This window comes from Panthera tigris, chromosome D2 (assembly GCF_018350195.1).
Source record: "Panthera tigris isolate Pti1 chromosome D2, P.tigris_Pti1_mat1.1, whole genome shotgun sequence".
NCBI lineage: Eukaryota > Metazoa > Chordata > Mammalia > Carnivora > Felidae > Panthera > Panthera tigris.
This window is the reverse complement of record NC_056670.1, coordinates 48,661,621-48,732,255: the sequence shown is the minus strand read 5'-3', so window position 1 is coordinate 48,732,255 and position 70,635 is coordinate 48,661,621. Positions and strand designations below refer to the sequence as shown.

Genomic DNA, 70,635 nt, shown 5'->3' with positions numbered 1-70,635 from the left:
GTAGAATTTCAGAAACAAGCAAAGGGAAAAAATAAGAGAGTGAGGGAGAAATCAGGAAACAGCCTCTTAATTAATTACGGAGAACAAATTGATGGTTATGCGGGGATGGCTAAAATAGGTGATAGGAATTAAGGAGTGCACTTGTGATGAATACAGGGTGATATATGGAAGTGTTGAATTACTATATTATACACCGGAAATGAATATAACACTGTATGTTAACTAACTGGAATTAAAATAAAAACTTAAAAAAAATAAAACTAGCTCACTGTGGTGACCATCTCTAATTTGAAGAGATTATCATTAAACATTATTAAAAATTCTTCATAAAAATTGCATGTGGCTAATTTTAATTATTGAATTAATTATTCAAGTGTGCCCAGCCTTACATCCTCTGAAAGAAAGCTCCTGGGAAAAGTCACCTTAATCAGAAAACATACATGCACATTCATGCACACACAATGCACATATTCACACACCCCTCTCCCCTTTGCTCTGGAACAGACACCTAAGAAGAATCGAGATATTCAGGAAAGGGTCAGTTAATTTTTTCTCTCATGTGACTTTCTGTGTCCATCTTGTTAAATTAGCTATTGGCAGCTTCTCTCCCACTCCCTCTTTTATATCCATGTAAAATAAAAAGTTAAATGACATAATCATTCCACAAAATGTGGGACATTTCTAGTTTCATAACATTGTGGTCAGAAAATGTGCATGGTATGACTTCGATCTTTTTGAATATGTTGAGACTTGTTTTGTGACCTAATATGTAATCTATTTTGGGGAATGTTCCATGTATACTTGAAAAGAATGTGTATTCTACAGTTTTAGGATGGAATGATCTGAATATATCTGTTAAATCCATCTGGTCCAGTGTGTCATTCAAAGCCACCGTTTCCTTGTTGATTTTCTGTTTGGATGACCTATCCATTGATGTAAGTGGGATGTTAAAGTCTCCTGCTGTTATTGTACTACTACTGATTAATTCCTTTATGTTTGTTATTAACTGTTTTATATATTGGGTGCTGTCATGTTGGGCACATAAATATTTACAATTGTTATATCTTCTTGTTCAATTGTCCTCTTTATTCTTATATAGTGTTCTTTGTTTTTGTTGCAGTCTGTTTTAAAGTCTATTTTGTCAGATATAAGTGTTGCCACCCAGCTTTCTTGGATCTCTATTTGTATGGTAAATGTTTTTCCATCCTTTCCCTTCCAATCTGCATGTGTTTTTAGGTTTGAAGTGAGTCTCTTGTAGGCAGCATATAGATGGGTCTTGTTATTTTATCCATTTCATCACCCTATGTCTTTTGATTAGAGAGTTTAGTCCATCTACATTCAAAGTAATTTTTGGTAAGTATGTTATTTATTGCCATTCTGTTACTAGTTTTATGGTTGTTTTTGTAGTTCTTCTCTGATCATTTCTTCTCTTGCTCTCTTCTATCATAGTTTGCTGGCTTTCTTTAGTGATAGACTTGATTTCCTCTTTTTTTTGCATATATATTACTGTTTTTTTAAGTTTATTTATTTATTTTGAGAGAGACAGAGACAGCATGAGTGGGGAGGGGCAGAGAGCGAGGGAAACATCCCAAGCAGGGTCCACACTGTGAGCATGGAGCCCAATGTGGGGCTCGAACTTCTGAAACTGTGAGATTATGACCTGAGCCGAAACCAAGGTTTGGATGCTTAATCAACTAAGCCACTCATGCGCCCCTATATTACTGGTTTTTGATTTGTGGTTACCATTAGGTTTGCATAACATCTTCTACATACAGCAGTCTATATTAAGTTGATGGTTGCTTAAGTTTAAGCCCATTCTTTATTCCCCACCTCCCCCGCTCATGTTTGTTTGTTTTTTTTAATGTTTATTTATTTTGAGAGAGACAGAGAGTGAGCAGGGTAGGGGCAGAGAGAGAGAGAGAGAGAGAGAGAGAGAGAGAGAATCTCAAGCAGAGTCCGCACTGTCAGCACACAGCCTGATGCAAGGCTTGAACTCATGAATGATGAGATCATGACCTGAGCTGATATCAAGAGTTGGACGCTTAAATGACTGAGCTACCCAGGCACCCCTCATGTTTTTGGTATATGGTGTCATACTTTACATCCTGAAGATGTGGTGTGTGTGTATACACACAAGGGAATATTATTCAGCCATTAAAAGAGTGAAATCTTGCCATTTACAACAACATGAATGGATCTAGAGTGTATAACGCTAAGTGAAATAAGTCAGATAAAGAAAAATACCATATAATTTCACTCATATGTGGAATTTAAGAAACAAACAAGCAAAGGAAAAAAAAATAAGAGAGAGCAAAGTGAGAAATCAAGAAACAAACTCTTAATTATAGAGAACAACTGATAGTTACCAGAGGGGAGGTTGGTGGGGGGGATGGGTGAAATAAGTGAAGGGGATTAAGAGTATACTTATTTTGATGAGCACTAAGTAATATATGGAACTCTTGAATTACTATAATGTAGACCTGAAACTAATATAACAGTGTATGTTAACTACATTGGAATTAAGAATTTCTTAAAAAGGGGCACATTCAAAAGAAAAACAAACTTAATAGAGTTTCAGTGTCCCTGAGTCTCTTTTCAAGAGATTTAAATCTCTACCTATTCATCTACTGCTTATATGTTAGGGCATGCTATTTCAACAAAACACTGATATCATCCATCAATTACTTTTTTAAAAAAATACTACTTTCTTTGAAATTTTTTTTATTTTAGAGAGAGAGCAAGTGGGGGAGAGGGGCAAATGGAGAGAGAAAATCTCAAGCAGGCTCCATACTCAGCACAAAGCCTGATGTGGGGCTTGATCCCACAATCATGGGATCATGACCTGAGCCAAAATCAAGAGTCTGATGCTCAACCAACTAAGCCACACAGGTGCCCCTAAAAAAAGTAATAATAAAATAATTTTATATAAAAACCCTTCCACATTTAAATGCATTTGAGAAATACAGATCAATAGAAAAAAATTTGTTTATAAAAAAAACATTTAACATTTTCATGTAGTTCCTTTGTTTTTTCTCTTTATAGGTAATACTCAGTTTCTTAAAATGCATGATTAATTGGCTTGTAAATTATATCTTAATAATTTTTCTTTTTAAAATATGTGATATTCATTACTTCCACTTTGAATGAATATACATGAACTTCAAAAATATGAACATTGAGGTCACATCCACTTGACATTTTTCCCACTTGACAAAACAAAACAAAATATAGCACTGAAGGCTGGTGATGGATTTATTGAATTACTTTTTTTTTTGAATTACTTTTTTTTAAGTTTATTTATTTATTTTGAGAGAGAGTGTGTGCGTGGGGGGGTGGGGGGGAGGAGGGGCAGACAGAGAGGGAGAGAGAGAGTCCCAATCCCTGCTCTGTCAGCACAGAGGCCGATGTGGGATTTAAATCCACGAACTGTGAGATCACGACCTGAGCCAAAGTCAAGAGCTGGACGCTCAACTGACTGAGCCACCCGGGCACCCCTTTATTGAATTACTTCTTAAACATGACTGAACATTGGAATCACTTGGGGAGCCTTGCCAAGGCCCCGCCCCAGGCCGATTAAAGCAAAAATCTCGCAGGTGGGATTTTCTTAAGCTGTGATGTTAATGTGCTGTCAAGTTTGAGAACTGTCGCTTTACAGCAGTGATTCTCAAACTTGAGTGGGTATCAGAGTCACTTGGAGGGCTTATTAAAGCACAGGTGGCACCCTGCCCCAGAGCTTCTGATTCAGGAGGTCTGGAGTAGGCTTGAGGAGGTGATTTCTAACTAGCCCCCAGGTGAGGCTGATGCTGATGCTGCTGGTCCGTGGACCCCATTGATTTGTAGAGAATGACTCCTTTAAGACAGATTACCTAAAAGAGTTTACAAGGACAGAGGGTATAGTATCTATTTTTCTGACAAAGGACTTGAATCATTATTTTCTGGATAAGGCACACAAATTTATAACGTTGTTAGCAATGTATAACTATACTAGCTTTACTTCACCACTTGTGAAATTACAATATCATAATTTTTATATTTTATAAAATATATTTACATATATTATAATTGTTGTTTTACATTTTTTAGATTTTATAGGCAGGAAGTGTTATTTGTTTTTGTTTTTGTTTTGTTTTTTAACGTTTATTTATTTTTGAGACAGGGAGAGACAGCATGAACGGGGGAGGGTCAGAGAGAGAGGGAGACACAGAATCTGAAACAGGCTCCAGGCTCTGAGCTGTCAGCACAAGCCTGATGCGGGGCTTGAACTCACAGACCGCGAGATCATGACCTGAGCCGAAGTCGGACGCTCAACCAACTGAGCCACCCAGGCACCCCAGGAAGTGTTATTTGGAAAATAGTTCAATTTTGAATATCACTTCATGCACTAGAGGCAATATCAGGTGATGTAAATGGTTTATTGTTAAAACTCAAGGTATAAAAACACTAGGGCTTTGCCATGGAGATAGGAGTTGGTGGTGGTGAGGAAGGAAGACACTCTTTTTGAAGGTCAGTGTTTTTCAGAAAACATTTCTGTCTTGCCCCATTTGGCACCTTCAGGGTGGGTGCAGATAGAATGAGTAATTGCCATCTAGGTAGTGTTCTTAATTTTTATATTATATCAGACTCATCTCTAGAAGTTCAGACTGAATGTTTAAAGAGTTCTCCAGGGAATTCTCATAAGAGCAGGAATGAGGAGCCCTGGCTGGTGAAGAGATAAAGGCCCTATAAGGTGTTGTGCATAGTTGTGGCATCTCTGAGCTAGGCAGATTCCACAGCATGGTGCTGGTCCAGCCCCTGGTGGGTCAGTGGTAGGTGCTGACAAGTTAGGGCCTCCATCAGATGCAAAGGTGATTAGGCATAAGCATGTGTGCTCTGTGAATAAAAGTCATAAAATTTACAGGAAGGAAAGCAGACACAGTGATTCCCAAGTCTTCTAAGAAGGAAGCCATCTGACTCCCTGGTTGATATTAGTAGCTTTGAAAGAGGTGTGAAAACCCCTGGCATCTTGGTTGCCTAGTTACAGATATTTTCTAGGCTTGGATTCCTGGAGGCCAGATTCTCAGAGTGCTGCTTCCTGCATGGGGGATAATGTGTTAGGTTTATATGCTGCCTCGTTCTCTTTGAGAGGCTCATATGCCCTGGGAAGAAGGAATGCATCATGGGAGTACTATTGCACATATTTATTTAGTGTGTCATGTAGCCTGTTTTGTATCTTCCTTATCCTTCTCTCCTGAAACATTAGATACTCACTCAATTCTCAGGTTATGAGAGGCTGTTTTTGCCACTTCTCCACTGTCATGGGACGTGTACGCAATGAATTAACCTATCAGATACTTAGCAAGATACATTCCGTGTCAGGATTATTTTAAGAATTTGTTTGAAATTGTCTACCATATTGTACATCTGGCAATTTTAGAAAGCTTTACCAGTGTGTGTGTATCAAATTCTTTCTGGCCCTAGATGCTGTCTTAGCAAAGTCCTTCTGGACATCTCATATTGGAGAGGAAGAGGACAAGAACATGGCTGACTGGGGCAGGAGCAGCGTCATGGGGCTTGACTGTAGCTGTCACACTTGTCAGTTTCTCCCACCTGGATAAGGACATATTTGCATGGTACCATTCAGGCTAAAGCCCTCTTTAGTTTACCTTTGAAAGTCTATAAGAAATGTAGAATGGTTTTGCTATCCCCAGTTTTTCCTACAAGGAAAGTGTGGTTCTGGGAGATTCTAGACCTCTCCAGAGCCACATAGATGACAAATGTTAGAGCAGGACTTTAATCAATGTCTTAAGGTTTTGGGCTGTTCTCAAACGTTGGTTTTCATCAGCATCAACTGGGGAGCTTGTTAAAAATGCTACCCAGTGTCAGTGAGCCTGGGGCTCTGTGGGCTTCAGTAGCTATCTCCCTGCTGACTCTGATAAAAAGCCAAGTTAAAGAAGCACTGCTTTAGACTCTGCTGTCCCACAACCTAATCTGATAATCAGATAAAAGTCTAGATGAAGGCAGTCATATCATCAGAGAAGTCATCATTTCAGCAAACATAAGATTGCCCTTCCCATGCATCCTGGGAGGTAAAAAGCGTTTTCAAGATAGGGAAGATAGTGCAGGAAGGGCTCTCTGGGCTGTGGAAGGGCTTGGTTAAGGCCTGCAGGTATGAGAACATGGTAAACAGAGTAGTATTCTGAGAGCCTACAAGGAAGGGAATACCAAGAAAAGATCATAGAAAGCTGGAATGGGGTCGAACCACCAACATCTCTGAATATTGGGCTAATGATCTGAGCTACGTATGTGCTCTTTAGGAGTACAGGTGACTGGCTAGGTGACCAGAATGCTAAGACTGAGTTTAGTAAGAAAATATTGATTTCATGTTAAGGCAGTGATGGCACTGCAATGGATAAATGAATTAACACTGTTTTTCTGTTCTCCCACTTGATTTTGGCCTTAAATTGAAGAGCTGGACACCAACAAGGAAAGAAGCAATGGCCTACTGGGGACAGAACCAGGCTCCCAGACAAGATCCTGTTCTCAAGGGTCCTGATGACAAGCTTACCATACCTAGTGATTCTAGGAAGACAGAGCATGTTCCTGGACAAAAGTCTTACTCCGGGAACCGTGGAGGCAGGAGTGTAGGTGTGGCCCCACATTTCCCTGTGATGGTCATGGCAAGCTTAGGACCTTCTGGGGCTTGGCAGAGTTCCCCTTCTTCCACAGGCAGCTCAACAGTCTGGCCTCAAACCACTCTCTCACTTTTGACATATTCTCCGAAGGGAAAGTCTAGAGAATCAGGAAGTCACAGACAAAATCCCATCCCAGGACAGTCCCTTAGGATACTAACTGGCTTCTCTGGGGAAGACCTAGGGCTATCTGGGCAATTTGACCACCACTTCCTGCAGAAATCATTGCAGGAATGTCTAGAAAGGGAAGAACCGTTGAGTCCAATGATCAAGATGCTTCTACAAGCTTTTGTGAAATTCCAACACCCAAAGAGTCCCCAGGAGCTACTTCTTGATATGAAAGATCCACAATCAGACATGAGACAGCTGTTACAGGTTATGCTTCAGGATTTTCCTTCTTGGCATTTGCTCGTAGATGGGAGCCTCAAGAGTATACTTCAGCAATATCTTTCATCCTGGGGCCAGCAGCCCAGCTGGGCTGGGGAGAATGGCAGGGGCAGGTGCCGTGGCCCTGTCTGCCCCCATTCTGGTATCAGGAGCAGCCCCACGGCCAGAACAGCAGGGGCAGATGCCACAGCCCTGTGTGCCCATAGTCCAGTATCAGCAGCACCCCAGGGTCAGCAGCCTGGCCAGATGCTTCAGGCCCACCTGCCCCCATTCTGGTATCAGAGGCTGCTGCTCGGCCAGCAGCCTGGCAGGAGAGAACAACAGAGGCAGATGTTGCAGCCCTGTCTGTCCATGGTCCAGTATCAACAGCAGCAGGGGCAGATGCTGTGGTCCGGTCTGCCCCCATTCTGGTATCAGCAGCCGCCCCATGGCCAGTGGGCTGGCTGGAGAGAACAGCAGGGGCAGATGCTGCGGCCCTGTCTGCCCATGGTCCAGAATCAGCAGCAGCTCATCTCAGAAGGCCAGCAGTCTTGGGAGGCTGCAACCCCATCACCTCCATCCCAGGGAGAAGCACAAGGGGAGAGGTGACTGCCAATTCTTCAGTAGTCCCTGATCCTGGAGCACGGGACGCAGCTGCCTCAGCAACAGTCCCTAAATTAGTGCTCCTTTTGGAGACTGCTCTCCAGATACATAAACCTCCATGCATGAGCATCTCCACCCACTGCCACAGCTGTGGCTTTGTAGCCGCACTAGCAATCTCTGAAATTGTGAAGGAATTGTGAAGGAAATGCAGTGCTTAAAATTATAGATCAGTTTCTACTTGTGCAAGTCAAGAAGGATATGCACTGGAAACTAACTTGAATTTTTCCAGAAAAATTAAGAACTGTGCCAACAACAGGAATAACTGTTAGCATAGATGGACACACAATGCTAGGTATAAAAAAGTCCAACCATGTGTTTTCAGACAATATAGTCCCAAAAGTCCCAAGAGGGGCGTATATGGCAAAGACTAGACTCTCTAGATCATAGGAAATGAAGCCTTTAGTCACCCTGCTGACTATAATTAGATGAAAAGTAGGTGTAAGGAAGTAAAGGGCAGACTGTGAGTGGACAGCCTATGAACAGACTTGATGGACACAGAAATGGGGAGACTGCTCTTTTAAAAAATAAACTTTTTATTGAAGTATAACATAGAGAAAAGTGCCCAAATTATAAGTATACAGCTCAACTCATCTTCATAAAGTGAACACACTTGCATAACCACCAGTTGGTTCAAGAAATTCAGTATTATCAATACTACAGATGTCACTCTTGTGCCCCCTCGTAGTCCCTACCCCTCCAGTATTAGCTATTATTCTCACTTCTAACCTCATGCATTATTTTTTCCTGCTTTTGGTGTATTTTTAATGCCCAACCAGCTAAATACCACCAAGAACAACAACTAAGTTCAGGTGTAGGCTTATAGGCTTGGTACAATAAGAGGGCATCTCAGCAACTTGAGTGCATCTGGTAAGAAGAGGGAGCAGGGAAAGGCTGGGCTTAGGTCGAATAACTCTGAGGAGTTAGGGGAAGTTGGGATCAGCTCTAAATTGGTAGCTGTCATAAGGCAGCTTAGCAATTAGGTATCTCAGTAATGTCTGTTCAGCAGATGGGAACAGCAAGGTAGTTTAGTTCAGGTGTAGGCTTATTGGCTTGCTGCAATAAGAGAGGGCATCTCAGCAACTTGAGTGCGTCTGGTGAGAAGAGGGAGCAGGGAAACACTGGGCTTAGGTCGAATAACTCTGAGGAGTTAGGGGAAGTTGGGATCAGCTCTAAAATGGTAGCTGTCATAAGGCAGCTTAGCAATTAGGTATTTCAGTAATGTTTGCTCAGCAGATGGGAACAGCAAGTTAGGACTGGGGCATCATTAGTAAAAAGGCAGCAGTGACTTGAAGAAGGGGGTCATTAGGACATTTTACATCTGCAGCATGAACTTGGGAGAAATATTTTCTATTAACTTTGCAGCTGGCTTTATGCCTATTAGCAGATAATAGATATTATAAGCAACAGATGATTTTTTACTTTCAATCTTGAACTAATTCTACTCATTTGGTATAAATAAAATCACTCAATATACATCTTTCATGTGTGACTTCTTCCATTCAACATTTTGTTTGATTCATCCCTATAGTTGCATGTAATTGTGGTGTGCTCATTATTATTGTTTTTAAATCTTTTTTTTTGTTGTTGTTTATTTTTGAGAGAGAGAGAGAGAGACAGAGAGACAGAGAGAGAGAGAGATACAGGGCTCAAACTCATGAATGGTGAGATCATGACCGGAGCCGAAGTTGGACACTCAACCGACTGAGCCACCCAGGTACCCTGGGTCTGGTGATTAGTAATGTAGTCTAATATTCCCCTGTGTCAGTATACCACACTTTACCTGTTCTGTTACAAGCACTGGAGAATTTTCAGTTCTTGGCTCTGACAAATAGTGCTATTAACATTTCAGTGCGTGACTTTAGATGAATATATGAACGCATTTCTGTTCGACATACACCAAAAGTAAAATTCTAAGTCATTTGATATGCATATAGTCAGCTTTAGTCGATTCTGCCATCACTTTCCAAACTGGTTGCTTCAATTTAGTTTTTCACAGCAGGTGTATGAGAGTTGCAGTTTCTTCACATCCTCACTAATGCAGGTATTGTCTGCCTTTTCATTTTAGCCATTATGGTGGATGTGTAGTTCTGCCTTGTGGGTTTTGTTTTTTTAAAGTAAGCTCTACACCCAACATGGGGCTTGATCTCACGACCCTAATATCAGGAGTCGCATGCTTTACCAACTGAGCCAGCCAGGCAAACCTGCCTTATGGTTTTTATTACATTTCCTTGATGGCTAATAAAGTAGAATATTTTTTCCATGTGTTCACTGGCTATTTGGATAAGCTGTCTTTTTGTGAAGTGCTTAAGTCTTTTGTTCATTTTTCTATTGTGTTGCCAGCTTTTGTCTTATTAATTTGTAGGTTTTATTTATATATTCTTGAATTAAAGTCTTGGTCATGTCCTATGTAAGAATTGCAGTATCTTCATCCACCATGGCTTGCCTTTTTACTTAGTTAATAGTTTTTTGTTTTTTGTTTTTTTTTTGCACAGAAAATCTTAAGTTTAATGTGTTCCAGTTCTCTTCCTTTGTGGTTAGTGCTGTGTCCTATTTTTTTGCCTGTTCCTAGCTCATGAAGTTATTCATCTGTTTTCTACTAAAACCTTAAAAAAACTTTCACATCTAGACTTGCAATTCATCAACTCAATAGTGTGATTCTTTTTTTTAACCATATGGTTATCACAGTGACATGGTTTTATTTGTTTGAAAAGACATTGCACTGCTGTGTCACCATCATAATAGATGTAACTCTATATAGTCTGATGTACTAAGGACTGCAATCCTTTCTAGAGACTTGGGATGTCAGTGGGCACCATCTTTATGCAATCTCTTTGCCCTGCCCCAGGTCATCAGTGTCTCTGAGGAGTCTGTGTGCAAGTCTGGTGCCTGCAATTTTGTGTTAGCTGCCCAGGGGACACATCCTTCATAGCCTGGCTGTGGTGGCCAGTGGGGCTGGTGTTCATGGGTTCTATGGGATGATAGCAAAGAAAGAAACAGTTCTTAACTGGCTATCACCCCAGTGCCCAGTGCAAAGTGAGCAGACAGAAACAGTGATTTCCCAGTCTTTCTCTGGAAGAGATATATTTGCATACTTTAAAAGCTGCTGCCTGAGGGTCTGGGTTTCAGTCAGTCTGAATTTAGATGCTGACTGGGATTCTCCTCTTTGGGACACTGACAGATCTTGTCACATCCTGAACTACTGGGAGCCACTAAAAATAAGGTAGATGCTTAGACAATCACAAAGGTTTGGGTTGAACAATAAGGTATATCTCCTATATAAGGACACTCCTTTAAGACTGGGAGAGGTGGTTGTTTTATACAATGCATTAAACCATTACAAAGTGAAGGAAAATGGAAAAACAGAGGAATACGTTCCAAATGAAAGCACAAAATAAAACCTCAGAAAAACACCTTAACAAAATAAAGTGATTTACCTGTTTGGTGTTTTTCAGAGGAAATTGTTCTGTATGTAGCTATAGATTTGGTATGTCCATGAAAAGAGGTGAGTTCAGGATCCCTCTTTGTTGCCATCTTGAACTTGAACCCTGATAGTGATATCTATATAACGCATAGGGAATAGAAAAAAGGAACACTAACAACGGGTTTTGCTTAGGATTTGCCTAGATTAACGTTGGAGGGGTGGGGAGAAGAAGGGAAAGGACTATCAGAGGCATCTGTATGGCTTTTTCACACATTGCATGACCATGCTTCCTCCTCCCAATCAATACCCCTTACTCTGTAATCTAATATATTCTCTTGCCCCTCAGTTTTGGGCAAGATTCAATACTATTGACTATTCTTTTGTTACTATCTCATCTCATGGCTTCCTTGAAACCATATCTAATTTTTTTCTTTCTCTCTTTATAGCACTTTATGGGTTTTGTGTTTATGTTTACAGTGTTTATGTTTACATTGCTCATTTCTCTTAGCTTCTGGTAATGGCTCTCTGTCCTCGGTGTTTTTTAGCTTGCAACTGTACACCAATGTCTCTGCTGTCATATGGTATTCTCCCTTCATGTGCCTGGGTCTTTGTGACTCTTTTTTTTTTTTAATGTTTATTTTTGAGAGACACAGAGCATGAGTGGGGGATGGGTAGAGAGAGAGGGAGACACAGAATCCGAAGCAGGCTCCAGGCTCTGAGCTGTCAGCACAGAGCCTGACGTGGGCTCGAACTTACGAACCGTGAGATCGTGACCTGAGCCGCAGTCAGACGTTTAACTGAGCCACCCAGCTGCCCCCCCATCTGTGTCTTTTCTATCTGCCCTTAATGGTGTGCTCTGTCCCAATACTTAGGCCCAGCTCAATTGTCCCCAAACCAATGCAGCCTGGCATACGGTGCATGCTCAGACTTATGGTGGGCCCCCCTCCTTTTTCTCTTTACTGCCTTGTTGCACCAGCTACATCTGGGACAATGTTGACTAGAAGAGGGGAGTAGATATCTTTGCCTTCTTCCTAGTTTTAGAAGGAAACTGCGTTTTAGTTCACCATTAAATATGTCAGGTGCTGGTTCTTCCATAGACACTCTTTGTTAGATTGGGGATGATCCCTTTAATTCCTTACCAATTGAGAGTTTTTAATCATGAATGTTGATGTTTTTCAAATACTTTTTCTGCATTTAAATAAGAGAGGGTTTTTCTTTTTTAGTATGTCAGTATGATGAAATACATTGATTCTGAATGATACAGCAAACTTGCATTCCTAGGATAAACTCCATGAGGTATTACCATCTTTTATAGATAGTAGTTTCAATTTGCTATTTTTTAAAAGAATTTTTTGCATCTGTATTCATGAGAGATGTTGATGTATGATTTTCTTTTCTTGTGAGGTCTTTTCCTGGCTTTGGTACGTGGGTAATGTTGGCTCACAAATGGGTTGTTAAGTGTTTCTTCCTAGAAGAGAATTTGTATAGAATTGTTGCTCTGTCTCCCTTAAATATTTTTAGAATTCATTTGTGCCATCTGGGTCTGCACTTTTTTTGTGGGGGAAGGTTGTCAGCTACAAATTCAACTTTTAGGGCTACTCACATTTCTTTTCTTCTTGAGTGGGTTTTGGTAGTTTTTGCTTGTCAAGGAGTTTTTACATTTCACCTAAGTTGTTGAATTTATTGGCATAAAGTTTAAAATTCCACACTACTTTAGTAGATCCAAATATTTCGGTATATACTTTCAGTTCAAAATATTTTCAAATTTTCCTTTTTACCTCCTCTTCATGGCTCATTTAGGAGGGTGATTTAATTTCCAAATATCTGGGGTTCTTCAGATATCTGTTAGTGATTTTTAATTTAATTATTTTCTGGTTATACGTACCTTGTATAGTTTCCATTCTTTTAAATCATTTGAAACTCGTTTTATAGCTCACAATATTTGCACCTGAAAAGAATGTACATTATGCTGTTGTTGGGTGGTGTTCTATGTATGTCATTTAATCAAATTAGTTGATGGTCTTTTTTACCCTTAACTGATTTTTTTTTTTGACAGTTTAAAACTTTAAGGGCATCTTAATAGTCAAGTAGCTAACATAAGAACATTTTGCAGAGTTTCAGCGTGTCTTTGTTTAAAACTGGATTGCCCTTCACCTGGGTAACTCGGTTAAGCACCCTTAACTGATTTTCTATTTGTGGTATCACTTAAGTGTTGAAATACTTGAAATAACCATACTTGTCTACATTTATTTCAATTTTATCAGATTTTTTTTTTTTTTTAAGTAGGTTCTGAGCTCAACACAGGGCTCAAACTCACAACTCTGAGATCAAGTGTCGCATGCTCCACTGGCTGAGTCAGCCACGCACCCTTCAATTTTATCATTCAAAAAATTTTTTTCAATGTTTTTATTTTTGAGAGACAGAGACAGAGCATGAGTGTGTGTGTGTGGGGGGGCGGGCGGCAGAGAGAGAGGGAGTTACAGAATCCAAAACAGGCTCCAAGCTCTGAGCTGTCAGCATAGAGCCCAATGCGGGGCTTGAACTCATGAGTCGTGAGATCATGACCTGAGCCAAAGTCAGACACTTAACCGACTGAGCCACCCACGTGCCCCAATTTTATCAGTTTTTATTTCATGCATTTTGAAGCTATAAGTATTGGAGAGAGAAGATAACTGTTTTACTGTTGGATTCTCAAATGCCAGAATACAGGTCTCTCTCCCTCCAGGCCAATTTCTGCAAAGAACTCCCCACCTCTTGCTGGAGGGTAAATCTCTGGTTGGCAAGGGCACAGGGGTTGGAGAGGAGGGCATGGGTGTATGGGGTTAAGTGAATGTTCCATATACACCTGGACATTAATTTCACTGCTTTCCCTTCATGTCTCACTCCTGTCTTCCACAGTATTAAGCATTTCTGAGACTGGAGCCAAACTGGTTACTTTTTGTCCTTATCTTCATATGCAAGCAGTTTAAATGGTGCCTGTTTCTGCTCTGATACAATAGCCACCCCCCTTCCATCTTTCAAATTTTTGTTGAGATTTGTTTGTTATGGTCTTCCTCCTGTTCTCTTTATTGCTGTGGTTTTATAAATGTAAAAAATTTCTTTTTAGCATTTTAATGCTGTCCAGAGAGATGTTTAACAAAAAGTGCACTTTCTAGCCTTTTCTCTGCTAGTCATTTTGCTTGGGTTGACCATACACTGACATTTCTGTGGCCCTTGCCACATGTTCCTATGTATTAGCTTTTCCCAGATCTAACTCTTGAACCTACTTGTTGTTATTACCTGCCTTCAGGTACCAATCTGGTGTCAGTTTTACTCTTGCAACTTCTTTGGGCATGTTGCTTTGAACTTTTGTTTGCTTTCATTACCTAGGGTATAGTCTTGTACTCCATGACCAGTCATGATGCTTTCTCATCAATGAAAGTACAATGGGAAAGCCATGGGAATTTCCATATTTCATTCTATCCCCTAACTCTGGCTGTCAGGGTGGGGGGTGGGAAGGAAAAATTAAAATATCAGGGGTGCCCGGCTGGCTCAGTTGGTAGAACATGCAACTCTTGATCTCGGGGTTGGGAATTTGAGCCTCATGTTTGTTGTAGAGATTACTTAAAAATAAAATCTTAAAAAAGTTAAACAGATTATAATTTGGAAATGTGACAAGTAGTGATCACATATTCACTAGTATTTTGACTTTAAGATATTAAACAACCCATACAGAAGGAACAGCACCCAATGAATAGGTAAGAATTTAAAGAATTGTAAAAGTGTTCCAAGTACTCAACAAATAATCTGTAACCTATATAGAGACAGAATTATCAATTGAATATAACTGATGATTACTGAGAATAGCCAAAGGTCTTTGTTCAAATCAAGTATCAAGCCTAGGGCAACCCTTGAACTCTGAAAAAACTCTTCTTCAACAATCCTAAAGCACACATATATTTTTTTCATGAAATTGGGATGTATCTTAGCAAAGTGCTTTTTTCACAATCAATGGTTTCTTAAGATCTGATGAAATGTGACATATCCCCTGTTGTTCCCCCTGTATTTTCATGTGTAAATCCCTCTTTTCTTTCCCATAATCCGTGAAATGCTTCCCAAGGACTCTGATCATATTTCAATTGTATTAAGGAAGATGATGCTTAAAACAGTAAAAGCTAAACATAGTTAAAAACATTGATATCATAAGTTATGTATAAAAGGAAATTTGGAAAAATAAGCTATTTTATAACCATTTGAGATTTGGACTTCCGACCTCCCTCTATCCTCAAAGCACACAGGTTCTTGTGATCATATTTGGCTCCAAACCCCAGTTAGATTCCATATATCAGGGAGTTAGAAGACATATGTGACAAAGAGTGAAATCCTGAATAGATACTCAGGTATGATCTATGAGGGTAGAAGGAATGAGAGGCATTCATTCATTATTCTAGAGATTGGTGAAACAGAATCACATCATTTGTGATGTTGCCTTAGAGTACCCAAACAAATGAGACATTATGGAATGGCTAAAGGGCAGATGCTTAATCATCACCCTAATCATTGCATATGGAACGTTTACTCAAGGGTGGAGTCAAATATTCTGGAACTATCTCTTAAAGGCAAATGTCTTAATCTCTCTTCTTTATTCCTTAATAGAGATGAGCTGTTTCCCCAAAATTAATGTATACTTTTCCTGTTATCTATGTCCAGTTAACTACTTCAGCTTACCTTGGTCAGGATATATTAGTTATAACCCCATGTTCTCAAGCTAATAAGTAAGCATCCATATTTTTCATATATGGATACTAGTTATTGGTGAAAAACTGGGATATGAAACACTAGGTAACCACCTGAGAACTGCTTGAGGAATCATTAACCATTAGTGAGAAAATGAGGGCTGCTCATTGTATAGTAAATCTCAATTTAGTTATGTACATAATCACTTTTCTTTCACCTGTTGCTTCCGCTTCTTGTATCAACTTCTAGGGGACAAATGTCTCTTTGAAGTGTCCTAGCTTCACACTGCAAGTGAATTATATGTGATACATTGCATATTTTAAGCCTGGTCATCCCAAACATACTCTCCAAATAGGTTAAATGTTTTTATATAGCTTTTTTTTTTCACATTTATTTATTTTTGAGAGAGACAGAGTGTGAGCAGGGAGGGGCAGAGAGAGAGGGAGATACAGAATCTGAAAACAGGCTCCAGGCTCTGAGCAGTCAGCACACAGCCTCTCATGGGGTTCAAACTCACAAAATGTGAGATCATGACCTGAGTGGAGTCGGAGGCTTAACCAACTGAGCCACCCAGGTGCCCCATATAGCTATTTTTATGTGAAGTACTTTCAGCCAAATATAAGAATAATTTTATAAATCAGACTTCTAGATCTATAGTGAGACCTAAACAGGCTGGGGATTCTGTGAAAACAAATGGCTTTTGGGGGGTACAGCAAATATTAAAACAAGAGATAAGCCCAAAGAGAAAAATACTAGAAATTTTCTCTCTGGACTCCTTTGTTTTGCTTAGCGCAGACATGAGTGCTGAAGAAAATTAAGGAAATGAGGTAGTGAGGAATTAAATACATTTAGATATATTTCATTTCTGCTATGTTTCAACATGGTATATGTACCCTATTTGGCTTTAGTTTGGTGGCGGGGGGTCATCTGAAGTGGTGAGATCTGGGAGAACCCCAATAGACCAGCCGCACCCAGGAAAAAGAACTACTTCTGTTCCTAGGCAGCTGCCTTAGGGGGGGTGGGTTCAATATTCTGTAAAACAGTGTATGGGGTGTACCACACAAGTAGCTCCTCTCTACCACCTGCCACGTGGCCACACCCTGTTGGTATATTTTTTTCATAAACACAAGAGATTTCATGCCCATAGTATCTCCCACCATCCCTTGACCTAAAACTAACACGTGCAATCACAGTTCAGAGAGAGCTCATCAAGGCTGGAAGGAAATAGGAAAAACACAAGGCACATGATTTGAAGAGAAACCAGAGTTTCAATTTCTCAGAATGTGAACAAAGGGAAACATGTTCTGCTTGCACAAATATAAAGTTTTTTGCACTTAAAAATGCGGGGTAGGATATACAGTTCTAATAACACCGGCTGAACTGCAAAGTACAGGTATTTCACTCTACCCGTCCGAGGAACCAGAACAATCGGTTCTCTGTATAGCATGACAAAGTGCTTGGTACTTAAACACTTTAAATGAATGAATAAATTTCAGTGAGGGAACATATCTGAATAACCTATGATCTCTCTCCTGAGAATATAAAGGGAAGAGCGATATTAAAAATGTTTAAGTCTTTACTGTAGACCTTATTTAATAGGATCTTTCCTATGAACCCGCTGGTGGATGTGGAGGTTGGAGCTCTGGCTGAAGCCCTTCCCACACTTGCTGCACTCATAGGGCTTCTCTCCAGTATGCACCCTCTGGTGGATGAGGAGTTTTGAGCTCTGGCTAAATCCCTTCCCACACTTGCCACAGTGATAGGGCTTCTCTCCAGTGTGGACTCTGAGATGGATGCGGAGATCAGAGCTCTGGCTAAAGCCCTTCCCACATTCGTAGCACTGGAAGGGCTTCTCACCTGTGTGTATGCACCGGTGAATGTGAAGGTTCGAACTCTGACTGAAGCCCTTCCCACATTCCCCACATTTGTAGGGCCTCTCCCCAGTGTGGACTCGCTGGTGGATGTGCAGGTTGGAGCGCTGACTGAAGCTCATACCACACTCCCCACACTCATAGGGCTTCTCGCCAGTGTGCACCCGTTGATGAATGTGCAGTTTGGAGCTCTGACTAAAGCCCTTCCCGCACTTGTCACATTTATAAGGCTTCTCGCCTGTATGGACTGCGTGATGAATGAGCAGACTTGAACTCCTTGTGAAGCCTTTTCCGCACTTGTCACACTTATAGGGTTTCTCATCCGTGTGGACTGCTCGATGGATGAGGAGACTGGAGCTCCTCGTGAAGCCCTTCCCACACTGCTCACATTTGTAGGGCTTTTCTTCTGCGTGGCGCCTTTGATGAAGTAGCAGCTCTGAGCGCTCGCTGAAGTCCTTACCACACTGACTACATCTGTGTAGCTTCTCTGCAGTGTGGATTTTCTCACACGGATTACTGCCTGAGCTGTTGTTATGTCTTTTCCTGCAGTTGTAATGGTTACAGGGTTTGTCCCCTGTATGAGCTCTCCGATGACTACGACCGACCACTTGTGATTTCCAACCACAAATGTCTTTGCAGTTACAGTCAAAGTGATCCAAAGATTCTCTCAACTGGCCATTCTGGCAAGTTGCCTCACCACTGACCAATGGTGAGACCAGTTCTGTTACATCAGACAAAAGTTTAATTTGAAGGTTCTCTGAACAATGGTCCATGGGAGGACTTTCTCCTCCCAAGACTTTTCTCTCAGTGCCTTCTTCAGTTATAAACAGACTTTTACTTTTCTGAGGATCCTGGGGCTCCTTTTTGCAGAAAGTCACTGAGGAGCCCTTTGTGGCCACTTGGCTTGGGACTTTCAAAGACAAATATTCTTCACTTGCCATGTTTTTATAATCATCACTTTGAAGAGTCACCATACTGCTCTTGTTTCTAGAAATACAGAAGATGCTTTTCCCTACTTCTGACAAAGGGAAAAATCTAGTTCAGGATTCCTGTACCCTTCTCCTGGAAGATTCACAATACAATCCTGACTCTGTAATTGTGCTGGCCATATCTTCTAAAATTAGCCAGCAGAAAAGCCCCTAAGTAATAGATCCCTAAGTCTTTTTTCTTGAAGATTCTCCATAGAATTTTCATTCAAATCTCCTAGGGAACAAAGAGAATTCAGTGATAAGAACATACAAAGAGTAGATTTCAAGATTTTGGAACTAGAATGCCTAATGCTTGAAGATTTAGTAACTAGGAAAAGGTTCAGTCTCGTCCTTATAGTCATGTCCTTTGGGTTAATGTCAGAAGGAGAGAAGGCTTAGCTACACAAGGCAGAAATCTTGTCTCAGCTTTTAAACAAACAAACAAACAAACAAACAAACAAACAAAACTGTTCTTCCCCTAACCTTGCATAGGCAATGAATGTGTCCTTGTCACAAATAACATTTCATTTCACTTTACTTCATTGTACTTTAATTAAATTTGCATTTAAATTGGTAACCCACTTTAAAAGGTGCTGGGGATACAAAGAAGAAAATAGAAATTCTTCTGCTTAACAAGCTAGAGCCTACTAGGAAGAAAGACAGTATCAACAGTGATAACCGTAAGTATGACAACAGATGCACGCACAACCAGTCATGGGAGCACAGAGTACAGGCATTCAACCCAAACCTTGGGGAAGATTTCTGGGAGCAAATGGAAGGGGGGGGAAAAAAAGTGAAAATGCAGAGAAAATATGACATGCTCCAGAAAACTATACACAACTCCTTGTGGAGGATATAAAACAGGTGACAGGGGTAAAAAGTGTGCTCTGAAGAGGAAGGCAGGAGACAGAACAAAGGGCTTGGCGTGTACTATAAGGATTTAGGATTACAACCCTCAGGGATTTAAAGGACTTCAATGGGGAGCAAAATACCTGATTTTGTGATTTTAAACACCATCAGAAATAAGCAAGACTTTAGGTAGAGAAACAATTGCTGCAGCAAATCAGAAGCAAAGTGATAAGGATGGTTATCAAGACAAAGGAAGAAACTCATTGTAAATCACATGATGACCGACTAAACTTAGGAGGGGAAGGAGGCACCCAGCAGGATCCTTAAGTTCCTTACTTGAATTGACCAGGTATGGGGGTGTACTTGGTAAGACAGGCTGGAATGGGAAAGTGGGGACCAATAACAAACACAAACTTTGCCTTGTTTAATTTGTGGTGCTGTTCTTGTACTGTTCAGTAATATGGGCCTGGAACTCCTGAGAGAGAACTGTTCCAGGAATGTAGATTTTAGACTTACTAGTATGTATGTATGTTCATCAAAACAATTAGAGTGAGTATCTTAATATTACACTGAGGTGACAAAAAAGAAGTCCACAATAGTCTTGTAAAAATAGGCCACAATTAGCAGAATAAAAATGTTGAGAAGCTCCTAGATGATAAAGAGCAGATGAATGAGAACTGATGGAGAATCCAAAAAAAAAAACAAAAAACAAAACAAAGCAAAACAAAACAAAAACCAAAAACAAATAAACAAACAAAAAACCCAAAACCCAAATGCACAGCTCAAATCACATACAGAGAAAAGGGCTTCCAAAAGACTAAGATCTCAACAAATCCTAGAAATTCAAATTCCAAACTCAGAATCAACAGTTGTAAAGAGAGGTTTACCCTGGAAACATGTTTATTAATTCATGTTAGGCATTTCTTTTCTTTTTTTTTTTTAGTTTTGTTTATCTACTTTGGAGAGAGACAGAGAGAGAGAGAGAGACAGAGTTCAAGAGGGGAAGGGCCACAGAGGGAGACACAGAATCCGAAGCAGGCTCCAGGCTCTGAGATGTCAGCACAGAGCCTGACGCGGGGCTCGAACTCACAGACCGCGAGATCATGACCTGAGCTGAAGTCGGACACTTAACCAACTGAGCCACCGAGGCGCCCCCAATGTTAGGCATTTCTAACGGCTGGACAAGTTGTTGCCATTAGCAGCACCACTCTCCCAAGCACCCTCTTCCCTACAAAAAAATGAAACATTGGGTGGCTAAGGGTAGTGGCCCCACAGAAACCCTCAAGAACAAAATAAATGGTCTGCCAGAGAAAAACTCCTAATAGTATTATTTGGGCTGGAGAGAAAAGCAGAAGTTGAGGTAATACTGAACCTGCACAATGAAAGGGTTGATTAAAGTACAAAAAGAAGCAACTGACTCCACATGTGCCCAGAATAAGGCTCGAGGTAACCCTTGAAGTGGGATTTCTGATAAGAGAGATACCTCAGAGCTAGAGATTGAGAAGCAGGGCACATCCTAGGTAATTTTGCACTGAAAAGGCAACCTTAAAAAAGGGGTTTACAACCACCCACCATCTGGATTCTTATATCTGTCTCAAACCCAATCAGCAGAGGTGTCCTCTATAAGTACAGCATGCATGCACCAAAGAGGGCCAAGCATTAGCTGAGGATACATACTCCAGTGTCATACTGTGAACATAAGCCTTTTGAAAAAAAAAATGAGACAATAAAAACAATATAAGCAGACCAAAAAAAAAAAAAAAAAAAAAGCAGAAAACTAACATAAATGAAGACTGGCATAAACTCAAGAAATAATGACCAGAGGAAACAGAATTTAAAAGGTACGTAATTAAAATCCTAGAGAAATCTGAGAGGATATCGCATCTAGAAAAACAACATAATCTAATAAAATATAAACACATTGCTATGAAAAATAATCAGAATTCTTTCAAATTAATAAAAGGACTGAAAAGGATTACAACTATCCCTGTCATGCCCATTTGAAATACTCAGGCACTAGCTGCACAATCTTATGTAAGAGGAACTCTTATGACATCCATTCTACACATGAGGAAACCCAAGGTTGAAAAGGTTAAGTAACTTATGTCACAGCTACCGTCAAGCTGTCTGATCCTAAGGTCTACGATCTCAATGGGTCAAGAAGCAAAATGAACACATGGCTAAGATGGAAGATTGAGGGATTCTCCTAGGATGCAGAGTAAAAAAAAGAGACAGATGGAAAGATAAAAGTAAAAGCCCATTTTGTAGTAGTTCCGTGAATATGGTGAAGACTGAAGGGAGGGAGAGAAATGATCAAAGCAGTAACAGATAAAAATATTTCTTAGAATTCACAATTCAGTGCTCACTGAATGCTAAAAATTGTATGTGAAACTTCAGGACTTCAAGGAAAAAAAAAATACCAGAAAACACAAAAGCATCCAGACAGAAATGGCAGGTTGTGTGCAAATAAATGAGAATTAATATATTAACACCGAACTACCAATAAACAATACTGGAAGCCTGAAATAATTGAGCATTATCTTCCATTTGGAGGAAAAGTGATTGTGAAGAAGATGATACACAATACAAGAAATTGCAGTGAGCAAAGAAGTCAATAAAATAGACAGTTAAGTTGAATCGACTGTTGTTACATAAGAGAAAACTATAATAATTAACCAAACCACTATAAAACAGCATGGAAAATCACCCCAAATAAAATACTTTAAAAAGCAAGCATTAGCTTTAGGAAAGGAAAAAAAAAAAGGAACTGTAATTACAGTACACTACTTTACCCTGCAGGGAACAAGTGTTATGAAGTCAAAGCAATGTAAGCATTAATCGTGGATGAATGTTGGGGAAAATAATGTAAAAGAGCTAAATCCTCATTTATAATTTAAATAAGTCAATATAAAATATAAAATACTGATAAACTGAAAATTAGCAGTATATTATAATCAACATTAAAACTATACTGAGATACCATTTTCCACCTGTTACACTGGCAAAACCCAAAAGCCTGAAAACACACTGCTTGTGAGTGTAAATTTGTAACACCCCCAAGAAGGACATTTTGACAATGATCAAAATCACAAATGTACGCACTCCACATTTCGGCTTGGGAGTTTCATTCTTCAGATTTCCAGGTAGACTTGTGAAATGATAACTGCAGGAGATTTAGTCACTGCAGATGGCTTGTGACAGCAAATGACCACAACCTGGGTAGAGGGGAGTTAGGGACATGAAGGAAGGTTTACACGGTGCACCTTTTTATTTTTGTAGTATAGCTTTAATAATTTATTTACTTATTTATTAAAGAATTTTTTTCTTACATTTATTTATTTTTGAGAGACAGAGACAGAGTGTGAGCAAGGGAGGGGCAGAGAGAGAGGGAGACACAGAATCCGAAGCAGACTCCAGGCTCTGAACTGTCAGCACAGAGCCTGACACAGGGCTCAAACCCACGAACCATGACACCATGACCTGAGCCAAAGTTGGACACTTAACAGACTGAGCCACTCAGATGCCCCACTTTTTTTTTTTTTTAATGTGTATTTATTTTTGAGAGCGAGAGAAACAGAGAGCAAGAAGGAAAGGGCAGAGAGAGAGGGAGTTTGAAATTTTTTTTAGGGGGGTTCCATGGAGCCCAATGTGCAGCCTGAATTTGGGCCCTGAGATCAAGACCTGAACGGAGATCAAGAGTTGGACACTTAACTGAGCCACCCAAGTGCCCCAATTTTTGAGATTTTTATATCTTACTTGCATTAAAAAATGTTGGACATCCACATTCAATGTTTTATCAATGAAAAATGAAAACCTAGCATTGAGACTGAAACTGGAAGCATAGAGCACAGGCATTACGTTTATATAAAGAAAATGAAAGCACAGGCCTCTCACTACTTACAGGGACTTCTTCACTCTGTGGTGCTTGCCTCACCTCCCAGGTTTAGTTGAAAATAATGGTTCAAGAGCCACAGTCACTGAGGGAAGAGAACCATGTGGACAGAGGCAGGAAAAAAACCCTGATAGCCATTATTACAGGCTATTTCTTTTTGGTGGTTTTGTACAATGTTTTTACTACGGGATGGCAATTTCACATGGTTTAATCTAGTAAGTATATATGTATCTTACATCTGTGAAAAAGCCTTTTGTGGGGGCGCCTGGTGGTTCAGTCAGTTAAGCATCAACTCTTGATTTTGGCTCAGGTCATGATCTAGCAGTTCAAGAGATCAAACCTTGTGTCAGGCTCCACACCGAGTGCTGAGTGTGGAGGCTGCTTGGGATTCTCTCCCTCTCTCCGCCTCACCATGCTCACTCTCTCTCTCTAAAAATAAATAAACAAACATTTAAAATTATTTAAAACAAAATTTTTTTATTTTAGAGACAGAACACAAGTGGGAGAGAGGGACAGAGGGAGAGAAAAGCCTAAGCAGGCTCCATGGAGCCCCACATGGGACTCAATTCCATGACCCTAGGACCATGACCTGAACCAAAATCAAGAGTCAGATACTCAACTGACTGAGCCACCCAAGCGCCCCTAAAAATTTTTTATCATTGAATTTTTTAATGGGTACACATTTTTCTCTTATATGTTCCACTATAATTTGTATAACCAACACCCTCTGATATGTTTGGTGAGTAATTTTTTCACTATTTCATTTTATCTATCTATCTATCTATCTATCTATCTATCTATCTATTTATTTATTTTGAGAGAGAGAGTGGGGGAGGGTCACAGAAAGAGGGAGAGAGAGAATCCCAAGCAGGTTCTGCACTGCCAGCACAGAGACTGATGCAGGGCTTGAACTCATGAACCGTGAGATCATGACCTGAGCCAAAATCAAGAGTTGAATGCTTAACTGACTGAGTCACCCAGGTGCCCCTTCAGTATTTTAAATAATTCTATAATGACTTATCATTCTCCATGATTTTCGGTTGGAGTACTGATTATTTGCTTACAGTAGATACCTAACAATGAATTATTATATCAAAAATGTTTAACTTCTTTGATTTAAGCAGTCAAAATGTTTTTTGAGAAAAACTGTCAGTTATATCCATATTTTTCTTTATGGTATGAAATTTTGTCTCATCAAAAGTATTTTCTTCTATTCAGAAAGGGAGATGGATAAATCCCTGAATGTGTAAGAAAAGAAGAAATGGAAACTAGACATTGTATGTAGGGGATATTTAATGAAAATAAAGTCAAGCAGAGGTAGTACAAGGCCAATGTGGGGAAAACGTGGGAAAAGACAAGAGTTCAGATAAGAAGGTCAGTGTAAATGGGAAAGACCACAAACTTCTGAAAAGGAAGTGTGGGGGGGGAGTAAGTGACTAGAAAAAGGGAGATCAGTATGTGGAGACTATCCTTTGAGGCCTTAGCTTTCTCCACAGACCAGAGAACTTCAGAGAGAACTCCAGGAATATTAAAAAAGGGACTCCTCTTTCATGAATTAGCCTGGGCTTATAATCTGCCATGATGCCTAACGGATTCCTTTGGAGTTTATTTTCCATTATATAATGATCTTCACCTTGGTCTGAGAGATCACAACTGGGAGACAAGAAGGATCGGGTAACTGTACAGAAAGCAAATTCAGTCCCAAGAGATGATTTTATAAGGGATATGGTTTTTAAGATGACTCAGTAAAGCTACATTCTCCAATTCTTTTTTTTAATTTAAAGTGTATATATTTATTTTGAGAGAGAGAGAACGAGCGAGCACGCATGTCAGCAGAAGAGGGGCAGAGAGGGAGAGAATCCCAAGCAGGCTCCATACTGTCAGACGAGAGCCCAATGTGGACTCGAATTCATGAACTGTGAGATCATGACCTGAGCTGAAGCCAAGATTCAGATGCGTAACCAACTGAAGCACCCAAGCGCCCCTACATTCTCCAATTCTTAACAAGCCAAGTTCTTTGGCTGCATAGAATAATCAGAAACATCCTTTGTGCCAATAAATAAATAAATAAATAAATAAATAAATAAATAAATAAATTAGGAAACATCAATTCCTAAACTACACCCCTGGGGCCCCATCACTATTTAAATTTGAAGAAACAAAGATTCTAATAGGCAGGTGTCCAGGCTCATGTTCTTACCTATGGAGACCAACTGTGGTTCTCCAGCATCACAGCTCAGTGCAGCTTCCTCTGAGCAGAGTCCAGACAGCCTTGCCCTTCCTCAGTGAAGCCCCAAGAAACATCCTTGAATGTTACTAGCTTCTGAAACATTAAGCCCATTTCTCCTCAACTGGCAACCATTTGCACAAATGCCTTGGAAGGAATGAGGGGTTGGTAGCACTGGACAAGGTAAGAAGGGTACAGAAGAGTATAGTTCAGGGATATGAGTCATTTAAGTCAAATTTTGTTGGAACAACTTTCTTTTCTCATCCACTTTGCTATTTTTATCCAAATCCTTCCCTTCCTGTCCACAACTCACCCAAGCTTAAGCTGTCCAGTTACTGAATCTTTCCTTGTCACTGTCATCTCATGACATTGCAGAGTTGTCTTTTCCACCCATTCCTATCATTATCCTGATAATCTCAACACCCAAGAGAACAATTTGCTAAACACTCTAACTTCACGTTTCTTAACTACTTTAGTGCTAATCATCTCTGTCTCATTTCTTCAAACTCAATAACCATAACCAGGGCCATTTTGCTATATGGACCACCCTGCTTTTGAAATATTAATCTCTTACTATCCTACTCTTTAAAAACATCTTCCTGTTCTTTCTGCTCTTTCTCTTCCATCACACCTCTTTTATCAAGAGCACCACCTGCTAACTCCTTTTTTTTCCCTCCCAGCCAAAGTATACTTCTTTTTTTCCCCCCAAAGTATACTTCTGATTTCAAGTCTTTCCCTAGTCCTATCAATCATGTTCTTTCTACTTCTAAACTAAGTAGTTGAACGTTCCTGGAAAAAAGAAAATAGCACATATACACATACCATAAAATACTATCCTTAGGTATTCCCAAATATTTACCTCCAGCAATGTTTCCCCTTACCTCTACACTCCAAATCCCACTTAACATCTGCACTTGGATGTCTAGAAGGCACTTAAAATTTAATAGGCCCCAGTGGAACTCTCGCTCCTAAAAATCTCCATCAATATCTGCTTTTGCCTAGGGGTCCTCATTTTAGTAAATGGCCACACAACCCACCCAGTTGCTGAAGTCAAAGTCCTAGAAGTCATTTTGATTCTCTCTCTTCCTCACATTTTATCCATACCAAGTCCTATCGATTCTATCTCTAAAACACATCAGAATCTACTCACTTCTCTCCACCTTGGAGATTATGATTATGAGCACAGCCATATTAAGTTTGAATTGTACCAACCTCCCAATTTGTCTCTCTGCTTCCACACTTGCTACCGCACACAATGAATTTTCCACATAGTAGCCAGGGTGATCTTTTAAAACATCACATCAGGCAGGAAACCCTCCAAAGGTTTGCAACGGACATCGAGTAAAATCCAGACCCTTCATCTTAGTCTGCAAAGCTTAACAGACTGGGGTCCCGTCACTTCTCCAACCTCAACTCAAGTCACTCCTCCCTACGTGTCATACTTGGCCGCAGTGACCTTGCAGGTCCTTGACAACATCAAACCTATCCCAACTTAGGGCCTTTAAACTGGCTGTCCCCTCTGCCCAGAACATTCTTTTCCCACATCCACACACACCTGGTTCCTTTTTATTCAGGCCTCAGCTGAACTACCGCTGTCAGGGAAGCATTTCCTGTCTTAATTTCCTGTCTAATCCACAGTAGCATCCAGAAACTATCACTTCTCTTTGTTTTCATTTCTTTGCACTACTTATGCCTTATCTCATTTTCTTATTTATTCATTTGCTTTCTTATTTACCATCTCTCCCCACTAAGATATATGTTACTGAAGAACAGAGAGGTGTCTGATCCTTGCATCCTCAAGCAATGCCTGTCACTTAACAGGCGTCCAAACATTTATTTAGTTAACTTCACAGTGACTCTGGTTCCTTCCAGAGTTCTGTGGATGGAGCAACACTTCTCAAATTACCTCTGGCGAAGGAATACTTTCTTTTAAAAAGTTTCCAATATGTCAGACTTGTCACATTTTTGTAAAATACAATAAAAAAGAGTTACTAGAAAATAAAAACCCAGACATAGAAAATGCCGAAGCCATTTTTAAATTATTAAATTATTATTAAAATATTGAATTATTTTAAACACTCTCAGTGTCTCTCCTTGTGTCTTTGCAGATTGGTAACAAGCCATCTGTGGGCTGCCACCAGCCTACAGGCGACACCTAAAAAGCAGACTGACAGAATATACATAAGATGAGAACGAAGTGAAGCCACAGAAGCAGCTCAACTCTGGGCCAGGGAAGAACCTGCTAACTTTCAGAACTCCAACACCTCAGGCCTGAGGCTGAAGGGGCTCTACCCACTCGCGCCTCAGGAAACTGAAGACAACCAGGCCGCTTGCGGGAATGATAGGACTACCCTACTTGTCACCAGTGGAAGGTAATGATGAGGGAAGGCAGCAGTTTCCTCCCAAGCTCTCAGGTCTCCACTGTATCTGAGGAGAGAGAGATGAGATTGGGCTCAAGAAGCCTGCAAGTTCCTGCGTGAAGGTGGGAAAGAAAAGCGGCAGAAGTGGAGGTTGCTGCTTCAGGGTGCCATACATACACCCGTGAGGACAGGGGCCAGGGGAACGTCAAGCATTAGGATTAGCCACTCCTTTCAACCAGACTTTCTTCTCAACCTCAGAGAACAAGGTTTCTTTATGTATGAGGCTAACCTCTCTCGTTGCATTCTAGATTCAATCTTCTTCCTTTTGAAATTCAAGTCCATCAATTATCTTTTTTCCCCTTTCATTTTTTAACCATCTTCCTTCCACTCAGTCATCTGGATGGTCTAAGACTCCTGCCCTACCTCAGTAATTTCAAACCACTTCAGATCTTGTGAACTCTTCTCTCCTAAATCTCCCTTCAAAGTGTTACCTCTTCTTTATTTCACTGCCACCGTCGTAGGTAAGGTCCCCGTTTCTTATTCTAGACCACAATAAATCCTTACCAAGTCTTTAAAATACCAGTTTTGTCATTTTTCAATCCAGAGACTGAAAGACTGAGTTACTAATTTTTTAAGATCCCACAGATAAAGTGGTGGGGAGAATTCCATGCCAAGAATGGAAAGGATATGTTGATGGACTACTAACTCTGCAGCAGACTAAAGATTCCGGGATAAGAAATGGTAGGACAGTGGGCCACATGAAAGGTATCAGTGTGATAAAGGTAAAGAAAATAGTGGTTCTGCCAAAGACAAAGCTGGGGGAAGGAATCTGAATAATGAACAGTCTCCCCTGATATCAGTGGAGCTAATGAATTACACCCAAGGTAGACTCAGTATCCTGAAGGCTAACCAAAGGGAAAGGTCATGGGACTAGCAGTTTCCTGTTCCCACCTGACAAATGTCAAACTCCTTAAAACTATTTATATCATGTAACTTTCCACTTCCTTTCCAGAGCCCATCCTTGCTGGATCCAACAATTTACTCAGAGGCAGGAAAACAGTAATGCAGAAGTCAGGAGGTAGACAAGTGCTGTCGTCAGACTAGATTACCTGCAGTTAACCAAATGTCACGCTGTAATCTAGAATAGCCCTTTACATGCTGCTTCTGTCCTGACTTTTATTTCTTCCATTCATCTTGCAACTCCTTTCAGTTTCAAGACAATCAACAACTGCCTTTCTGAAGCGTGAGGATAAGTTAAATGCCTCTTCCTTCAAGATCTCATAGTATTTTTCACATATCTCTACCATAGCTATAAAGTCTGTCTTCCAAATTGGCTACAAGATTCTAACGGATAGGGGCCATGTTCAACTAATCTTTAAATCCCCAGCAACTAGCACAACTGACTAGGGATCTAAACGATAGTTACAAATTCACATTCAACTTGAATGATGAAAAGATACAAGTATACGTGAACTTTGAGATCATCAAGGTAAACACTCTAATTTTACAGATGAGAAGACCAAGGCTCATGATAGTGAAGTGACTTACTCAAGGTCACAGAGGGAGGGGTTAAATTGGGACTCCTGCCTTTCAGACTCAAGGACAATGTCTGGTACATAAGAGAACACTCAATAAGTATTGGTGGAATAAAGTCTTTCTTTAAATTCAAAAGTTATTAATATATACCAGAATTTCAAAATTCCACTATATTAGCAATCCCCAACTTCATGATAAATAATCTTCATCAGGGCCTAGGTAGAGGAAAAGGAAGGAAAATATATAGAGCACAGGGTTTCATTCACATTAATTTCCCTTGAAGCCCTCAATTCCTTTTCAAGGCACAGAGATGGCATGCTCTTAGGACCTTGGGGCAGCTTACTGTCCTCTAAACAGATCTTTATAAGAGCTCACGGTCTCTTCCTATGTATCTAAGAACTGTATTTGCCAAGCAAAAAGATGGTCTTTCTGGTGGTGGTGCAAAACTTCTTCCTTAAAATCCAGCCTGATATTTTATTCAAGTAACTTCTGGTATAATTCACCTGTTTAGTTATGGAGAGGGAAGAGCATAGAGTTAGAAGACACGGAGTTTCCTTCTGCCTCTGCTGCTTCTGCAACAGGGGACATGGTGCTTTCCTTCAGCTCCCTCAGATTTAGAGCTCTCTGTAAAATGCCAGTCCCAAGGCAGAGAGGGGGCTGGCGGACCCCTTCCATTTCAAACATTCTATGATTCTAAGTGTTAACCTCAAGGTAACTTTCGAGGAATGGTTTTATGGAGACAAATGAGAAATCAGTTTTTACAAAAGTACTACTCAGTAATTTAACAATTTATTGGACCAATTAAACATGTAGGTATGTTGGTGAAGGGAACAAAGCAACCAGAGCATAAAAGATAAATAACCTATCTTACCTACCTTAATGACGCTCGCATTAAGTTTATAGAGATATATCTCACAACAAATCCAACAAATCTTTGGATGTACAGAGGCCAATAAGATTAAAGAAAAAAAAAAGTGAAACTCTCCTTTTAGTAGGTTTGGGGCGAGGGTAGTGTCTATGAATCTGAATTCTTAAAAACCACCACAGTAACTCTGATGAACAGCTTGGTTAAGAAGTATTACTGGGAGTGATTTGGTAATGACTGTGCTGGCATTTAGCAAACTTTTTAATGTTTAATAAATGGTTATTATTAAGATGTGTATTCTTTCACACACAGAAGGTGCTCATGCAGAAAAGCACCACAATTTATAATTCTGTTTGTTCTCCTGACCCCACTTAGCACTGGCTGGAACAGGTGAGAACTCTGAATAACTTTCAATGCGAGTGAAATGCCTTGGCAGGAAAAGGGAGGCTTTGAGAGAGGACCAGGCAAAGACGCTGTGTGGACTCTTTCAATGGGAGAGCACAGCGCAGTGCTCTGGGGAGTGGGCCAAGTTCACGGAGCTAGGGTGGTTCAGTGAAAACTGATGTGGAATTTAAAGTAAGCGGCCACCTGTGCAGACTCTGGCGACATCATTTGGTAGCTATATGCCCTTAGCATATTAATGTTCTTACACCCATATGTATACAATATTTTAGGTCTCACACCGACGTCTGACAATAAAAAGATCGTACAGAACAAAGACAGGAACCTGACACCAGATGAGCACTCAATTCATGCTAATGTTCTTTCTTTGTTCCAAGCTAGAAAGGTTCTGTCCATTCTCAGAGAGATGGCATTTTCACAGAGAAGAAACCCCAACTCACCTACCTGGCACTAGGTCATTTCCTCCTCTCTGGAAGGTCACCGTCCTGGAAAAGTGGCGTCAGGGAAAGAGAAACAGCCATGAAAATCAAGTCCACCTTGCAGGATACAGACCAGCCAGTCCAGCAAGACTGTAGGAAAAAAGTTACTGAGCTCCTGCTACTAACCCCTTTTCAGTAGCCCTTCCCACGCCATCTCCCGAGCTTTCTTTCTAGTCTCTCCATGCTGCCCCTCCCTCACCTCTCTCCACACGGCTTTGGATTGAACAGGCCAAGCCTCTCCCCCAAACCCACGAAGGTAAGTAAATCCCGCTGCTCCCAGCAACACTAGGATGTGTCCCTTTCCTCAGGGATTCTGATTTCTGTCCCGAAGTTCTAGAAAGAGCAGTAGGAGCTCTCAGCTTGGATGCTTTGCCTCGGAATGGATTTCCACTCCCCGAGGCGCTTTCCCCGACCTGCCTCATTTCTGGGGTGTGAGGACAGTGCTGTGGGGACAGAAACCTAGGTCTCTCTAAGGGGCCCCTCTCGGTCGCCTAACATCCACCGCAAACCCTGGAATAAGGCCAGTCACCGGCACAGAAATGGCCGGTACGGCCAACTTCGAAGCCTCCAGGCCGGCCAATGCCAGAGCTAAGCCGGGCGAGAGAGATGGGCCCCTCGGAGCCGCAGCCGCTTCTGCGCTGGGGGCCGTTTAGTGTCAGGTGATCGCGGTCCGGCCAGGCGGACACAGGGGCGGTCGCGACTCCCACCCCCCCATCCACCCCTCCACTCCCCCCCGCCCCCCCCCCCCCCCCCCCACACGTGCGGTCCCGGGCCGCACCTCCTCTTGGTCGCGAGCCCTCTCACAGCCGCCCCGCCAGGCTTTCGGGTCTCAGCCGTCCTGCACCACCACCGCGTCACTCCCACATCCCAACCACAGAATGCCTCCTTGCCCGCAGCGTCGCCTGTCCTGCGCGTCTCACCTCCCACGTGGAATCCTACACCTGCAAGCGCAGTATTCCCGAGACTGACCCGCGCCCGCGCCTAAGGGCCGCCAACTACAAGTCCCAGAAAGCTGCGGGCCGGTCGTACCCACTTCCGGCGCACACTTCCGGCGAAGGTCGGGGCCAGTTCCCGGCTGCGGGGGTTCAGCGGGTAGCTGTCCTTTGAGGTCAGAGACTAGTTTGTTTAAGTTATCTTATTATTATTTAAAAAAAACTTTTTAATGTTTATTTATTTTGAGAGAGAGAGAGACAGAGCGTGAGAGGGGAAGGGACAGAGAGAGGGAGAGAAGAATCCGAAGTTGGCTCCAAGGTTGGAGCTGCCAGCACAGAGAGCCCTACGTAGGCTCCAGCTCACAAAGGATGAGAGTGTAACCTGGGCTGGAGTTGAGGCCTAACCGACTGAGCCACCCAGGCACCCCTTATTATTATTATTATTATTTTTATTATAAGTGTGTCAGTTATTTTAGGAATACCCATTGAAGTGTTCTTAGTTTTTGAAGTGTTACTGGTGTGAAAAGAACGTAAAGATATCACCTGTAATTTTGTCTTTACCCTTAAAAATATTCTGAAATGAATATATGCTATTTGGCCTCACCGTCTTGGCTCCAAAGTTCATTCATATGGCAAACATGAGGGCCTACGATGTTCCAGGAACTGTCGAGGGTAGGTGATGTAGCCCCATTTTGCAGCTTTTACATTTTAAAAGTTTCAAGAAGCATACTCAGTGTCTCATCATAAGGGTAAAGTATGGATTCAAGTCCAGATTTTTTTTCTGAATATTCCAGAGCACGTGTTCTTCACACTTGATTCCCTTTATTATTCCCCTGTGTTTCCACATAATTTTCCCCTTGAAAACTTGGTTTTCTCATTTATGAAAGGGACCCAGTAACCACAGCCCTTTTCGAGGAAACCCCCAGGAAGGCAAAGGGGGTTAAAGTGTTTCAGAAGCTTTCCAGGCTTTTAGATGGTTGAAGAGAACTATCACCGAATTATCGTGCATTATACTTAGAAAATGTCAGGAGGTGTTTGTAGGGATGAGTTGAGGGGCCTCAGGTGGGGTTGTTAGGGGGACAAAGACCTTCACCTTGTGTTCTGTGCAGTTTAGAATCCCTGGAGAATGATCCCTGGAGAATTTCCTCCCAGGGTGGTGCTGGGACCTTGGGATGTGTGTTGAACGGCATTCTGCTGACAGTGATCAGCCTGCCTACAAACATATACCCCATACTCATTCACACAAACTATATGCATACACACAATCTGTACCCCTTCACAGCATGTTCCCACACAACCTCATTCATACATAGTATGTGCTCACACTCACCCATTGTTGTCTGTGCGAGAACACATTATTATTCCCCAATTTGTTTCAGTTCGTGTATTTTTAAAATTTTTATTTTGAAATAATTATAGATTCACAGGAAGTTGGAAAAAATGTACAGGGAAGTCCCCGTGTCCTTCGCCTAGTTTCTCCTAATGGCAGCATCTTACGTAAATAAATTTTGTAATTATCAGGATATAGATCCTGTATGTGTTTTGTTAAGTTTATACCTTAATATTTAATTTTCTTGTACTATAAGTGATATTGTGTTTTTAATTTCAGATTTCACATATTTATTGTTTAGTATATAGAAAATTGATTAATTTTTGTGTGCTGATCTTATGTAAGACTCTGCTGAACTTAGTGGTTATCAGAGGGTTTTCTTTAAAAAAGTTTTTTTTTTAAATCATTATTTATTTTTGAGCGAGACAGAGCGTGAGCAGGGGAGGGGCAGAGAGAGAGGGAGACACAGAATCCCAAGCAGGCCCCAGTCTCTGAGCGGTCAACACAGAGCCCCACAGGGGGCTCAAACTCATGGACCATGAGATCATGACCGGAGCCGAAGTCAGAGGCCCAACCGACTGAGCCACCCAGGCGCCCCCAGAGGGTTTTCTTTTTTAAATGCTTTTTTGACATTTTTCACATAGAGAATTATGTCATCTACAATTAGAGATTGTTTACCTTCTTTATTTCCAATCTATATTCCCTTTATGTTTTTTCTGACCTATTGCATGAACTAGAATTTCCAGCGCTATGATGAACAAGCTGATGAGAATAGACATCCTTGTTTGTTACCCACCCCCCCCCCACCCCCCCCCCAGGGAGAAAGCATTTGAACTTTTAACATTAACTTTGGTGTTACTTTAGGTCTTTATCAATTTGAGGAAATTCCTTTCTATTCATAGTTTGCTTAGCATTGTTACCGTGAGTAGTTGTTGGATTTTGTGTAATGCTTTTTCTTATATCAATTGATATGATCTTAATATTTTTCTTCTTTAGTATTGATATGGTAGGTTATATACTAATGGGTTTTCAAGTATTGAACCAATCTTGCATATGTAGAATAAATTCCACTTGGCTGAGGTGTGTAATCCTCTTTTTATTTTGCTGGATTTGATTTGATAATATTTCGTTGAGTATTTTTACATCTACATTAATGAGATATTGGTTGGTAGTTGTTTTTTTTTTTTAATCTTTGTTTATTTTTGAGAGAGTGCAAGTGGAGGAGGGGCAAAAAGAGGAAGGGACACAGAGGATCCAAAGGAGGCTCTGTGCTGACCATGAGATCATCTCACAAACCATGAGATCATGACCTAGCCGAAGTCGGATGCTTACCTGACTGAGCCTAGGTGCCCTTGTTTTGTTTTGTTTTGATGCTGTCTCGTTTTGGTTATCAGGCTAATAATGGCCTCACAAAGTGAGCTGGGAAATAATAGTTCCTCTTGTTTGATTTTTTGGAAGAGATTGCATAAAATTTATGTTAATTCCTCTTTAAATGTTTGATAGACTTCTCCAGTGAAACAACGTAAGCCTGGAGATTTCCTTTTATTTTAAATTACAAGTTAAGTTTCTTTAATAGTCACATGACTCTTCAGATCATTTTATTTTTTTGTTTTTGTTTTTGTAGTTTGTGGTTTTCAGGGAGCTTGTTCAGTGCTTCCAAGTTGTCACATTTATGAATGCAGACTTGTTAGTAGAAGTCCTTCTTGAGCCCTGTTTAGGGGACTCACAATATAGTAAGGAGTTTTTTTTACCTAAATAGTGTGGCTGAGGCTCACAGGAATGTTCGTATCTGTTTTCCAAGTCAAACGATCTGCTGTGTGGATGTATCTAATGGTACTTGTTTTTTTTTTTTCAATCTTACTTTAGTCTTGCCCCACCCCTATCCAGTACCCTTTTGCCATCTCTTCTTAGTTGATTCCATCCCTGACCCCAGAGAAGGGCAGTTATGGTATGGCCCCCTGAGGCCATTGAGGCCCAGCTAAGTCCTCCATGTGGCCAGGGCCAGATGCTCTGGGAAGAAACTTGAGAGGTCTTCATTTGGGGTCTGCATCTTCTGCTTATTGTGGTCTTGGGACCTGGAGGAGCACTGGCCAGGGAGCACATCAGTCTGTAGGCCTCAGCTGGAGAGCCCTTGGGAGACACACAGAAAAAAAGGTGGAGGGACTTCCATTTACTGATTTCCTCCTGGATGCCCTGCACTGGGCTCAGGGCCCAATGTTTATCATTGCCTGTTAACAACCCTGTTTTATTTATTATTTAAGAAAAAAATTTTTAATATTTATTTATTTTTGACAGACACACAGTGCAAGCAGGGGAGAGGCAGGGAGAGAGGGAGACACAGAATCTGAAGCAGGCTCCAGGCTCTGAGCTGTCAGCACAGAGCCTGATGCAGGGCTCGATTTCATGAGCCGTGAGATCATGACCTGAGCCGAAGTCGGATGCTCAACTGACTGAGCCACTCAGGTGCCCCTGCTCACTTATTTTTAAATTGAAGGCACAGAGGATGAGCGAGAAAGGGACAGTGACTTGCCCAAGATCCTGCTGGTGGTAAATGGCAGAGCCGGGATTGAAACTCAGCACCTTGGATATTGAATTGGGCACACGTTCACTATAGCACATTTGTCTGTCACCTCATCTTTTCAGGGGATCACAAATGGAATAGGCCAGAATAGAGATGAGGAAAGGAACTTCTGTTGGACCCCTTGGGCCCTGCCTCCCAGTTCAGCCTGCTGAGGGATCAACCCAACATAGAAATGGTGGTAGATGCAGGTCCAGTCATAGTGGACTCCTAGGAAAGCTGCAGAAATCACTGTAGGAGCTGGAAAAGGGAGGTCAGGGCTCCTGTGTGGATTTGAGCCCAGCCAGGTCGGCTCCTGGCTAGAACAGGGGAACACAGAGCTGCCTCCTTCCAGATTCCTACAAGTTCTAAGAATATGTCCAGTTCTGTTTCCCAGACTGTCCCTGGAATGTGCTCAAATGTGAACCATACAAATGAAGAGGGTGATAAGGAGGGTCTCATCCAGCCTTCTTCACTTTTCAGACTGGGAATTGAGGCCCAGAGAAAAGAAGAGAATTGGTCAAGTGCCCTCAGACAAGCAGGGAGGGGAGAGGAGGGAAGTTAGTCCTGCCCAGTACTGAAGGGCTCTTGGTGCTGCCTTGCTAGGGATCCAGGGGTAGACACTTATCATTATAGTGTTCCTGCTACTAGATGCACCTCAGCATCATTCCTGCGCTTACTCATTCAAAAGCATTCAGTGAGTATATTCTGTGTACCTTGTCACATACAATGCTGTTTCTCCACAGGGCTCCACCAGCACTGGGGGTGAGGGTTTTAGTGGTTTTCAGCATTATGAATCCTCTCTCCTCCCCCATCAGCTTCTTCATCCTGATTGTTGTTGCTGTGCTTTCACCTTTCTTCAGATTCTACCCGTTGACTTTCTCTAAGATGTCGGCCACTGCCAACTAAGGATACTAATGAGTAGATAACATCTTAAGGAGCGTTCCCCCCCAAACTAAGGTTAAATGTATCACAGGGTATCCCTAAAGGTCTAAAAATCTTTAAACCAAAAAATTGTGGCTTTTTAGATGTTGTATTAGGATGATAGAAATGTAAAAGAAAAAAATCTGTGTGGGGTGGGCAGAGTTGGGTTGCCAGATTTAGCAAATGAAAATACAGGATGCCCAGCTCAATTTGAATTTCAGATACACAATGAATGGCCTTATTTTTTTGTTTAGATGTGTGTTCTTTGTAATGTTTGTCTGAAATTCAGACGCTGCTGGGCATCCTGAATTTTATCTGGAAACCCTAGAAGAGTGGCATATTTCCAAGAATGCCTTGAAAGACTCTAAGGGGGCAATTGCAATCTGGGAGGCTACCCCCAAAAATGTGCTAGCCTGGCTTTCAGCTTGGTCACCTACCTCAGTGAAAGAGGATATTGAGAATAGCTGCACAGGCTTCTCAATAGCTCAGTAACCTGGCTCACCTTCTCCTCTGTCTTCTGTCTTTCCCTCATTTCGGTGAAAACCCACACCTTCTCCCCTTCAGGCTCCAGAGCAGAGTAGCTAAAGGCAGGGGCTGTGGAATCAGATAGCCTGGGTGTAAATACAGGCTCTGCCACCAGAAAACTGACATCACGAGCAAGTTTATCAATGTCACCAAGCCCGGATTTCCTCCTCTGTAAAATGAGGCTCAGGAAACCTGTCCCCTTCAGGCTGTTGTGAGAACTACATGGAATAAGGCATGGAAGGTGTGCATCACAATGCAGGCGGTAAAAGTTAATGTAACTGTTATTCTCAGTTTTGACCTTTAGGTGGCCCCAGACACTAGAGACATGCCCTTCAGGTGGAGGCGCTGCTCCAGGAATTTCTGCCCTTGTGCTCTGTGGCATCCCTCTCCTTGAATTTCTGACTTTTCACTTCTTTTATATCATTTAATTCTCATAACAGTCCTGGGAGGTAGGCGAGCAGAGATTATTAACGTTTTTGCAGATGAGCACACTGAGGCCACATTATTTAGCTTCTCTAAACATTTCTCATCTGTTAAACGAGGAGCAGGGCAAGATCCTTATTGGCCGCAGTTTTTGAATTCCCCAAATCACTCACAAAAATGGACTGAGTCACTAGGATAGCAGGAGAAACATCCCGTTGGACAGTATCTTCAACAAAACCAAGATGAGGGGATCCCCACGGATCCTAGAAGAGGGGGGGTCGAATCACCATCAGGCTTCAGCAGCTGTTCCAAGATCGTGAGAGTTCTGGAACCCAGAACACAGAAAATGCCACCAAATAATACAGTCCTCCAAGAGAGAGCTCCACTCTGAGCGGAACCATCAGCAAGAAGCTGAGGATACCAATGAAACTGGCCTGAGGTTCCACAGGCTCTTTCACAAGCTCCAGTTTGTAGGTGACTCCAAAAGACTGCAGGAAACTGAACAAGCCAGGGCTCTTGGGAGTAACGGCTGGTTCATGACAAAGCATAGAGCAAGCCTGGAACAACTTGTCTGCCAGAGAGCAAGAAAGTTCCAAAGACTACTACCATCAAGTTGTAAAGACCCAGGCCTGACTTGAAGGGTTCCCGTTTGAATCAAACAAACTAGACACAAAATAAATCTATGGGACACTTATAGAGATTTGAATTTGGACTGGATATTAGCTATAAAGAATTTGTGGAAAAAGTGAAGACCAACCAAGTGAGAATAAGCATGCTATGGCAAGGTGGTCAGCTACCATCCCTTGCATTTTGGCAGTGATTCAAAGGCAGTGGAGTGATAACGCTTTAGAGTGGAAAAAAGGAAGGCTTTGGGTATGCCCTGATTGCAGGGAAACTGGAGGTGGCTAAGTGGAAGAGGGCATGCTATGTGATTGGTTAGGGGAGCATATTTGGCTTTCTCTGGTCCTAAATTGGAAGTGGGGACAAAATTTAGGGATATTGTCAGTTATTAATCAAGGCCTGACTGTTTGGGGATGATTGATAGTTTGGCTGCCCGGGCTGATTGCTAGAGATGATATTCTGACTTCTTACAAGTCAGCCTACAAGCAGACTGGCTTCCTGGGCTAGTTATCGTAGATTATGGGTTGGTTTCCCGAGCTGGTTGCTGCAGATTGTTTTTATATATGGTCTTTCTATTGTCCATGTGTATATTCAATCTCTCAAATTATTATTTATTTTTTAAGTGTAATAATGATACAATGTAAAAAATAAACTAAAATGCCCTTAGGTAAGATATGTACTTGATTATTTATAGATTAAATAGTTCAGTAAAAGGCGAGGAGAGATTGACAGATAAACTAAAACAGGCATGATCTCAATATTTGTGAATCTGGGTTATGGATACTTGGAGGCTATATTATTCCCATGTTGTGCATATTTTGAAATTTCTAGAACAAAAAGTTTTTTTCTGTTGAGAATACTAATAGCACCTACCTCATAGGGTTGCTTTGAGTATTACATGAAATGATTCAAGTAGAAGGTTTAGCATGGTTCTTGGCATGAGTTGAGTCATACCTTACAGTAGGCCCTTGCTGAGCATGTTTCTGGCATTATGTCATTGTTATGTGATACTCAAATGGGATTATGCTACATAGGCTGTTTTAGAAACTGATTTTTTTTTCACTCACAATATTTCATCCATAAATCATGAGGGTAAAAGGTAATATAGTCAATGGTATTATAATAGTTGTATGGTGACAGATGGTAGTTACTTGTGGTGAGCATGGCATAATGTGTAGACTTGTTGAATCACTGTGTTGTACACCTGAAATGAATGTAACATTGTGTGTCAACTTTACTTCAATTAAAAAAACCCCAGGCCCCCCCCAATTTTGTCAGCATATTTATGTAACATATGTTTATATCCACATTGAAATTTTTAATGGTTGCCTAGTAATCTTTCATTTGGACTTACTATAACTTATTTAACTGCTTCCTATTAATAGTGAGAGTGTTGAAGTTTATCTGAGCCCTGTGCTTCTGAAAAACAGCACAGATTAAGAAATCCCCCAAACTTTTGTTTGGGAGACACTATAGTGTGGCATAAGATAATGATGACATTTGATTTGCTGAAGGAAAGAGTAGACTTTTCTTTTTTTTTCATGTTTATTTATTTTTGAGACAGAGAGAGACAGAGCATGAATGGGGGAGGGTCACAGAGAGGGAGACACAGAGTCAGAAGCAGGCTCCAGGCTCCAAGCTGTCAGCACAGAGCCCGATGTGGGGCTTGAACTCAAGGACCGTGAGATCATGACCTGAGCCGAAGTCAGATGCTTAACTGACTGAGCCACCCAGGCGCCCCAAGAGTAGACTTTTCAATGAAAGGTGTTGAAAAGATTATGCAATCATTTGAGGCAAATTTAGATCCTTTCTCTTATAATATATGAACTTTATTAAAAATAAATTAGAGGTATTAAAGGCAAACCATTAAGGAACAAAGCATAAAACACAAAACTAAGCTTTATGGGTTGAATTGTGTCCTCCCCCACACCCTTCATACTTGAAGTCCTAACGCCCAGTACTCCAGAATGTAACCTTATTTGGAAATAGGGTTCTTGTAGATATAATCAAGTTAAGATGAGGTCATTAGGGTGGGCTCTAATCCCATATAACTAGCTATCTTTATAAGAGGAAATACCATATGAAGACAGAGACACACAGGAGTATTCAAGCCACGAAATGCCAAGGATTGACAGCAACCACAGGAAGGTAGGGAGAGTCAAGGAAGGATTTTACCCAAAGTCTCAGAAGGAACCAGCCTCGCTTGATAATGAACTTCTAGCCTTCAGGCTGAGAAAATGAACTCCTACTGCTTAAGTTTGTGGTACTTTGTTACGATAGTCCTAGGAAACTAATATAATTACTATTTAATTTTAAACATCACCCCCCATCACTTCATACCCATTAACAGTCATTCCCCATACCTCCTTCCCTCCATCCACTGGCAACTATTAATATATTTTCTGTCTCTATGAAGTTGCCTTTTTTTGGACATTTTGTAAAAATGGAATCGCATTGTATTTTGTGACTATCTTTTTTTTTTTTAACTTAGTATTATTTTCAAAGTTCATCAATTATGTAGCATATATCACTCCTTCATTCCTTTTTGTTGCCACATATCATTCCATTGTTTGGATATACCACACTTTTTATCCATTTGCCAGTTGATGGACATTTGTGCTGTTTCCACTTTTGGCTCTTATGAATAACACTGCTGTGAACACGTGTGTACAAGTTTTTGTGTGGATGTATATTTTCATTTCTCTGGTAGGTGTCTAGGAATGGCATCACTGAATGATATGGTAACTCCATATTTAAGGTTTTGAGGAACTGCCAAACTGTTTTCCAAAGTGGCCACACCATTTTATGATCCTACCAACAATGAGGCTTCCCATTTCCCCACATTCTGATGGCTTATATCATTCAAAATTAGAGCCAATATCCTTGCAGTGGACTAAATGGACCAACATTGTATTAGTCAGGGTCTTCCAGAGAAATAGAATGATAGTATGTGTATTTAATTAACTAGTTGGCTTATGTGGTTATAGAGGCTGAGAAGTCCCATGATCTGCCACTTGCAAGCTGGAGAACTGGGAAAGCTGGCGTTGTAATTCAGTCTATGTCTGAAGGCCCAAGAACCAGTGGAACCAATGGCTGAAGGCCTGAGAAGGGAGGGGGTGGTGTGCTGGAGGAAGTCCCAGGGTCTGAAGGTCTAAGAACCAGAAGCTCTGATGTCTGAGGACAAGAGAAGATGGATGCCTCAGCTCAAGAAGAAAGAGAGAATTCATCCTTCCCCTTTTTGTTCACCTGGGCTCTCAAAGGATGGGATGATGCCTGCCCATATTAGTAAAGGTGGATCTTCTTCTTTACTCAGTCTGCTGATTCAAATGCTAATCTTTTCTGGAAACGCTATCGCAGACACACCAAGAATTAATGTCTTACTGGCTGTCTGTGTGCCCTTTAGCCCAACCAAGTTGACACATATAATTAATCATCACACCCATGTTCTAGCTTTTACCTATGTTTTTAGTGTTCTAGGCACATTGGCCTTTTGCTGTTCCTCAAATAAATGAAGCATATTCTGTACGGGTTTTGCATCTGCTGTTTTATCTGACTTCCCACAGGTACACTCCTTCTTGTTACCTCATTTCCTTCAGACTTCTGAACATATGATCTCTTATCAAAGGTGCCAATCCTTACAGCTCTATTTTATTTTATTTTATTTTATTTTATTTTATTTTATTTATTTATTTTTTTAATTTTTTTTTAATGTTTATTTATTTTTGAGACAGAGAGAGACAGAGCACGAACGGGGGAGGGTCAGAGAGAGAGGGAGACACAGAATCTGAAACAGGCTCCAGGCTCTGAGCTGTCAGCACAGAGCCCAACGCGGGGCTCAAACTCATAGACCGTGAGATCATGACCTGAGCCGAAGTCGGACGCTTAACCGACCAAGCCACCCAGGCACCCCATTACAGCTCTATTTTAAATAAGAATCCTCTTCCTACCTCTTTACCCTGACTTTGTTGAATCTCTCTCTTCCTGATGCCCATCTGAATGTAAGATCTTTGAGGGGAGAGACATTGTTTATTTTGTTTACTGAATCAAAGAGAAATTATACTGACACTTATTGAATTGAAAAGAAGGGTTTATTTAAGATTTCACTGCATTGCAATATGGGAGAGAGCTTGAACTTAACTCCCAACACAACAGGGACAAATGGGGTTTTATAGCCAACTGATAGGGTGAGGGAGTAAATGGAAAATTTCTAGGAAGAAATTAGTTAGGTATCAAGGTGGGGGGAGGGCAGAGCAGAATTGGGTTAGGTATCAAGGATGGGGGAAAAAGAAGCTTGATTGGATCCAAGGGTGGGGGAATTCTTGATGAACTGGTTTAGTGGGATCTTTGCTAAAATTGGGCTCATTAGGCCAAAGACAAGGCCTTATTGAGAAGAGGATTGAGAAGACCCTGACCAAAGTTTGGTTAAGGAGGGAGGCCTTGTCAAGTGCTCTGTCCTTAGCATCTAGACTAGTGGGTGGCACTTAGCAGGGCATTGGTTAATCACTATTAATTCAGTGAATAACTGCCCCATTCTGAGAAATAGTCTTTCAAATAAGAAGTCCTAACTGAACAAGAGATACATTTTTCCTTCCTAATCTGTCCAATTCCTGGAGTGTGTAAGGAGGATTTTTTTTCTAGAAAATAACACATTTGTATCCATTTATTTTTTTAGTGTTTTATTTATTTTTGAGAGAAAGCACACAAGCAGGGGAGAGGCAGAGAGAGAGGGGACAGAGGATGGGAAGCAGGCTCTGTGCTGACAGCACCAAATCATTGTGGGGTTTGAACTCATGAACCATGAGATCATGACCTGAGCCAAAGTCACACGCTCAACTAGCTGAGCCACCCAGGTGCCCTGAAAAAAGTTTTATTTTGTATTTATTATTTTTTAAATTAAAAAAAAAATTTTAATGTTTATTTATTTTTGAGAGAGACAGAGACAATGTGAGTGGGTTAGGGGCAGAGAGAGGGAGACACAGAATCTGAAGCAGGCTCCAGGCTCTAAGCTGTCAGCACAGAGCCTGGCGCGGGGCTTGAACTCTCCAGCCGTGAGATCATGACCTGAGCCGAAGTCAGATGCTCAACCGACTGAGCCACCCAGGCACCCCCCAAAAACCACAGTTTTAAAAAACGGATCCAATCTTGTTCCATCTTCTATGCTAGCAAATAGAAAAATCTTAGTGTTTTGGGTGCTCTGCTTTTCTAACATGCCTTTTTTTTTTTTTAAACTTGAAATCAAAACAGCATTACTCTGAAACCAATAGGTGAACAAATCAATCATAAATAGCTGCCCCAAAGTAACATAAAATATGCCTTACAGATTTGCATTAGTTTCTAGCATTGGGTACCAATCTTGGCTGCACATCAGAATCACTTGGGAACTTTAAAAGTCCCAGTGCCAGGACTATACCTAGAGCATAAATCCGGAATCTCTGGAGCTGGGACCAAGGCCCCATTACTTTTCAAAGCTCTCCAAAGATGCCAACATAGCCATACGATGGAGACCCTGAGATCTGACTGCATCCGAGACTACATTTCCCAGGAGCTCCGCGGCCGCTTCCGTTTCCGGCCCTGCCGGCCTCCGTTTGAGTAGAGTGAGGTTCCTGCCAGCTCGCGAGTCTCGGAAACCAGTACCGCTTTGGGTGGTCGCAGTTCTTCAGCGCGCGCAGCCTCGTAGGCCAGCACGCCCAGTGCCCTTCTGGAACGGCGGCCGCCAGGCAGGCACTGAGACCTGGTGCGCCCCCCTTTTCCCCAGGGCGGGCCGAGAAAGGAGGCGGTTTACGAGGGGACAGGCAGATGTGGCCGGGGCCCCACCCAGATGAGCCGTACTGTGTTGAATGGCCGCCCCAATCCGGCGCCTGAGAGTTTAAAGGCTTGGCCTGAGGCCCAGAGATCGAGTCACCGACGAGACTTGCCACCCGTTTTGGCGAAGGTGCCTGACTGACAGCCGGAGCTTGGCTTGGAGCTTGCTGCCCGGCCGGACTCCAGGCAGCCAGTCCTGATCTTAACCACCTTCACCTGTCTACCCACCTTTGTGCGGAGTAGGGAGGGCGGAGGACTGGTCGGTTCAGCTTGCAGAGAGCAAGTTCTAGCTAGTTTAGGACATGGAGGGACTTCCTCATATTTCCTTTCTTCTTTCCCAGATTGGCTTATTCAGGATTCTTTGCCCTTGCCTGGGAGAACAGTTCAGGAGACAGATGGCCCCAAGGCTACCAAGAGCCCAGATCCAGGCAAGTTTGGTTTTAACTTTTCCTGAGGAATTGCCACCCTTTCAAAATGAAGCTGGGTTTATGCTTGTCTGGAAGGTGCTCTGCCCTGTGTATGGACCAAATTAGGTTCCCTGAGCCAATCCTGGATAGGTGCAGCGCTGCGGAGAAAGGACCCCTCTCCCCACTGTTGTCCCTTCATGTCCTCTCTACACATTAGAGAGTCATTCACTAAATAGATGATTGCTACCCATGCTTTCTAGAGTGCTAGAAACTGAAGAGTACTTTGTAGGTAAGGAATAGCCATTGTCTCAAAGTGAGTTTGCCACCTCGCAGAAGATGAAGGACAGACACATCATACAAGGACAGAGGCTGATAGATATGACACAATGATGGTAATGCTCTGTTGATGTTCAGGGGTCAGAGGAGTCTTCAGGGTGTGTTTTTTCTTTAATTTAATCTTCCTGAAGATTAAATTAAGTTTGCATAATTGCAGAAGGTGGGGTGACTAGGGGAAGGCTATAACATGAGTGAAGCCATTATATCTGAACCATGAACACGGGTTCCAGAGAAATTTGGAAACATTTGGGATCTAGAATGCCAGGCTGGAGTTTGCCTGTATGCTGGACAAAACTGGGTTTTGAAGAATTTTGAGAAGTTGACAGGAAGTAAATTAGCATTTTGAAAGGAAGTAAGACCTACTTGACTATTATACAAATAAAGAGTAAAGGAAAATTTTAAAAATTAAAGATGATCCATATTCCTATTGCACTAACAAATCAAATTATTTCATTTGAAACACTTTTGTATAAGTATTTTTTAGGCTTATCCATTTTTTCCTTTTAATGTGTTTTAATATGTTATGACATATTAATATGTTATGAAATATCTTCCTATTTGCTCCATAGTCTCACTATCACTTTTTAAAGCTCCTTTTTATTCTGTAGTCAACCAGCCCTGTGACTTTGAGCAAGTTCTTTCAACTCTCTGAGCCTTAGTATCTTTAGCTATAAAATAGATTTACTTTATAGACCATCATGGCAGAAATGCAGAGAGATGGTGTTTATCTTGGGGCTTAGCACTGTGCGTGGTACATACTAAGTTGCTATTGCTGTGAGAGGCAATTGACAAATATATATTATTTCCTAGTAAATTCTAGGATAAATCCACTATCATTTTGCATGCCTTTTGGAGTTTCTATTTATTTGTTGACTGACGAATCCTTGAACACTTCTATGTTCCAGGCAGTATTTTAGGCGAGGGGGACAACAGTGACCCAAGTGGTCCCTAAGCTCCTGGAGCTCACATTATAGATGATAAATCTAGTCCTGCCAAGTAGTGAGAAATCCTGTGAAGAGAGTGAAGTGGGACATGGGATGGAGAGTGGTAGAGGATGGGAGAAAAGCGAAGAACATTCGGAGGAGGTGACATTTAAGCAAAGACCTATGAAGTGAGGAATGAGCAAATGCCAGGCCCAGAGGAGGGAGCATGATAGGCGTGTTGGAAGAACGTGAGGAGGGCAGTGTGGTTGAAATGAGGGGCCATGACCTCCTCTTATTCCTGGCTGGATTTTCCAGCTTCTTTTGATTTTTTGTTCCTGGGTAGCAAGTCTGCTTCCTGAGCTTGTCATTTACTTTCCCCCTTTGTCCTTTTGTTAACTGTGTTCCACTTCCCTCTGCATAAACAAGCTGAAGTATCAGAAGCTGGCCTTGAAGGTGTTGCTCTCCTTTTCTGATGAGGACTTCCTGGTTCCCTGCTTCAGGGTATAAACATTCCTTGGTGAGAAGAATTGGGTTTGACTTTGCAGGGATCACTGACATTTGGGGACGTGGCTGTGGCCTTTACCCAGATTGAATGGAAACACCTGGATGCTGCTCAGCGGGCCCTGTACAAGGATGTGATGCTGGAAAACTATGGGAATCTAGTGTCAGTGGGTAAGGATGTCTTTTTAATTCAAAATTGATTTCCTGGGCAACTGTGTTTTCACAGGGTAAATGATTTGGGGTATTTATTTTATTTTATTTTATTTTATTTATTTATTTATTTATTTATTTTTAAATTTTTTAAAAATGTTTTTATTTATTTTTGAGACAGAGAGAGACAGAGCATGAGCAGGGGAGGGGCAGAGAGAGAGGGAGACACAGAATCTGAAGCAGGCTCCAGGCTCCAAGCTGTCAGCACAGAGGCTGATGCGGGGCTTGAACTCACACACTGCGGGATCATGACCTGAGCCGAAGTCGGATGCTCAACCGACTGAGCCACCCAGGCGCCCCTGATTTGGGGTATTTAAATCGTAAATAGGAAGTTTTGTTTGTTTTTAGCATGGACTTAGAGGCTGGAGTTTATGCACAGTCCCATCCCTCAGAAAGTCAGAGCCATACAGAGTTTAAGATGGCAGCTATGTGTGTTGTCTAGCCCAGTTTTCTAAATTTTCCATCTCAGGATTTGTCTGCCACCAACAATAGGAGTTCTCATCCTCAAGGAGGCCTGGTTTTCTAACTGACCTTCCCTCCTACCTTTCTATAACTAGCATGATTTGGACATGATTTGGACATCCTCAAAACACCCTCTAGGCCTCTCTGATGTGGAAACCTTCCTGAGACTGATGTCTGGGATGACTGCTTGTGCTCATGACCATAGTCACATTCCTTTTGTGTTTTTCTATGAACAGGGCTTCTCTCTTCCAAACCCAAACTAATCACCCAGTTGGAGCAAGGGTCCAAGCCATGGATGGAAGTACAGCAAGTTCCATCAGGCACTTGTTCAGGTGAGTGAGGCGGGGCCATTTCAAGCAGCAGCTCAGCACACAGAGTGGTGAGGAGGACTTGTTGGTCACAAGGCTCACCTCAGAGGGCGCGTGTCTGTGCAGCCACGTGGGGGAACTTGACACCGCTTTCCTCCTCTTAATGTCATCGCTGCGTCAGATGACTTGCCGTTTTTCTCCTCATTCTATCCGTGCCTGTGGAGAGCTGCTCCCTTCTCGAGGGCCTCAGGCCCATGACTTCTCGCCTGAAATCCTCAGTCTCTTCATGTGTTTTTTTTCTCCCTCCCTGTTTTCAGGCACTTGTCGGGCTGTACTTTGTTTCTATCTTCTGTCCATTTTCAATTCCTTTCAAATTCTCTCATGGTTAGCTTAATAAATGACTGTATATCCTTTTCTGGTTTTAATATCCATTATCTTTAATCATATAGTGGCAGTGGCAGATTCCAATGTAAGCATAGTTTCCTCACTATCAGATAATTACTATTTTTAGCAAACAAGTTGATGGGGAAGCATTTTCTCCCCTTTTAAAATTTCTCTGTTATCCTTTGCTCTTGGCTCTCATCTTTTTTCTATGTATACTTTGCATAAATTTCTGTAAGTCGCTTTCTTTGCATCATAATTCATTTCAAAGTCTTTAAACATGATGTTTCTCTCACCTACAACATTTATCTTGCTAGCATTCCTTTTTTAAAAACTCTAATTGTCATTTTGCCTATATCATCTTCAGAGAAACTTTTATAATTATATTTCATGGAAAATCCCAGTGATATATATAATTTGTTTAACCTGGGTTTTTTTTTTTAATGTTTTTTTTTACTTATTTTGAGAGAGAGAGAGAGAGAGAGGAAGAGGGAACATGTGTGTGTGAGCAGGAGAAGGGCAGAGAGAGAAGGAGAGAGAGAATTCCAAGCAGGCTCCATGCTGCCAGAGCAGAGCCCAACTCAGGGCTTGATCTCATGAACTGTGAAATTATGACCTGGGCCGAAATCAAGAGTTGAGTGCTTAGCTGACTGAGCTACCCAGGTGCTCCTGTTTTGTTTTGTTTTGTTTTGTTTTTTAACGCTTTTCAGTAATTCTTTTGTTCTTACTATGTTTAACTTTTTTTCTCCTAAAATTTGAAAAGTTTTATTTATTTATTTTGAAAGAGAGAGAAAGCACAAATGGGGGAAAGGCAGAGAGAGAGGGAGAGAGAGAGAATCCCAAGCAGGCTCTGCACCATCATTAAGGAGCCTGATGTGGGGCTCAAATTCACAAACCAGGAGATCATGACCTGAGCTGAAGTTAGTCACTTAACCGACTGAGCCACCCAGGCACCCCCTTTCCCTCTAAATTTTTGTGTAGATTCCTTATTGAGTAATTCAGTAGTAGTAGTAACTCAGTCTTCCTTATTCTTTGTTCTTTCTATTTTAATTTTGGTATTTTTTGAAATAAGATGTTTAGAATTTAGATGTAGTAAAAACTAGCAATGTTTCCTTTGATATTTCTTCCATCCATTTAGAAGACTAATAAATCTTTAGACAAAGATTTCACAACCATTCCATGTTTCACAGTTCATCCTCCTTTTCTGCATATTCTACTCTTTTAGTTTTTAGAAATACATATGGTACAAAATTCAGATGGTTCAAATTGTATGCAGTCTTCTTCACATACCTTTGTTTATTTATTTTTTTAAGTTTATTTATTTTTGAGAGAGAGAGAGAGAGAGAAAGAGAGAGAGAATCCCAAGCAGGCTCCACACTGTCAGCACAGAGCCTAATGTGAGGCTCGATCCTATGATCCTGGGATCATGACCTGAGCCGAAATCAAGAGTCAGATGCTTAACCGACTGAGCCACCCAGGCACTCCCTTCACATACCTTTCTTAATCATCCAGTTCCTCTCCCTGGAGGCATTCTTATATAAATTTCTTGTGGAAATTTCTACATATAATGTGTGCTTTGCAAGACTATACATGTATTCCTTTTTTTTAAAAGCACATGGTAGTACAGTATTGTGTATCTTGCTTTTGTAATATCTTGGAAATCATTTCACATAACTACATCATTTAGAGTGCTGTTTTATTCTTAATGGGTGTACAGTGTTTCATTTTATGGATGTACTGTAACTTATGTTATCAGTTCCCTGTTGATGGACATAATAACTATGAATGATGCAGTGATTATCTTTATACATATCAGTTCTCTCAAGTACAAGTAAATCTATAGGATAAATTCTAGAAGAATTTGTAGGTGAAAGGGTAAGTGTATTTTTAAATTCAGTGAATATTACCAGTATCCATAGAGATTATATACATTTATACTCCTAATGATAATGTATGGATGCCAATCTGATCATACCTTGACAACAATGTCTTATACTTTTTGATCATTGCCAAACTGATAGTTAAAAACTTTAATTTTATTGTAATTTTAGTTTGCATTTCTCTTATCAGGAGTGTAGTCGAGCATGTGTTTTTTTAAAGTTTGTTTTATATCGACTTGTTTTTGTATTGTCAACAATAATGGTAATGATGGATATGATAGTCTTTTTGTGTCTCTAACAGGATTGTGTCTAGGATTCTGCCATTTAGCTGGTTATTGGGTTGGGAAACCTGAATGTTATTATGTAGTAAGTATTTAATTCACCTCTTTCGGGGCACCTGGGTGGCTCAGTCAGTTAAGCGTGTGACTTCAGCTCAGGTCACGATCTCACAGTTCGTGGGTTCGAGCCCCTTGTGCTGACAGCTCAGAACCTGGATCTCACTTCAGATTCTGTGTCTCCCTCTCTCTCCGCCCCTCCCCCACTTGTGCTCTGTCTCTGTCTCTCTTTCTCTCAAAAAATAAAAAATAAACATTAAAAAAATTTAATTCACCTCTTTCATTAAGAAATTATTTATTTTAAAATAAGTACGATGTTGAATTTTATCAAATGCCTCTTGGTTATGATGCAGAGCTCGACCTCATGACCATGAGATCATGACCTGAGCCGAAATCTAGAGTTGGACGCTTAACTGACTGAGCCACCCAAGCACCCCTAAATTAGTATAGTATTTTTAAATCGAATACTGTGTAACCAACACTCAGGTCAAGGAAAAGAACCCTGGGAATACTACTAAATAACATGCTGATCCCTCCCAATCATTAGCCATGTTCCCCTGCCCTAACCCCTCCCCACCCAGACTAACACTGAAGTTTATTTGGCCATTTTCATTCATTGTCCTTTGTGTAGACCAAGGATTCTTAAAAATTTAGCATTCATCAGAATGCATGCTTAAGTATAATTACTAGGCCCAGCCCTCAGAGTTTTTTATTTACTTGGTTTAGAGTGAACTGAAAATTTTTACCAAGTTCCCAGGTGATGCTGATGCTAATGCTACTGGACTGGGGACCATGCTTTGAAAACATGAAATGAAATGGAGTATTTCATTCATTGTATTGCTATACCATAGCTTATTGCATATATTTGGATGGATATTTGGGATATTTCCAGGTTTTGACTAATATTAGAGATGCTGTGAACAATTTTATGGGTTATCTTTTGGTTCACATGTAGATGCATTTCTTCTGGGCACATACTTAGGAGTGGATTTTCTATTTTATAGGATGTGCATATATTCAACTTTACTACATAATGCCAAATAGTTTTTTAAAGGTTTGTACCATTTATATTTCTACCATCAGTGTGTGAGAGTACTCATTTTTCCGTATCCTTACCAGTGCTTGATATTGTCAGTCTTTTGAAGTTAGGCATTCTTTGGGTGTGTTGTGTATCTCATGTGGTTTTAATATCCTTATCCCTGATATCTAATGAGGTTGAGGGCATTTGCAAATGTTTATTGGCCATTATATATCATCTTTCATGAAATATCTATTCAGAGAGCCCTTTGTTGATTACATATGCAGTATCACCCTTCTCTCTGCTTTTCATTATTAATGGGCTTTTGATGAATAGAAGTTTTAATTTTAATGATCTCTAGTTTATCAATCTTGCCCTTTCTTGACAGTGCTTTTTGTGTTCTTTTTAATAAATCTTTCCCCAAGTTCATGAAAACATTCTTCTATGTTAACTTCTAGGAGCTTTATTGTTTGCCTTTTAGATTTATCATACTTTTGAAACTGATTTTTTGTGCATGGTAAGAGGTAGCGTTCATGTTTAACTCTCCCAAAAAAGTACCAGGGTTCCTCACTGCTCTGCAAGCTACCTTTGTCATAAAACAGATGTCCATATACTTGCATTTCTCTTCATATGACTAATTTGCCTCTACCTACCTTTACAATCAGTATCTTGAAATTTTCTCTAGTTTAACCATTATACATTAAATGTATATCCCTTTAAAGGCCATTTGAAGGATCTGGGCTGTTACTCACCAGGCTTCATTTCTTGCATTTTCCTAAAAAAATAAATCTTAGCTCTAGTATCTGATGTATGGAATCATAATAAATATAAATACAAATAATAAAAATATAAATATATGTGTATGTGTGTATATATCTATATCTGTATATAAGAAAAATTAATTCAGTAAAAGAATTGATCATTGATTGTTGATTTATCACAAATATGGCTTCATTAGTTTTCTGGCATCTACTTGTCAGCATCATCTTGCATATTTTCTCTTGGGTCTTGTGTGTGTACTTTGTAACAACAACAACAACAACAAAAAAGTCACAATTTGGTATGTTCTTTTTTAGGTATGTTAAAAACTTAGATTAAAGTCTAGAATCTTTTAGGCCTGAGAACTGTTTTGGTTCCTTAAATGTTTTGTCTGGTTTTTCTCTGAGACATTAAATATTGGTTCTCTGTTAAATTCTCACAATGAAATGTTATCCTTAAGTTCTTGGAGACATTAAAATGTTCTCAGATGTACTACCCTACAGGATTCTGTGCTAGCAATCATGGTTTGCTTTGTGATACTTGGTTTTCTCTGCAAATTTGTGTGTATTCTCACATTCTCATCTATTTTTGGAGGGGCGGGTTCTGTGTTACCTTCCTAACTTGCCAACTTCTTAGATGCTCTTTGCGTTCTTTAAATACAAAGTTTATAATATAACTTCCTGCCATTTCTTTAGACGCCTACTTAACTTTTATCTTTAGTCTTGCCGTCTTTTCTTAGCAAGAGTCACAAGTGGGATGCATTAATTTTACATAACCCTTACTTGTGTAGAAGAGAACATTATTCTTATCCTGTGCAGCTCACACTTTCAGTATTTCAACATAGAGAGTGTTTGAATTAAAAAAATTTTTTTCAGTCCAGGAGTACTGGTTTGAAACAAAGGTGTCCACCCTAAAGCAAAATACCTCTGAAGGATCTGATCTGGGAGAACAAACAAAAATTGACATGATGGAGAGAGGCCTGGACTGGGAGGGCAGAAGTTCCACAGAGAAGACACATTATAAATGTGAGGAATGTGGGAAAGTCTTCAAATACAATTCCTCCTTTATTAGCCACCAGAGAAATCATACTGGTGAGAAACCCCATAAATGTAATGAATGTGGGATAGCCTTTATGAGCAGCTCATCCCTTTTAAATCATCGTAAAATCCACACAGGCAAGCAACCCTATAGATGTATTGAATGTGGGAAATTCCTTAAGAAGCACTCAACATTTGTTAATCATCAGAAAATTCATTCTAGAGAGAAACCTCATAAATGTAATGAATGTGGAAAAGCTTTTGGAAAGAACTCTATCCTTTTACGTCATCAGAGAATTCATACCGGTCAGAAGCCCTACAAATGTAATGACTGTGGGAAAGCCTTTGCTCAGAATGTAGCCCTTACTCGTCATGAGAGAATACATAGTGGAGAGAAGCCTTTTACATGTAAGGAATGTGGGAAAGCTTTTAGGGATAACTCAACTGTGTTGGAACATCTGAAAATCCATACTGGGGAGAAACCATATCAATGTAATGAATGTGGAAAAACCTTTAGGAAGAGCTCAACACTTGTTAGCCATCAAAGAATGCATACCGGAGAGAAACCCTATCACTGTAGTAAGTGTGGAAAATCTTTCAGGTATAGCTCATCCTTTGCTGGACATCAGAAAACTCATAGTGGAAATAAACCCTATCAATGTAATGACTGTGGGAAAGTCTTTATGAAGAGCTCAACCTTTATTGGACATCAGAGAATTCATACTGGAGAAAAGCCCTATCACTGTAAGAAATGTGGGAAATCCTTCAGACATAGCTCTGGCCTTGTGGAACATCAGAGAATCCATACCGGAGAAAAACCTTATGAATGTAATGCATGTGGGAAGGCTTTTCCTCAGAGTTCAGCCCTTAAACAACATAAGAAAATGCATAACAAAGAAAGAGCCGTCAAATGTAATTAGTGTGGTAAATCAGGCAAAAGTAATTATTCTTTTTGACCGTCAAAGGGGAGACATTCCACAAATCACACACTTAACAAAAATAGTCTGCGTACCTCTATCCTGGAGAACTTCTCACTTGTGAGGATGTTCACTGTAGTATGGTTTGTATTAGTGAAATATTTGAAGAACCTAAATGTTTATCAATATGGAAATAGTTACTATAGAACGCTATGTAGCAAGTAAAAAGAATGAAGTAGAGCTCTATAGAGAGCCATAGAAATATCCCCATGATACCTTGTTCCAGTTAAAAAAAAGTAAGTTGCAGAAAATCTACATATTGTGGTCCAATTTACATTTTAAGAAATGAAGCTATTTTGTTTATATGTGTATATCCTATGTATTCAGAAAGATATAGTAAAATAAAGTCCAGAAGTTTTTTATCTTTGAGAAGAATGTTTTTATTGGTATGATGAAATGAAATTTTTACTTTGACTTTTCTTTTGAAATATTTAATCGCATATACATTAATGTATAATTTAACATAGTTAAACCTAGTTGTCTTTCTAAATAGAAGATTCAGAAGCCATAAAAATAAAATAAATAACCACATAAAAAGTAAAAGCTTTTGTATGACCATAGGCTTCATGGTGTTAAAATACAAAGAGCCAGACTTGGAGAGAATATTATCACCATCATAAATAACAAACAATACTTAGAATATCTAAAGAGTTCATAAAGGTACATAAGAATAATATAAAAATCCCAGTGGAGAAATGGCTTGGAATATGAATGTACAGTTGTCAGAAAAAGGAAATATAAATAGTCCAAAAGAATTAACCAGCTTTAGAGAAATGTGAATTAAAATGATCAGATTTTTTTTTGTCATTCTTGGCAAAAATTAATAAGATAGAAAATATTTTGTACTTTTGAGGGTGCAAGAAAATAGGCACACTTACGTATTGTTGAAGGAATTGTGAATTAATGAAGTGTTTGGTGATGAGAAGCATAATTTGATTGTATCTGCCAACTTTTAGAAAGCTTGTACTCTTTGACTTAACATTTCTACTTCTTAAAATCCAATAAAGAGTAAAGGCAGTCTTTAGAGCACTATAGTAATGCACAATTTGAGTCACCATAATATCTATCACTAGGGCAATGGTTAAATTAAGATACATGCATTCTTTGGACTACCATGCAGTAATTTAATACATAGCAATTATAAGGCAATCATTCAATCAATAAACACTTAATGGGTTAGTTTTTTAATGGACACGGAAAGATAACCAAGACTTTAAGTGGGAAAAAAGCCAAATTATATAATGGTGTAGGGCCCCTTTTATATAGTTTGTGCATTACTTCAATCTTTTATAATACAAATATATCAGTGGTAGTTTAAAACATAAGCTAAAGCCAGATTATTTATGAATTTTATAGAACAGAAGGGAAAGGAACTAAACATTCAACTCAAGAAACTAAAAATGGTTAGTATTAATTAGTAGCACCGTTGGGCATATGTGTGTTATTAGTGAAAACTGGTTAAGCTTTGGATAGCAGTTTGACAACATGAATGTCAATCTAAATGTACGCTCCCATTGACCCAGAAAATCCACTCTCAAGGAAATAATTTGATTAGCTTACAAAGCTTATATTACTCATCATAGCATTGTTTATAATAAAATCCTGAAGAGAAGTGGGAAAAACACCTAAATTAGGAAAACGTTTAAATAAATTATAGACTTTCAGACTGGCATCCCAGTTACTGCTGGCACACAACAAGCCACCCAAACGTAGTTATCATTTTGTTATACTCACAGACTTTGTGAGTATCAAGAATTCAGAAAGAGCATGGCAGGGACGACTTTCTAACAGTGTGAAGTTTCGGTCTCAGCTGGGAAAACTCAAGACTGGCATTGACTTAACAGTTGCCTGGTGAATCATTTAAGGGTGACACAGTAGAGTAGCCACAAGTGGCTATTGAGCAGTTAAAAAGAGGTTAGTCTGAGTTGAGATGTGTTATAAGTGTAACACATACATTGGGTTTTGAAGATGTAGCATGACAAACAGAAACTAAAGTCTCTCGGTCATTTTTATGTTATATATCAAAATGATATTTTGGATATATAGGTTAAATTAAATATTAAATTTATTTAAAATGATTTTAATGTGTCTGCTAGAAAATTTAGTTATATATGCAACCCATATTTGGGGTTCGCATCATTTCCATTGGTCAATACTGATCTGAATGCCTTCTCACAAATTTGGTGGTAGACGCTATAGGCTAGAACCTCAGGTAGGGCTTTCTGTACAGAGGGCACCCTGGCAGGACAGCTGAAGCTGAAGAAGGTGCAGCCCGGGGCAGTCCTGGGGCTCTCCATGCAGAGGGTGCCCTGGCAGGATAGCTGAAGCTGAAGTGAGTACAAGCCAGGGTGTCCTGGGGTGCTCAGCACAGGAGGCACCCTGGGGAGGGGGGTGGCTGGAGCAGAGGCAGGGCATGGGTCTAGGGTTCCAGGGGTGCTGCTTGCAGGGGGTGCCCTGGCAGGGTGGCTGAAGCTGAGGTGGGTCATCGGTTGGGGGTTCCCAGGGTACTCCATGAAGGGAGTGCCTTGGCAGGGTGACTTATTTATAAATGGAAGTTTGTACCTTTTGACTCCCTTCACCCATCTAACCCCCCTCATCATCATAGATTAATTTGCCATGTGCTTATTTATTTCTGGGCTCTCTTCTCTATTCCGTTGATCTGTGTGTCTGTTTAATGCCAGTACCATACTGTTTTGATTGCTATAGCTTTATAATATGGTTTAAAATCAGGGAGCATGTTGCCTCCAGCTTTGTTCTTATCAAGATTGCCTTGGCTGTTCCAGGTCTTTTATGGTTCTATACAAATTTTGGGATTGTTCTATTTCTGTGAAAAATGCCATTGGAATTTTGGCAGGGATTTCACTGAATCTGTAGATTGCTTTGAGTAGTGTGGACATTTTAACAATAATAACTTTTCCATCCATGAGCATGGACTATCTTTCCATTTATTTGTCTTATTTGATTTCTTTCATCAATGTCTTAGAGTTTTCAGTGTATGGATCTTCCACATCCTTTGTTAAATTTATTTCTAGATATTTAATTCTTTTTGATGCAATTGCGAATGGGATTGTTTTCTTAATTTCTCTTTCTGATATTTTGTTATTAGTGTACAGAAAAGCAACAGATTTTGTATATTTCATTTCTTTTTTAAAGTTTATTTTTATTTATTTTGAGAGAGAAATAGAGGGGAAGTGGGGGAGGGGCAGAGAGAGAGGCAGAGAGAGAATTCCAAGCAGGCTCCACACTGTCAGCACAGAGACCGATGCAGGGCTTGAACCCACAAACCGTGAGATCATGACCTGAGCTGAAATCAAGAGTCAGATGCTCAACCAACTAAGCCACCCAGGCGCCCCTGTGTATTTATTTATACAACTTTATTGAATTCATTTATTAGTCTTAACGTTTTTGTGTGTGTGTGCGATGTCTTTAGGGTTTTCTATATATAAGATCATGTTATCTGCAAATAGTGACAGTTTTGCTTCTTTCTAATTTGAAATAAAATGCCTTTTATTTCTTTGTCTTGCCTAACTGCTCTGGCTAGGGTTTTAATTACTATGTTGAATAAAAGTGAGGAGACTGGGTATCCTTGTCTTGTTTCTGATCTTAGAGGAAAAGCTTTTAGCTTTTTACTCTGCGTATGATGTTAGCTGTCCTATATGGTCTTTATTTTGCTGAGCGGTGTTTCCTCTTACCAACTTTACTGAGAGTTTTTATTGTCAGGAACAGATGTTGAATTTGGTCATATGCTTTTACTGTATGGGGATGATCACAAGATTTTTACCCTTCATTTGGTTAATGTGTGTCACCTTGATAGATTTGTGGATGTTGAGCCATAAAAATCAACATGAGCTTGAGACAACATGAGACACACGCATGAGCACCTTTCTGGGAAATACTGGTGCTGTGGAGCACGGCAGAGGGAGAATGTGAAGATGACGTCCTCTGAGGTCTCTGGAGAGAATTACTGTGTGCCCTTACCTGTGTGTTCAATTACAATCCTGCCCTTCGCGCAGCGGCTATGAAGATAAGCTAATAGGCTTCTTTCACAGAAACACTGAGTGCCTTGGTCTGTTGTCTCTTGTTGTGCCCTGAGGGTGGTAGCCAGTCAAGAGCTTATTTCTACCTTGGTTACAGTCCTGTGGACCCATGGGCATAAGCCCCACTGGGCACCAGGTTCAGGTGACCTAGAGTTGTCCCCCTAGGCCAGAGCTGCAAGAAGTGGTGTGCCAGAGGAGGGCATAAGCTCCCTCCTGGGAGATAACGGGTGAGCTGAGTAGTGAGGCAGAGGGACAGTGCAAAGATGGTGCCAGCCATCTTCCACCTCTGGAGATGCAAGGCCCCTAGGGTGTGCGTTCAATTAGAGGCTTGTGCCTCAGGCCATCACTTTAAGATAAGAAAATACTCCTTTTTAATTTTTTTTGAGAGAGAGAGAGAGGGAGAGAGAGTGCAAGTGAGCATGAGCAGGGGAGAGGGGCAGGGGGAGAGAGAGAAAGAATCCTAAGAAGTCTCCAAGCTCAGCACAGAGCCTGATGTGGGGCTTGATCCCCACAACGTTGGGGCCAAAATCAAGAGTTGGACGCTCAATGAACTGAGCCACCCAGGTGCCCTGAAAATACGCCTCTTTCACATGAAGTCTGGGCACCTCTCAACTGGCTGCCTCTTGTGCTTTTCCCTGGGGTGAGTCCAAGTGTGAGTGTCCCCCTGCCTTCCCCCCCTTAAAAGTTTATTTATTTATTTTGAGAGAGAGAGCACAATGGGGAGGGAAGAGAGAGAAGAGGAGAGGGAGAGAATCCTGAGCAGGCTCTGTATTGTCAGTGTGGAGGCTGACGTGGGGCTCAGTCTCAGGAACCGTGAGATCATGACCCCAGCTGAGAGCTTAACTGACTGAGCCCCCCGGGCGCCCCAAGTGTGAGAGCCCTTTAAGAGCTGTTTTTCAGTTCACTCTAGTCTTGTGGGTCTCATGAATGTGAGTCCTATTGGTTTTCAAAACTACATGTTTTGGGGACTCCTGTCTTCAGTCTTAAAAGTTGGAATAACCAACGTGGGGCTAAGCTCTTTGCTCCTCAGGTTGTGTATTCCCTCCTGATTGTGGTTTGCTGTACTAGGGGTAGGATTTATGGCAAAAGGGTCTCAGCCTCTTCTACCTGCTTCAATGTGAGGTTTTTAAATTTGTGTTATAGGGGCGCCTGGGTGGCTCAGTCGGTTGAGCATCCGACTTCGGCTCAGGTCACGATCTCGCGGTTCGTGAGTTCGAGCCCCGCGTCAGGCTCTGGGCTGATGGCTCAGAGCCTGGAGCCTGCTTCCCATTCTGTGTCTCCCTCTCTCTCTGCCCCTCCCCCATTCATGCTCTGTCTCTCTCTGTCTCAAAAATAAATAAACATTAAAAAAAAAATTTAAATTTGTGTTATATATAGGAGTCACTCAGCTAGTTTTTAGTTTTGTAAAGAGGACATGGTTCCATATGTGGCTGTAGATTAAATGTATCTGTGGGAAGAGGGGAGTCCAGGATCTTCTTACAGTGTCCTCTTAAACTGGAACTCTCTTTTGTTATTACTGTAATATAAGCAGCCAATAATCTTTGAAGAAATCTAATAATACATGTATCAAGAATAGAAAGAATATTTTTAAAGGCCCTTTATATTTTCTGACCTATTTACTTCTTATTTACTAGTTCTGCAGAACTAGCATTCTATCTATATATAGCTGTGTCTGTATGTATTTATCTCTACCTATCATGCAGAAACTTTCCACACCTTTAAAGAGCTCTTCAGACTTATTCTTGGAAGTCATGTAGCATCAGTTCTGCTATTTTTTTGTGTTTGAAGCAGTCACAAGCCGATCCAGATTCAAGTGGAGGTGAAATAGACTTCCATCCCTTCGTGAGATCAGAGAATTTGTGGGCAGTGTTTTTAAACTGCCTCGTTACTGAAGTATCTATCTAATAAATTTCTTACAGTGCAGGACTGCTAGAGACTAGCATTTACTTCTTCATATTAACTTGTATCTGGGTTAACTAATCTATGTCTTGCCTTCTATGTTGTCAAAATAAATGTTTATTTTTAAATCTTAAGCTCTCCGGTGAATCTTAAATCATGATTTCCTGTTTTGGTTTAATCAGTAAGTAAATCTCAAGTTGTTCTCCCAGACTTTTCCTTTTCTTTTCATAGTATCTTATCCTTTTAGAAAATATGTTCTATTATTGCTGTATAATAATCTAAATATTTAGTGGTTATACCATCACTTTTGATTTCTCTCACGATTCTGTGTTAGGAATTTGGGAAGGCTGTTCTTACTGGGGTCTCTCATACAGTTTTGGTCAGATGTCACTTGGGGCTCCAGTCATCTGTAGGTTACACTTGGCTGGACATCTACAATAACTCACTCACGTGGCTGGTAGTTGATGCTGGCTATCTGTTGGGACCTCAGCTGAAGCTGTCCACTGGAGCACTTATGAGCAGCTTTGTCCATCATAGTGGTCTTAAGTTAGGCTTTTCACACAGCAGCTAGTTTTCTCCAGAGTAAGTGTCTCAAGAGAATTATGTAGAAATTTTTCACACCTTTAAAGAGCTCTTCAGACCTATTCTTCGCTATCATGTAGCATCAGTTTTGTTTTTTTGTTTGAAGCAGTCACAAGCCTACCCAGACTCAAGTGGAAGGGACAGACCCCCATCTCTTCATGAGATTAGTGTTAAGGGACTTGTGTGCAGTGTTTTTAAAATATCTCATTGTTACTGAAGTATACTTTACACGTGAGAAAACGCATAGACTCTAATGTTGAGTTCAGTACACTTTGACAATTCTATAGACCCAGGCATCCACCATATGAAACCTGAAATAACCTATGGCGCTTGTTTTCACTCTATAAGGTTGCCTTGTGCCCTTTTCAAGTCAGTCCTTACCCAGTCCCCTCCCCCTATAGTTAGCCACTATCTGACTTCTATTACCATAGAGTAGTTTTTCTTGGTGTGTGTGTATTTGTGTTCTTTCACTCAATATAAAGCTTTGAGATTCTTCCATATTATTGTATCAGCTGTGTTATTTTTTTATTGTTGAGTTATATTTCATTATATGAACATACCCCAATATATTATAACTTTACCTATTGTTGGGTTTTATCCAGTTTATGACTATTATGAATTGGGATGATATGAACATTCTTCTATACTTTTTCAACTGGTATCAGGGTATCTTTGGGAGCAATACTGCATCACTGATCAAACCCATAGTATTTCTAAAACATTTCTGTGTCCAGAGACCTTTGATATAATTTACCTCTTTAGATCATAAGGATTTGCTATCAAGCTTTTTGGGATGAATTCTTACCAGTGGTTTTGAATCCAATACAAGATTGATTTGAACATGTAAAGATCTTGGCATTCATAAGGGGCTGATTTTTTAAAAAAGACTGATGTCAACTACAGATTTAAAATCTCTATCTGTTATACACAGAACAATCTCCCAGTATGCGTGAGATTAATGGAGTTACTTTGGGAAATCAGGTCCAAATAAACTGACAGAAATTATGAAACATATGTGATAATGATAATAAACAAGACATTTATTTTTCATATTCATTTGGGGGAAAGGAAAAAAGTCAGTATGCCCTACCCAATGATGGTCTTTCTGAAAGAGTCTGCATTCATTCCATAGAATTGGATAGGTTGCTCGATCTGAGGATTTTGTACTTTTAATTCATAAAGAGAACTTCATTTGAAGAGAGTGGTCAAAGGGTGAGTCTTTGTGAGCAGCTTCGCTGGTGCACGGCCAGACTCCCCCTCTGAGTAAAGCTTTTCCCACACTGGCCACACAGATAGGGTGTCTCTCCTGTGTGGATTTTGCCATGCAGGATACAATTCCCCCTGGTGTGGAAACTCTTCCTGCACTGTGTGCAGGCATAGGGTTTCAGGCCTGTGTGGACTCTGATGTGAACAATTAAGCTTCCTTTCTGACTGAAGGCTTTTCCACACTGATCACATCTATAGGGCTTTTCACCACTGTGAACTCTTCTATGAACAGCAAGGTTACTTTGATTCCTGAAGCTTCTCTGACAAATAGCACACTCATACGGTTTCTGTCCAGTGTGGAGTCTTTCGTGAACGGCCAGACTACCTCGTTGACTAAAGCTTTTCCCACACTCCTTGCACTGATAGGGCTTCTCTCCTGTGTGTATTCGCTGATGTGTAACAAGATTGCCTTTGGCCCTGAAGCTTTTTCCACAATGGGTACACTCAAAGGGCTTTTGACCGGTGTGGATTCTCTCATGCAAGGTTAGACTACCTTTTTGCCTGAAGGATTTTCCACATTCCTGACACTCATAGACCCTCTGTCTCACTCCAGGTGAATCTTCCTGTAGTGTCTTAGAATCTGGGGATTTTTGTTCCAGCTTCTCCCTTCTGAAAGAATTCTGGAAATCCCAGCTTGAGGATCCTGTGGCCTCAGAGTGGTCATATTTGTGGTGGGCTTCTGTCATCACATCTGGTAAAATGAGAGGGAAGTCATGTAAGATGCACCAATATGCTGAGTGGGAAGAACAGGGAAAAAAGAAACAATGCTTTGAGTGCTTAGGTGCCAGCCATTATACTATGAACTTTGCATAGATAATTTAATCCTGAGAACAATACTATGAGATTGCTACAGATAAGGAAATGAGAGCATAGGGAGGTTGTCAAAGACCTTGCAGCTAAGTGTAAATTTGGGATTCAAACACAGGCATGCTCCACAGTAGTATATTGCCTCTAAATTTAGTTTAATTTAGCCTTAGGCTTAGAAAAATTATGAAAACTACATAGGACCAAATAGAGCCCCATACCCAAGTTTTATCGGACTCCAAAAAAGTTTATGGATCCAGGTTGCGTAGGGCCTAAAGCTCTAAAATTTTGGAGGCACTCCAGTAAGAAAAAATATAAAAGTTGGTACAGGCCCTGAAGAAATCAATAAATGAGAAATCCATCTGTATACCAATCTGTTTTCCTGACAGTAGAGTAAGCTCCGTGACAACAGAAAAAATACATATCAGATCGTTTTGTACATTACATCTATTATCTAATCCATGCAACCCTGCAAGGTAGAGTTTATTGTCCCATTTTACAGATGAAGAGCCTGGAGCTCAAGGAAATTAAATAATTTATCTGATACCATAGATCACGTTAGGACAATTATAGAATCTGATCCAAGAAACTTTCCCCTTTAAAATCCATGCTATTTCAGTCTATTAAGCCACGGTGGAACTGAGACCAATTTTGGTTTGGAAGTTATTCTCAAACACTTCCTATGCAGATGCTGACTGACAGCGTTTTCCGTATTGCCCTGCCTCTGAGCCTCCTACTGCACTGGGCCCTTCATCACTATTAACAGTTTTCTTGGAGTCATCCTAGGAAGATTTTCTCCTCGTTCTTCTGCCTTACCCTTGTTCAGTGACTGTGCTGAGATGTAAAGCTGCTCATTCATTTTCTCAGAGACTACCTCAAAACTGCATCCATATCAAGACCATTCTCTTCCTTGATTTCTACCGCTGAGTGGGAAGAACAGGGAAAAAAGAAACAATGCTTTTCTAATTATTTCTAATTTTAGCTTGCAAGCTTTCCTTGTAACCCCCAGGAACAGTGAACTCCTCCAAAGAAATGTCTCCTCTGCTTCCTCAGTCTGCTGACCAGTGCTTGAGGACAGGGACACTGAATGTTGTGAGCTGAGGGCATCTCAGCGATCAACCGACTCACTCACTGAAAAATGCTACATTCTGAGCATATCTTCCGTGACAGTCCAGCAGGGTAGCTGTTGGAAATCCAAACATGTCCACGCCTGCCGTATGACCTTAATCACCACCTCTTCATATGATTCTTCCATGGGCTGTTCTTGAACACCTGAGGAGGAAAAAGCAAACAAACAAAAAACAACAACAAAAACAAACAGGAAAGGGCAGGAGAATTGATAAGTGAGAAGGATAAAGTCAACATGAGCTCCAGTTTGGGGTGAGTAAATGGAGGAAATCTGGACTGATATAATTTAAGTCACCTATAATGTGACTGCAAAGTTGGCCAAAAGGTGCCATGACCACACATAAATGAGTCAAACTGGAAACACGAGGTGGGAAAGCAGAGAACACGTAAACATAAATCTCTTCCTGCCAATCCCAAGATAATGGTCACTCCTGTTTGTACTTTAGCCTTGGCATGTGATTGGGATCTCCCACTTCCTTTCCCCATCTAACCACCTTCTCTTTTATCCTTCAAGCCTCCAAAGGAATTCAGAATCTAAAAAAACCCAACATTTCAGCCGTCATGATTGGTTTTAGGATGCAAATGGCTCTAGCTCTCCCCTCCAGATCCCCCTGGGTTATGACAGAACAAGAGATCTCGTATGTTTACCTTTTAGCAATATTTAGGAGGTTTCGGATCCAGACTGCCCTCTCCTATTCTTCAAGGTAAGAGAATACCAATTCTATGTGTAAATACTTGTCAATTCCTGGAAAAGGAAGACCTACTCCAGACTCCCAAAACCAAGCCAAGGTACTCCAACTAGGATAAGTAACCTGCTCCAATTCTCAGAGCCAATGAGGAGTCAACGATAGGCAAAGGATCAAATTAAAGACTTTTGAGGTCCAAAGTCTATGCCCTTACACTAGACAGTTCTCTAATCACTAAAGAGCTGGTGAGAATTTTTATAAAATGGAATCGAATGTAACAGTGCTTGACCAGATTTTACTAACCTTCAAGATCCTAGGAATCCTCTTGCTCCATATTATCTATCCCTCCCCCCGCCCTTTTTTTTTGAGTATTTCCTTCTTACTTTAGGATCCTCATTACCGAATTCTTACACTTTATGCAGTGGTTCAATGTATAATCCTTATTTCCATCAACTATATTTCATCAAAATGCTCGCCTCCTGATTTAATGCAATAGCAGTGTGATGCTACAGTGCTTCGTTTTGTTAAAGTAAACAAATGCTACACTTGACAGCTGTACACTTGGCTACGTGTTGTTTTGACTGGAGAGGCATTTAAAACTTGTATTTGGAAAAAACCAAAAAAACCAAAAAAACTTGAATTTGGAGGCCTCGCTTCCAATTTGGAGTAGAAGCTACAAAGGAATCCTCTGTGAGAGTGCCAGGATGCTACAGGGTGTTCATTTGTTAGTTCAAGGCATTACTGCTCAACTACTGCACATCCATCAAGAGTCAGTGGAAAAGGCATGAAAACTGCTACCCAGGGTTGGACTCTGTCCCTGGGGCATCCAGCAAATAGTCTGGTCCGAACAAGAGGGTAGAATTTATAGCTCTACCTCTGCGCATGCTGAGATCTTCCAACAAGTAACAACTCAGCTGTGTCTCTTGATTAAAAAAAAGGACATTGTCTTATTTTTCTCCCTAGGTCACAAATCTGAGAAAATGGTTTCCAGAAGATTTTAAAGAAGTAGCTTTATTAGTAGAAAATTGCTTTTCCTATCAGAAAGGCTATTTATCCTTTTGAAAAACTCAGAATTAGGCCATGAGAAACTTGGATTCTTGCCTTGTCTTCTCCATTACCCCCACACAACCTTAGGCAAGTAACCAAACAGCCCCGGCTCTATCTTCTCACTGACTAAATGGGTTAATGACACTGTCACATCACGTCGATCTTGGGAGAAGGAAAGAACCAAATGTGCAAAATCTCTGCTACAACCTACAGACTGAAGGCCTGATGCTGAGAGTCCTCAGGAGAGGCCCAGCAGAAGGGGTAAACTTTGCTGTCTTGGTAACCTCTTGGGTGATAGTTTTAGGGTTAGAAGATGAGAGGAGGGTGATTCTTTTTCTCCACACATCTGAGTCCATTTTGTCCTTTCTCCCATTCTCCACCCTGACAAGTCTGATCTCTCTCCCATTCCCCCTCCCTGGAGATTGCGTTTTTCCTCCCGGACCGTGTCGTGAAACCCTCGCTGCAGGCCCCTGGGCACACCTGCCTGTGGCCTCCCCCTCCCGCGTCTCCAGGGTGCGGGGCCTTCACCCATGCTCTGCCCTGCGGAGCGGCGGTCGGAAGGGCCCCTGCTCCCCCGGGCACACACTCCCCTCCCGCCTCAGCACCCCACCCCGGGCCCGCCCTGCGTGCTGGACCTCAGCACCCCGCTCTCCGGTCCAGCTGGACCCTTCTCTGCGGGCCGCACGCCTCTCCCCTCGCGGGCGGCCCCCCTCGGGGCTCAGGCCGGCCGGGCCTGCTCAAGGCCACTGGGGCCTCGGAGGGCCAGGGGGCGGCGGCCCGCCCACGCGGCTCCGCCTTGCCTGGGCTCACCGACCCGGCCGGCGGCCTCACTCACCGCAGCGGCGCGCGCCCGCAGACAGACAAAGGCCGGCGCGGAGCCCACAGCAGCGCCGGCGCGAGCAGACCGAACTACAACTCCCAGGAGGCTCCGCGCGAGCCTGCCCGCCGGGTCCCGGGCCTTGGTCGTCCCGGTTTCTCGGAGCACTGTGGGAAACGTAGTTCGGCGGCGCGCCCTGCCGCTCGGGCTCTGGAGGGTCTCCACCCGCGCGGGGTCCTCAGGAGGATCCCCTTTGGCCTCAAGGAGGAGGCGCCCTGTCCACTGACCCAGACGCAGCGGCTCAGATTAGCGAGGCCTGGAATAGCAGCCTCGGGAAGCCGTCTGCTGGGCCAGGAAATCGGGAATCCGGGGTTCTTGCAGGGCTTCGTGGAAGGAAACAAAGTCTTGGCGGGGGGCGGGGGAGCGGGGGGGAGAAGAGTCTTGGGTGCTTAGGGGTTATGAGTTGAGCCTCTGCATGAGCGAAGACTAAGTTTTTGTAGTTACAGCTCTGAAGCTAGGAGCAGATCTTTCAAGCAGAGACTACGGGGAAGAATTTGTCACAACTGAAGAATTTCGAGGGGCTGGAAGGTCGATACTGCTGTCAGGTGTAGAGCTATTCCCTTCAGATCTCTTTGGTAAGAATCTTGTCTTGAGTTTGCATATCGGCTCCACCACTGATTAGCTACCGGACTCTGGATAGGCTTCCTACCCTGGTGGGGAGCCCGGGGTATGGTTAGGTGACCGGACAGGTGCCAGGTGGGTTTCTTGGGAGAGCCAGGGCCCAGGCCAGGCGACCCCCATTCTGTTCCGTAAGAGCAAAGACAGGTATGTGAGTGAACCCAGAAAAAGTTATTCTTCATATACCTTGTGAATTATGGAGAAATTTCTCATATGGAGAAATTATGGAGAGAAAACAGTATGTTGTAGGGTAACAAATTAGATTTTTCTTCTTAACTGGAGACCTAACTGAAACGTGGAGAAATTTTAAGTCCTGAAAACCAGCACATGGAGCAAGAGCTCTTTTTTTTATGGGGCGTCTGTGCAGAGCCCACTCAGACACAGGCATGAAGTGTCCCGTCGTGTGATACTGCGAAGGGACAAGATTGCTTTTAAGCATCTATGAGATAAAGGATCTCTAAAAATGCCCGAAGACCCCTTCAAGTGCACTTTTATAGGATCCTGGCCTCCCCAAGAGGGGATTTGGACAGGGAAGGATGGCTGCAAAGTTCCTGAGGACAGAGGCTGCTGTTGCCTGGGGCTCTTTCTTTCTTGGAATCACCTTTGCTTTCCTTCTTCCTGGAGCTCTCTTGCTCTTTGTACCTCTCTTCAGGCTCCCTCCTCCAGAGCTCCTAGTTGGAGACCCATCTCCTCTTGCTATTATGTTCTTGTCGTTTACCCCAAAGCCACCTACCTGTTAAGCAAAACAGAACCAAAAATTAATTTCACAGAGTATATACAAAGTGTTAAGTAATATTAGTCATTACCATCACCAGTAATACATCATTACTTAAGTTCATTGAATCTGTGTGTGCCGGGCCCATTTTGGTGTATGTGCTGCCGACGTGAGCACATGCTGAGCCCGTTTTAAGTGTCAGGTACTGCGATGGATGTTGGGGACACAAATGCGAATACGCACTCCCTTCTATGAAGGGAGCTGACAGTCTAGTTGAGAAACAAACACACTACCTTCCTTAAAACCTGGGCCAGCAGTTGCCTCACTGAGAGGTCCCTGCGTGTGCAGTGGAAACTTCCCTGATGTCTCCTACTCCTGAAAGACCCCTCAGCACCACTGCAGAGCTCCCTGTGGTGCCTCCTGTCATTCGTTCCAGCGTCAGGGAGAGAAAGGGTTATTGCACCAGGGGATGGGGCACAATCCCTACTCTGTCTCTTCCTTGTAGAGCAGCCACATACTCTTATTTTTTCAAAGCCCAGGAAGCACACAGCAAAAGCCAGACCTAATGTCTGATTGGGCGATGCTGTATGAGTGTCTCCGCTTTCTTCTCTCCCAAGGCCGTGCCAGTAGGGCTGCGTGCATCACCTCCCAGACCCCAGGACCAGGAATCATTTCGTCTGCTGATAAACAGCACCAGGCGCCTGGAAGTCACTCTGGGTCTGTTGGTTCTGTGGAGGGCAGGATCAACTGTGGACATTAGGACAAGTTTCAGATCTCACCAGGAAAGTAGATGACAAAGCTTTGGTGGGAAAAGGTGGCTGTAAAGGAGGACTTGTAGTTACTTTTTTCACAAATCTACATAAATTCTTTTAAGGAGTCTCGGGAAAGTAGGCATATTGAATGGAAATAGGGGAGAAAGCAGTTAGGCCTGGAGTTGATGCGACCTAGTGCTCCCTAGACAGACACTTAGCAGTCTTCACCCTCATCCTAAATGGGGCCCAGTTTTCAACCACCACCAGCAACTTAAGGCCCACACTCAACAGGAGGCGGGGGATCCGGGTGATGGTGTCGGCAGTGTAGATTTGAACAATTGCTGAAGAACTCTTCCCCGACTTTGCGTGCATTTCAGAACGGTAGGCAAGGACAGATAATTCAGTAAATGGTGTTAACGACAAAAGGCTAAACATTTGGGAGAGAAATAAAGTGAAATGTTAATCTTACTATAGTCAAGATAGCCTCCAGATGGATTAAATACAAAATGTAAAACTCAGATCCACAAAAGGCCCAGAAGAATGTGTGGATTAATATTTTTATAATCTTGGCTTAGGAAAGGCTTTCTTAACCATGGTAACAAAGGTAGAAATAATAAAGAATAAGATTGCTGGATTTGACTGTATTACAATCCAACACTTCTGTGTGTCAACACCATTTATGAAGGTAAAATATGACAAGCTGGGAAAATATTAGTAACTGTCATATTTAAAGATAACATACAAAAATAAAACATTTCATTAGAAATCTGGCAAAGGACAGCACCTCACAAAAGAAAAAAATAGAATTAAAGAAAAATTCTCAGACTTGCTATTAATCTTTTTAAAATGCCAGGTGAAATAGGAAATTTTTTTCCCTAACTACTTAATGGCAAAAATTACAGAAGGGAGCAGGGCAATGGACATTTTCATCCATGTGTAGACTGAGACAGTCTTTCAGATTAGATATTTAGTGATATGTATCGAAAAGTCCTAAAAATGTACATACTATGTCTAGGATATTTTCCGCAGGGGGGCAAAAATCAGATAATTGTATCCTAAATGTGGAATGAAAGCTGCAGGATCCAAGTTTATAAAGTAAGTTGTTGACTTGCAAGGGACTTGTGGTTTCTTTGAAGGGAGGGGCTGCCCCAGAAGTTTCCATGAGATGGCATGATGCTCAAGTCCTTCCCTTGCTGCCATAGTTCTGAGCAGTCTTTGGGTCTAGAATGGTAGAATTTGCCCTCCTGGAAGAGTTTATCAGAACAATTCTCAGTATGTCTCAAGTCTGTGTTTATTCTAGTCCCTGTCAAAAATGCAAGCCCCTTTAGTCATTTGTCAACAGCCGTGTTTTATGTCTTCCGTCTCACTGTTCTGTATACTCACTGAACTAAGCAGCCTTCCCATCCCTCCAAAACCATCCCACTATGTCCATCATGGAGGCCAGGGCTTGGCAAAGCTGTCCATCCCACTATGTCCATCATGGAGGCCAAAGCTGGCTGTCTCTCAGGCCCCTTTTGACCAGTGGCCAGGCTTGAGGAGCTGACCCTATTGAAAGAGAGGGATCTGTGCTTTAATGCAATTCTCTGGTAAGTTTGTTGAATTCTCAGTTAGAGCCATCCAAGTGTCTCTTGACTTGCTAGCTATTTCTCAGGGCTGGAAGTCATCCTGGCCTCTCCTTGGGCTAGCCATTCCTGTTCTCTACAGCTGCTTCTGTCCCTTCGAGCAAATATGTCTTGTGTTTGATCTCACTATTACCTGATACTAATAATTCGACATTAGAGATGCCTAGTGTGTGCATCTTCACTTTTGTAACTTTGTAACTCCCCCAGCTGTTCAAGTCTAAATCATTCGTCCTTGTGGAAACTATTTGTGCAGGCTTCAGACAGATTTTTATCCTTGCCGTTTATTTCTGGCATGTAACTAGTTATGCCTTTCTTCATTCAGTTTCTTGATGGAGTTGCTTATAAAGCAGAAGATGGGAGGGGCAGTTTGAGGGGAGGGATTGATGCCCCACACTTAGTATATATTTGGGTCTATTTCCAGTGCTAGGGCCCAGGCCATTCTTTCCTGCTGAGGCTTTAATGCCCAGAGCTGATTATCCTTTTTGGTGTCACTTAGTGGGGCTGTCTTTAGGATCCCTTTAAGATATACTTATGGTGCTGCTTGGCCCAGAAAGAGGAGGTGGCCTTTGTTGTGTGGGTGAGTGTAGTCCTCTCATAATGACCCATTTGAGGAGCTGTCAAGGGCAAGCATGAAGTACTGTGTTTCTGTAAGCCCATTTTGTAGGAAGGCC

The 70,635-nt window shown here is 41.3% G+C and overlaps 4 protein-coding genes across 28 annotated transcripts; 1 reads left to right on the top strand and 3 right to left on the bottom strand.

Annotated features, from left to right (window-relative positions):
- Positions 1-16,391: 16,391 nt before the first annotated feature.
- Positions 16,392-32,479, bottom strand: ZNF239 (zinc finger protein 239). Of its 17 annotated transcripts, none has more exons than XM_042959955.1 (4): positions 32,313-32,479; positions 31,249-31,289; positions 22,625-22,737; positions 16,392-18,908 (listed from the first exon to the last, which is right to left on the bottom strand). In XM_042959955.1, the coding sequence occupies exon 4, from the start codon at positions 18,677-18,679 to the stop codon at positions 17,423-17,425; it is 1,257 nt and encodes a 418-aa protein (XP_042815889.1). In that variant the 5' UTR covers positions 18,680-18,908; positions 22,625-22,737; positions 31,249-31,289; positions 32,313-32,479; the 3' UTR covers positions 16,392-17,422. The 17 variants fall into 17 exon arrangements, with proteins under 17 accessions (XP_042815889.1, XP_042815882.1, XP_042815881.1 ...); XM_042959948.1 differs by lacking the exon at positions 32,313-32,479 and adding an exon at positions 32,204-32,300 and having other exon boundaries at positions 31,245-31,373; XM_042959947.1 differs by lacking the exon at positions 32,313-32,479 and adding an exon at positions 32,204-32,300 and having other exon boundaries at positions 31,249-31,373.
- On the top strand, positions 32,306-54,278 carry ZNF485 (zinc finger protein 485). 4 transcript variants are annotated; one of them, XM_042959942.1, is made up of 5 exons: positions 32,306-32,391; positions 44,739-44,825; positions 46,609-46,735; positions 47,473-47,568; positions 52,793-54,278. In XM_042959942.1, exons 2-5 carry the CDS (start codon positions 44,793-44,795, stop codon positions 53,872-53,874), a joined length of 1,338 nt encoding a protein of 445 aa, XP_042815876.1. In that variant the 5' UTR covers positions 32,306-32,391; positions 44,739-44,792; the 3' UTR covers positions 53,875-54,278. The 4 variants fall into 4 exon arrangements, with proteins under 4 accessions (XP_042815876.1, XP_042815874.1, XP_015392101.2 ...); XM_042959940.1 differs by lacking the exon at positions 32,306-32,391 and adding an exon at positions 32,736-32,887; XM_015536615.2 differs by lacking the exon at positions 32,306-32,391 and adding an exon at positions 44,243-44,329.
- On the bottom strand, positions 34,902-38,271 carry LOC122231725. Of its 2 annotated transcripts, XR_006208963.1 has the most exons (3): positions 37,529-38,271; positions 36,819-37,007; positions 34,902-35,675 (listed from the first exon to the last, which is right to left on the bottom strand). XR_006208963.1 is itself a non-coding variant. In XM_042959964.1 (2 exons), the coding sequence occupies exons 1-2, from the start codon at positions 37,931-37,933 to the stop codon at positions 35,403-35,405; spliced, it is 678 nt and encodes a 225-aa protein (XP_042815898.1). In that variant the 5' UTR covers positions 37,934-38,271; the 3' UTR covers positions 34,902-35,402. The 2 variants fall into 2 exon arrangements, 1 of the variants encoding a protein (XP_042815898.1); XM_042959964.1 differs by lacking the exon at positions 36,819-37,007.
- A 7,199-nt stretch (positions 54,279-61,477) lies between the features above and the next one.
- On the bottom strand, positions 61,478-66,282 carry ZNF32 (zinc finger protein 32). 5 transcript variants are annotated; one of them, XM_042959959.1, is made up of 3 exons: positions 66,216-66,282; positions 63,652-63,791; positions 61,478-62,448 (listed from the first exon to the last, which is right to left on the bottom strand). In XM_042959959.1, the coding sequence occupies exons 2-3, from the start codon at positions 63,719-63,721 to the stop codon at positions 61,655-61,657; spliced, it is 864 nt and encodes a 287-aa protein (XP_042815893.1). In that variant the 5' UTR covers positions 63,722-63,791; positions 66,216-66,282; the 3' UTR covers positions 61,478-61,654. The 5 variants fall into 5 exon arrangements, with proteins under 5 accessions (XP_042815893.1, XP_042815895.1, XP_015392108.1 ...); XM_042959961.1 differs by having other exon boundaries at positions 61,478-62,406; XM_015536622.2 differs by lacking the exon at positions 66,216-66,282 and adding an exon at positions 63,336-63,442 and having other exon boundaries at positions 63,652-63,741.
- Between the last annotated feature and the right edge of the window lie 4,353 nt (positions 66,283-70,635).

Coding starts and splice junctions, on each gene's coding strand:
- ZNF239 (XM_042959946.1), bottom strand. CDS start 18,679: ATGGTGACTCTTCAAAGTGATGATTATAAAAACATGGCAAGTGAAGAA.
- LOC122231725 (XM_042959964.1), bottom strand. CDS start 37,933: ATGCCACAGAGCACAAGGGCAGAAATTCCTGGAGCAGCGCCTCCACCT. Junction 35,676..37,528: donor GACAGAAGACAGAGGAGAAG/GTGAGCCAGGTT, acceptor GTGTCTCCCAAG/GGCTCTCCAGCTGAGGCCTA.
- ZNF485 (XM_042959939.1), top strand. CDS start 44,414: ATGAGCCGTACTGTGTTGAATGGCCGCCCCAATCCGGCGCCTGAGAGT. Junction 44,528..44,738: donor TGCCACCCGTTTTGGCGAAG/GTGCCTGACTGA, acceptor CTTCTTTCCCAG/ATTGGCTTATTCAGGATTCT. Junction 46,736..47,472: donor TGGGAATCTAGTGTCAGTGG/GTAAGGATGTCT, acceptor TTCTATGAACAG/GGCTTCTCTCTTCCAAACCC.
- ZNF32 (XM_042959959.1), bottom strand. CDS start 63,721: ATGTTTGGATTTCCAACAGCTACCCTGCTGGACTGTCACGGAAGATAT. Junction 62,449..63,651: donor TCAGAATGTAGCATTTTTCA/GTGAGTGAGTCG, acceptor CTTCCCACTCAG/CATATTGGTGCATCTTACAT.